Source organism: Anastrepha obliqua, chromosome 1 (genome assembly GCF_027943255.1).
Source record: "Anastrepha obliqua isolate idAnaObli1 chromosome 1, idAnaObli1_1.0, whole genome shotgun sequence".
NCBI lineage: Eukaryota > Metazoa > Arthropoda > Insecta > Diptera > Tephritidae > Anastrepha > Anastrepha obliqua.
In genome coordinates, this window is record NC_072892.1 from 156,963,252 (window position 1) to 157,035,340 (window position 72,089).

At 35.1% G+C, this 72,089-nt stretch overlaps 1 protein-coding gene across 1 annotated transcript; it reads right to left on the minus strand.

Moving 5' to 3' along the window:
* Positions 1-8,588: 8,588 nt before the first annotated feature.
* Positions 8,589-52,647, minus strand: LOC129238028 (5-hydroxytryptamine receptor 1). Its single transcript, XM_054873065.1, has 2 exons — positions 52,472-52,647; positions 8,589-10,687 (listed from the first exon to the last, which is right to left on the minus strand). Exons 1-2 carry the CDS (start codon positions 52,645-52,647, stop codon positions 8,770-8,772), a joined length of 2,094 nt encoding a protein of 697 aa, XP_054729040.1. The 3' UTR covers positions 8,589-8,769.
* Positions 52,648-72,089: the final 19,442 nt, after the last annotated feature.

Here is a 72,089-nt window from a genome sequence, read left to right on the forward strand (position 1 = left end):
TTTTTCAATTTTTGCGCTAAACAAATTTTATTTACTAAAATATTTACAAAGCATTTTTTTCGAAATTTTTCTTCATTGAAGCAAACAAATTATTTGGCTAAAATTTGTTTTCAATTTTTTCGCTTAACAAATTTTATTCACTAAACTGTTTACTGAACAAATTTTTTTCACTAGAATTTTGTTCGACAAAAAGATTTCTCTAAACAAAAAGAAATGAAAAATTTAACTAAACAAATTTTTGTCACTAACATCTTTTAAACAAAATTTGTTTGCTTAATTTAAAAATTTAAAGGTAAACATATTTTATTCATCAACACTTTTTTAAATAAAACAGCTTTTTCAAAAAAAAATTCTTCAATTGATTTTAAAAATTTTAGCTAAATTAAATTTTTTCACGAACATTTTTTTAAATAAAAAAGTTTTTTTAACAAAATTTGCTTAATTAATTTAAACATTTAAGTTAAGCAAATTTGTTCACATAAATGTTTAATAAGCAAAATTTTTTCACAAAAATTTTTTTTCGAAAACAAAAAATGTTCGCTTAAAAAAGATTAAAAGTTTTGCAAAACAAATTTTTCACCAACAGTTTTTGAAATACAACAGTTTTTTTTCAACGAAATTTGTTTCATTAATTTTAAAAATTTTAGCTAAACAAATTTTTTCTAACCAACTTTTTTTTTATAAAATATTTTGTGTTAACTAAATTTGTTTAATTTATTTTAGCAATTTTAGGCAAACAAATTTTTTTTGTAAAAAATTTTTTTATCTCAATTTTTTTTAAAGAAAAATTTTTTTTGTTAATTTGTTTAATTAATTTTAAAAATTTTGGCTAACGAAGTTTTCTTCACTTTTTAAATAAAATTATTTGTTTTAAAAAAATTTGTTTAATTAATTTAAAATTTTTTCACCAATATTAAAAAAAAAAAGTATTACAAAGTTTTTCTAATTAATTTTTGAAATGGATTTTTTCATTTATTTTTACTTTCATTAATATTTTGGTATATTTTTCTTTGGTTCGAATGTTCTTTATTTGACTTAATTTGCTGGCTTTGCTTTATCCAAATTTATACTTAAATTTTAGTTATAAATATAAAATACAAACAATCTTTGCATGCAACGTATAATTAACAAAAAAAAAATTTGTATATGTATATAATATGTTCATAATGTTTTTAAACTTAACTAAGGAAATAAGGAAGACGTATGCTTAATTTTAACTTGTTTTCTTTGCATACAGTTTGCTTGAAAAGTAAACATCTCAAACTAACCCAAGCAGATTGAAAGTAAAAACAAGTATTCTTATCATCCGAAAAGAGAACGATACATACACACACATCGAAAATTTATATTAAATATTTTTTTCAACGGCAGTTGTTTCTAATAATAATGAAAGCTATACCAAATTTATATGTGAAAACTAATTTGCTGATGACAACCAAATGTTAGCAAGAAAAACTAATTGTCGATTTTTTTGGTTCTTAAAAATGTGTTTAATATTTTATACATTCTTCTCATTTGTTTACAACAGTTTCAGCAATTTTGTTACTATTCTATAATTTAAATTATTTTATAGTAGCTTTTATGTGTTTGTATGGGTAGTATATACAGTCAGGAGGTGAAAAAATGTCGATAGATTGCAGGTGAAAGTGAAGGCTTTTCTTTATCTTACCAATGAGAAGCTCTACAAGTGCTTACGATTCTCTACAAAAAATGCTTATTTATCATCAACTTTTTGCTTTAGCCAATATTCTAACAAAGGTTTGCATTATTAGGACTGAAACACATAAAATTCTATGTGAAGAAATATTTGTAGTGACTTGAAAAACATCCCCCAAAAAGATAAAAAAAGCTAAAGCTGTGGAGCCTTGCTGCACTCCTGAAGAAAGAAAGAAAAGATAACTCGACAAAGTAGATTTTGCGGCATGGCATCGTTCGGCGAGTGCTGTAGAACAGATTCAAGGGCACTGAGAGATGCGCAGTTAGAAAAAAGGCCTAGTCCGCCTGCTGCAGTCTTCAGTCACTGCTCCATGCAGTCACAATACTTGTCTTGGCCAATGATCACACCAACTTATAAAGCATAACAATACTAGGAATAAAATACTATACTACAGCTGATATAGTTAAATAGGATGCATTTCCTGTTTACTAAACAATTTTTTTCACAAGCATTTTTTTCGAAAACAATTTTTTTCTTTAAACATACATCAAAAATTTTGCAAAACAAATTTTCTTCACTGAAGTTTTACTAAGTCCTTATTAAGATAGGGAAACAAAATCGAACCTCAAATGGAACATCTTTCTTTCAACTGCTGGTACGCGGCGACCTAAGGTGGTAATTGCAAGATTTCAACTTTGTCCAAAAATAAAATAAAATATATCACAAAATTTCCAGTATTAATGCCATCTAGCGCCACTCATCACCTTAGCATTTATAAACAACAGAATTAGCGAATTAGCAGCTGAATTAAAAAAAAATTAAATTTAGCTAAAACTTACGATAGGTGGCGCCGTCAGATAATTTTTGCTTCTTATGGATTTTCATTGTAAAAATTGCCTTTTTACTGTTTTTAAGATTGAAAAATCAATTCTTTTATGGCTATTGTCAGTGCAAAACTTCTGCTAGAATTATGGTATATTATTTCATTATTTTTATTAGAAAAAATTGCACTATCACTTATGATAAAAAAACATTAAAAGTTCTGTGAGGGAAACTTGCATTTTTAGAAAATTTTTGTAGTCAAAAAGTAATATTTTTTATTAAAAAATAATTTAGTTCTTATTAAAAACTTTTTTTTTTACATTCAGCTCCACAAAAAAACAAACAATTTTGGTATGAATGTGCACTAAAAGTAAAAAATTCAAAAACAAAGCTTTATAAAAAAGAAATCCAGAAAAATTCTAGACAAAAAAATATAATTTGATAAGTTTTAGTAAATTTTTCCTGCAGAATATTCTTTTTATTTATAGGCACAGTAACAGCGTGAGTGATTTTGGCCGAGTTTAACAAAAGGTGCTAGTAGTTTATTTATACCAAGGTTTCTGCCAACCGATGCTAACTTTCCAATGTGGTGGAGGCCCTTCCTCTTCTCCATTATCAGGTTCTAGTATCGTTTGAATACTTTTAGAGTCAGTGCATTTGTGTCTATTCGTACGTCATCACATAGCTAGCGAAGCCTCTGAGTATTAGTTTGCTAAACCTTAGTCTCAGCTACAGCTCATCGTTCCATCGCCTTCGCTATTCACCGACGCCAAACACGCAAAGATCCACAAATCCTCCGCAGAATATTTCTCTCAAACACTCTAATGGCCGTCGCATCGGATGTTGTCATCCCCCGAGCTTCTGCGCCATACGAGCGTGATGAGAAGCTGCGAAGAAGTAGTTTTGTTCGTCGAGAGAGGACTTTACTACTCAATTTCCTAAATAGGTAGGTGGGTCGAAGTGACAATCCCTCTTTAAACCAACTCATTTAGACCATTACCGATCCACTGTAATACTACAGTAGCAGTTTACCTCTTCGTTTACCTCCAGTTTATATTCTTCGTTAATCTATTTTCTTTTAAGTGAAAACCCATTGATCTGGATTACACTTAAATATATGCATCGGTGTCATTGTAGAACGATAAATTAAAGTAGCTAAACTATGTTTATAGTGGCTTGCCACTCTGTACAGTGACAACCTCTCCTTCTCCTCATTCTTGGAACTTCTGCAATAGTAAAACAGAGCTTCGTCTAATTTTTCAGCTTGTCGACAAAGCAAGCAGTGGCCTGTTGTCAAAGCCACCAACATAGAGACGTTTTTCCTTCACCGATTGTGTAGCGGCTTCAAATTATTCTTGTAGCGCTACGTGTCAGACTATCAACCCATTTCGCGCGCGCTACTTTTACTGTGTAGTGTGTAGGCTGGTAGTGTATACCGACAATATCCATATAAAGAGGCAGACGAGTTTTATAGCCTCTTTCTCAATTGTCTATTTAGTTCAAAGTAGAGAGAGAGAGAGATAGAAATATTGGTTGGTTGTTGGTGAGAGAAATCCCCCGCTGGATTTCCAGGCTAAAAATCACCAGCTTTAAATGCATATAAAAACACAGACTTGTTGGCTAAAAATTCGTTTGGAATTTCGCTACGAGTGGTGCAGACTTTCATTTGCTTCTGGATTTATCAAATACGGAGTTATAAGCCTTCATTGCATATTATTGCGTAATTGAGGTTTAAGTTTAAGTTTCGTAAAAATTAAAGATAAGAAATAATTTTGGGTAATGTGTTAATGTGATTACTAATATTTTTGCTTCATTTTCTTTACATTTTTGATTAGTCGATAAGGTGCTTTGTGCTGTAGATTAACTAATCCCTTGCCTTATGAATTCAGAGACATTTAGGACATTAATTCAGAACTGAAATAAAAATTTTTGGCTGAAATAAAAAAAATTGACAATACTTGAAATTAAAAAGTGTTGTACAATTAGATTATCAAGCTAAGAAACCATTGAACTGCTAAAAATATGTGCAAGTTAAAATTTAATTTTCCCAAAATTAATAGTTATGAAATTAAAATAATAAAATTTACGAAGTATTATTTTGATTTCTGACATAAAAGTAGTTTTAAAAATTAAAAAAATAAAATTAAAAAAATTTTTTTTTTTGGTTCGTAAAAAAATTAAAATTTTCAAAACTCCCTTTTATCCTTTTCTTTCTTTTTCAACTGGTCCGAAACTGCTTACTTTCGGAACAAATTCGACTAGTATTTTTTGTGCCTTTAATGAACTAGTTGGCTAAATGATTCATGCTGCTGCATAGGCTGACAACTGACATTTCGTAGCATATAGCTGGCTTAAAAACAGCAGTTTATAGCATAGAAAAAAAGGTAGAAGACGCACTTCTTCATCTGCGAAGCAAAAGGTTTCACTGCAGATAGGATTTAACTTTTATTTACCTAGGCAGTTAAGCAGCTATAAGAGCGGTAGAATCCAAAACACACTCATCAGAACAGTCATAGGATGTTTTAAGCTTCTAAATGGCGTATCTCAGTACTACAAAGTGCCCCTAATCTGGGTGCCACGCCATAGGAACATAGCAAGATGATTCAAAGTAGACGAACTTGCTAGAACAAATACAACCACTTGTTACCTATGTCTTCTATGTCTATCGCCACTTGTAAATTACCAGTTAGGCAAATCATGAACAAGGTAAAGCAATTTTGCAAAATCTCACTAGATGCAAACTAAGCAAAGAGACATGGCCGAAATGGAACAGCGGTCGCTCCAAAAGCCTGTTAATAGATTTAATAGAAAATTTACAAGAAACATGATCGGTGTATTAAATAATCAGTTTAGTTTAATAGGTAACCATGCTATAAGGAGGACTGCCATACTCCTATTTGTGTAGAAGCTGTTTCAACACGGAAGAAGATTAAAAAGTCAGACAACCTCCTAAGTGAGTTTGAAGGTTTAGGTAGACGGAGGCTTTGTACTCTTGTCACTGCATTTTTAACAGATGTAGGGGATATGGCGCATCTAAAACTCACGAAGCTTTGCTTGTTTATAAAAGATACAGAATGGTTTAAAAAGGAACCCATAGTATAGGGAAAGTTCCCGTGGTATCACAACGTTTAAGTGTGTCATTACGACATCGACACTACCTACTCATCTACCTTTATTTGGTTTTCATTATGAAAAAGTTTTTCGGGACTTCATTTGATATGAAATCTTAACAATCATCATTGAAATATTTTCCAACAAAAAAAAAATAATAAAAAAACACAGATTTTCAAAACCCTACTAAAATTTTGTTTTTTACTTTTTCGAACTGGACCGAAACTGGTGATGCTTGGAACAAATTGGACTAGTGTTTTTTGTGCCTGTAATAAACTAGTTGGCTAAATGGTTCATTCTACTGCATTGGCTGGCAACTGACATTTCGTAGGATATTATCGCCCGTTTAAACACACCAGTTTGTAGCATAGAAAAACAGGTAGAAGACGTACTTCTTCAGCTGCATAGTAAAAGTCAATGACTGCAGGTAGGATTTGACCATAAATACCTTTACTTATGGTAGTTTTCATAATTTAATTTTTTTTGGGATACAATTTGATATAAAATCCGTACAAATTGTCACTTAAATATTTTAACCAAACCTCAAATCGAAGTTACACAAAATGGCAGCTGCCTTCACTAGAATGGCACTTTTTGTCATAAAAAAATCGCAGTGAAAACCTGGTATTAGATGCAGCTGATCTCAGGATCGTTGAAAATTCTTTGCGCATTGAAGAGATGCTGCTAACTTTTACTCAAGCAGTAGAACCAGCTGGCCTCAAGATCGTTGGAAATTTTTTGCGCAATAAAAAAAGCAGATAATTTTTGCTCTGATTTAGTTTTTTTCACCATTTTTAACCGATGTAGCGGACATAGCGCATCTAAGACTAACGAAGCTTTGCTCGTTTATAAAAGCTACCATATGGTTTGAAAAGGAACACCTAGGGTAAGGATAAGCTCCAGTGTTGCCAGTCTATTACAATTGTAATAGATCTATTACATTTGTTCTCAGTTTATTACGCTATTACACTTCATATGAAATCTAATACAATTTCCAATTCTAAGAGGAAACAGGAAAAAAATTGTTCATGTTTTAAATTACAATTTCAGCCAAATTTTGAAAAAAATGTTTTATAAAAGACGTATTGGAAAACCTTCTTTATCCATCGCTGCTTATGTAAATCCCATTGTTAACGAGAGAGGGCGAGCAGCAGCCATAAAAGTAAACATGATGTATACTAAAAGGACATATGTCTGGAGATATTTTTGTTTCATTCGCCCTTTTGACAATAATTTCTCCGCTACTGCACATCGTCAATTTTGAATATGTATAACAACACGATACAACACGTTGCAACTTGCAACGTGCGCTTTGGCCATAAAGGCTTAAAATATTAAACCCGCTAATGTTGGAAGAATATATGTTAATTAGTGATATCCTGTGTTACTGACTGTGTTATGACGTTTATTTGACTCTGCCTTTCTGAATGAGCTTTACTGCTTTGTTAGAAGTTTATTCAGTTCGAGAATTGTCACAGTGATGAGCATGTCAGTGTGATAGTGAGTGTTTTGTTTTCGTTTTAGTCAATTAAATCCTGTTGATACATCAGTATGGAAAGGTGAGTGTTTCTGAACATTTTCTCACGTGAAATAATTGCGGATTATTTTTTCAATGGACCATGAACAAGAATTTAATATAAAAGAATATCTACATGTATGTATAAGAAGGAATCCGTATTTTGTCTTGCAGATTTATTATTAAACGAAAATTAGACTTCTGTTAGGTGTTTGGCCGAGCTCCTTTTCCTATTTGTGGTGTGCGTCTTGATGTTATTCCACAAATGGAGGGACCTACAGTTTCAAGCCGACTCCGAACGGCAGATATTTTTTATGAGGAGCTTTTTCATGGCTGAAATACGGAGGTTTGCCATTGCCCGCCGAGGGGCGACCGTTTTTTTTTTTTTTTTTTTTTTTTTTTGTTTTTTAATTTTGCTTAGACTCCTATTACGGAGTACAGCAATCTATTACTTTTTTGATCATCGCTTTAGTACGCTGCTGCGATTGGTTCTGGCAACACTGATAAGCTCCAGTGGTATCCCAATGGACCTGCGAAAGGTCTAAGTGTGTCGCTATGACAACCACCCAACCTACATTCCTAGTTTTTTTACCATTTTTTTTAAAGAAATGCAAGCACTTTTTAGGAAAAAATGTGGTTGTGTATTAGAGCTCCTTCTTATATTGATAATATATATGTATGTTTATGTGTATGCATGTGTGGGTGATAGTTAGATGAGTTGTACTACATTTTCAAATTTCAGTTTCTTTTCTTGATTGTATTAATATTTTGCTGCTCTTTAACTTCTTGCCACCACTTAACAGCTAATAAAGTTACGTTTGTATGTATGTATGTATGTACAGCAATTACTAGGTATGCACTTATGCTTATGTATGTGTGTACTACGTAGTGTTCTGTTACTTTGTATGCGTTACTTAACGGCTAACATTTACTAAAAATACACACAAATTCTAAGTTGCACCACTTCATGTCACTTTGTACATTTTGTGTATTTGTTGGTTTTTTTTTTTTTTTTAGTTTAACATTGCAAGTATTTTATTGAATTTTTAATTGCTAATTTTACTTTTGTTTCCGTGTATCAGTACGCGTGCCTAATCAATCTTGCATTGTTTGTGTTCATCTCAGTTCAGTTTAGTGCAGCTGCTTAAACAAATTTGTATTGTGTGTATGTAGGTGTGTAGGTATATGTGTGTATGTTTATGGTATATATGTGCATGCATGTATCATTGCATCATTGCATCTAAGTATATATGTATGCACTTGTATTTACATAACTGTATTTTGCAACTAAGTTTAGTAACTTTTCTCACACTGACACACAAACTCTGAGTTTCTGGCCTCTATTTTATACAACTACAGCTGTGTTTAATTTTTACTATATTTTTTTTTTGTTTTGTCTGACTTTATTTCGTAAATGATAAAGTATATGCCTCATTATATATAGTACATTTGAGTTGTCGCATTGAAACGCTTGGAATTGCTTTAAAACGCTTTGAAACACTGAAACTACAATTAGACACATATACACACACACACACACACACACGAAAGAAACAAAAAAGACTTATTGGTTGAACAACCCATCAACATTTAATAACCGCAACGCCCTTGCCTCTCCGCCCCACCCACTCTGCTCTGCTTGGCGTCCTTAAGCTGCCTAATTTCAAAGGAAACTCTCCCGCGCCCCATGCCGCTCATCGCCCAACATCACACGCTGCGATGGCGGTTCGCCATACTGATCCTGATAGTAGTTTTCACGCATCATTGTATTGAGACTGGAGCAGCGGAAATAGAGTATCTCCTGGAATGGTTTGCGGAAGTCGCGATTCAATGTGGCGTATATGATGGGATTGAGCAATGAATTGGCATAGCCCAGCCATAGGAACAGGGAGGAGAGCGAGTGCGGCACATGCACTGTCTCCGATTCGACAAACGGTCGTATCAGCGCGAGTATAAAGAATGGCAGCCAACAAATGGTGAACGCGGACATGATGATGCCCAACGTGGTGGAAGCTTTCTTCTCTTTGGCCAACTGAAAGCGCAGCTTCTTGTGATGCGGTGAACCGAGCAGGCCACTCGAACCGCTTACACCACCACCACTACCGCCCGTATGATGAGTGCTCAGTCCACCGCAAGTCGAATATGTGAGCGACGTATTGCCATAGCTGCTGTGGCGTTGCCCATTGCCGCTACCCACCACAGTTAGATCTGTGTTGCCCGGTGGTGAACCGGTGCCATTGAGCGCATGTTGCAAATGTGTTTGGGCGCGCTTCTCCTCCAGCACTATGCGGCGGGCAGCGCGAAATATTTGATAGTACACGAAGAGCATGACGGAGAGTGGTATATAGAAAGAGCCTAGCGTTGCATAGATTTGATATGCGAAATTCTGACACACAATACAAATGGGCGTGCCATGTTCGTCGAAATGCTCATTGCCCAGTATGAGTAGTGGTGGTAGTGAAATACTCGCCGCCACAAACCACACCAAAGCCACGCAGGCCATCATGCGTCGCGGCGTACGCTTCACGCCATACTCTAGCGGCTTGGTAATGGCCAAATATCTATCCACGGAAATGGCACACAAGTTCAGTATGGAGGCAGTGCAGCAGAGCACATCGAACGAGACCCAAACGTCACAGAGTATACGTCCAAAATTCCACTTGTCCAACACCTCGTACAGCATTGCCATGGGCATGACTAGCAGCGCGACACACAGATCGGAGAGCGCCAGCGAGACGAGCAGGTAATTGCAAGGACGTCGCAATTTGCGCACCATACACACGGCTATGCAGACGAGCACATTGCCAATAACTGTGCCGATGATGATGAGCAATAGAATAATGCTGACAACGATTACATGCCAGGGCGGCAAGGCAATCTCGTCATAGCCTTCTTCGTGCGACCCCTGCTCCGTCGGCGTTGGTGCGAAGCTAATGTCGGTGGGGATTGCGCCCACAATAGGATCCCAAATGCTGCTAGTCGTGATAAGCGCTGCGCTCGCACTGCCCACTCCACCACCCGCTGCCACATAACTCGGACTAATACTGTTGTTGTTGCTCGCGCTGTCGCTAGAAGCGCCGGTGTCATTGCTGAACGCCGTCGCTGTGAGGCCGATAACGCCAGCAGTAGCGTTAGCGGAAGAGATAAACGAGCTAGAGTTGAACTCATCGGTGTTGGTGGCGGCGCTCAACAATGATATATCGGCGTCGACGTTGTAGACGGCGCCAACATGGGTATATGGCGGCGTGTGTGTGGGTTTACTAGTTGGCGGCAACTCGGAGCGCGACTGAGGAGCAACAGCGACGGCGGCCGAGGCCTGTGCTATCCAATTGCTGAGCAAGAGAGCGAGCAGCACAAGGACGGTTGCATGCAGTGTGTGGCGCAGCGCTTGGCGGCTGGGGCGCAAATGTAACAACAGTTTGCAGCTGCTAATGCGGTTGGTGGTGGGCTGGAGATGGCTGAGCGCAAAACGCTCTGGCAGCGTATGTGTAGAGTATTTGCTTTTACTAGTTGTAGTTGCTTCGCAGTAGTGTTGCAGGCGGAGACGGACGCTGGGTTGGTTATATGAAGCCATATAAAATCTAAGTGTGCTTATAAGTGTAATGAAATGAAAAACTAAACAAAGATGAACGGACGTAACTGGTTGCTAAAAATGCTTTAAAATATGTTTCTGCGGTTAATTTATTGTATTGCCGTTTTGATGTAAACTTGACTAGTTAACTGCTCTTTCAGTATTTATGCGATTGGAGGCCAAATGGAGGGCGAAATTCAGACGTTCTTATTATATCATAGGGGCGATTTTCCTCAACCGCCTTTCTTTTGCTGGTGAAGCGTAAGTATTTTGTATGCGAAAGCTCTTGAGCTTTCAACCCCCGTCTTTGAAACGTGCTGACGTCAGCTTTCATATATTTGCGCCTCCAATTCCGCAAATCCATTTATCTATCGCTTACTGCTGGGATTTGCCGAGTTTTGTTTTTGTTTTTTTGTTTGTACCCAAATACTTTGACTTTTACGACTTTTTGTCGAACTGCCGCCACATTCAAACTTATCCCCAGTGATTGCCTGTAATTTTCTCATTTATGTTTTCCATACTTTTGTTCCACTTAATTTACGTTGTATCGTGCGGATTAGTCCCTGCTAATCTTTTTGTCATTAATCATAATTGTAGCATTTACACATCTCACTCAATTAAGGTCGGTTTGGATTTTGCTTGGTGGGGTTTTGGTGAAATTCACCTCTGTTTTCTTTGTGTTTCTGTTGCGCGTTAATATTCTCCTCTTCGTCTTCGCTTACGGTGCTTTTTGTGCTTGTTTAGTGTGTGTACATCTTATTTGTTGCTAGTGGCATTCCATTTATTGCACTTAATCGCTCGCATTTCCACAATGGGATTCGTTGCAATTAATCTTGACGTCGAACAAGTAACCTCGGCGTATCATTGGAGATCTCATTGATGATTTGTTAAATCTTTTTTCCACGCTGTTCAAATTGCTAAATTCCGAAAAGTTATTCTATGGGGATTGTTTGTTGCTGTTGCTGTAGTCATTCGTGAAACCACTTGTTTTTGCTATTAACTACGCCAATTAAAGTAGAGCTTTTGGAACTGAGCATTGATTGTCTGGATACTGAAAAGATAGAACGAAAAGATTCAGTATTAAAGGCGAGCATTTGCAATAGAAAATATGCAATGAAGGGGGCATTTATATGAAATTGTAAAAACTCCACACATTGACAAGTTTTGATAATTTATTCACTTATTTTTTATTATTTTATTATTTTATTTTTTTACATTTTTATACAAATATAATTCATTCGACTGGCACTATGCACTCGTTGATTGGCGCAATCGCAATTAATCATTACCGTCTCATAATTCACTTTTTAATAAAAATTCCATAACTTTTCATCGAAATTCTAAACTTTTTCTTCAAAATTCCAACATTTTTAATCAGAATCTCTACAAAAAATTGCGTATAGAGCTAAATTTTAATGTATTGTAATAAAGTGCAAATTTGAAGTGGTTCAAAATTCTCGATGATTTCTTACAATGCCATCCATCTGCCTAATAACTGAAGTTGCGATCGATTTGAAAAACACCGTAATATACGAAAACTCATACTGGCGCTTCGCTAGAGCAGCATTTTGCATTGATTTTTCACTGGTTCGCTGTGCGTATTTGAACTCCCAAATTAATGGGAATTAGCCTTTGAGACTTTCAGGGATTTCTTAGTAAAAGAAATAAGAAAAAAAAACGAGAAGGGTGGACGAAAAAAAACTGAGAGAAAACAAAAACAAAAAAAAACAAACAAAAGAAAATATTTACAAAAAAAATTTGATATTCAAAAACCAATTAAAGAACAAAATTAATTTTTTAAAAGCTAAAAGTTTCTACCTTGTATTAAATTCTTGAATTTTAAAAATCTAGAAATTGAATTTTTCAAAGCATTTAATTTTCAATAAACTTTTTAATTGTAATAAAATATATTTTTTATGAATAAATAAAATTTTCTAATATATAAGAAAATTTATATAATAAAAATTAAAAAAAATAATTTTTTTATATGAAAACTTAAACAAATTAAAAAACAATTAAAAAAAATATTTTTGTTTATAAAAAATTATTCCAAAAATTATTTCTTTATTTTAATTTAATTTCATTTTTTAATTTTATAATTTTTTTAAACATGATTATTCTAAAAACTAAAAGAAGTTTATAAAATGTTAAAAAGAATGGAACATATTTCTTATACAAATGACAAAAAACAAGTTCCGATAATTTTTAACAAAAAAATTTAATTTTTTAAACTTCTAATTTTAATTACATTTAAATTATGGAACTTAATTAACATTAAACATGTATTTTATTTACAGTTTATAAAAAAAATATAAAAAATAAGTAATTTTTTTTTTATTTTTGCCTAATACTAATTTATATTTACAAAAGACAAAAAGAAACCTCAAAAATTAATATAAATCAAATACAATTTTTTAAAATAAAAAAAATATTACTTAAAGCTTTTAAATTTAATTAAAATTTTAAGAAATTTAATTATTACAAAACAAAGGTATTTATTTATTATTATTTTATTCACTATAACTTTTTTAATTTCAATTACATTTAAATTATCATATAAAATTTAATTATTATTGTAAATATATTTTTTTATATTTTATTAAAAAATAATTTTAATTATTTTTGTCAAATGCTTGCTTATTTTTACAAGTGACAAAAATAAATCCCAAAAATTAAAAACAGAACACACATATAGGGTGGCCCATGTAAAATTTGCTTTTTAAATCGGCTATAAAAAACACTAATCAATATTTTTTCAAACTTCTTTTATTTTGAAGATTGAACATTGTCATATACGAATGAAAAATAATATCGTCCAAATGACTGCCACGACTGGCTTTACAGTAGGCCATTCGATCAACCTAGTTTTTAAGCACATTTTCGATTGTTTGGGCTCCAATTTCATGAACGGCAACTTCGATTTCGTGTTTTAAAGCATCAATCGTCTCTGGATGGTTCGCATAGCATTTGTCCTTAACGGCTCCCCACAAAAAATAGTCCAACGGGCTTAAATCACAGCTCCGAGGCCGCCAATTGATATCGGAATTTCGGCTGATTATTCGGTTTTCAAAAACGGTAGCCAAAAGTTCGAGTGTAACTTTGGCAGTGTGACAAGTTGAACCATCCTGTTGAAACCAAATGTCGTCCATGTCATCCTCTTCAATTTTTGGAAACAACTCGTTGAGCATGTCACGGTAACGCTCGCCATTTACTGTAACCGCGGCTCCTCGCTCATTTTCGAAAAAAAATGGCCCGATGATGCCACCAGACCAAAAACCGCACCAAACAGTGACTTGTTGTGGATGCATTTGCTTCTCTACAGTAAAGTGTGAATTTTCTGAGCCCCAAATCCGACAATTTTGCTTATTGACGTAGCCACCGATGTGAAAATCAGAAAAGAAGAAGAAGACTCACCACTTTGGAAATAGGTTTTCAATATTTCCCATTTCGTTAATGTCAAACCTTTAAGTATGTAAATTATGAATACATTTGACATATCATTTGTGTTACCATTCTCAAAAAGATAGGTGGTTCAAAAAGAAAACGCTATATGCCCCACCCTGTATAATGTTTAAAAATAAAAAAAAATTATTATTTTTAACTTTTAATTTTAAATTAAAGGTTCCAATTTTTAAGAAATTAAATTTTTATAATATTATAAAAATTGTAGTATATTAATGCATTGTACATTTTTTTTATAAATATTAAATTTGTTTGTAAAAAACTTTATTTTTTTTAACATTTTGTTTACTTTTAATTGAAATTTAAATTTTAACTTTTCAAGTCTATTTTATTCCAAAAAATAAAAATAAAATATTTTATGAAACCTTCAGGGGCTACTGAGCATAGCCTTAGTTATTACTGAAAGAAATAAAAAAAACTCAGAAGAGTGGAATCTCTTACAAATGACAAGAAAAAAAGTCGAAAAATTGTTAACAAAAAAAAATTCATTTATTAAGAACAATAAAAAAATCTGATTTTTTTTACTTTTAAATTTAATTACATTCTTTAATTTTACAAAATTAAATTAATTTGATTTTAAAAATGCTTAATATTAATTAAATTTTTAAGTTTTAAGAAATTATTTATTACTAAAAAGAGGATAATAAACTCTAATTTACATTTTTTCAAAAGAGACGGTTTCAATAAATGGCAAAAAAAAATCGAAATGGCAATTAAAAAATTTAATTTTTATAACTCTTAAACCCAATTTCGTTTATTAATTTTAAAATAATTTAGTTATTACTGAAAGAAAACCAACAAAAGTTAGAAGGATGGAGCCTTTTACAAATAACGAGAAAAAAGTCCAAAAATTGTTAACAAAAAATTTTATTTTTTAAAATCAGTAAAAGTTTTTTATTTTTTTTTTAACTTTTAATTTTAGTTTCTTTCTTTAACTTTACAAAAATTAATTAATTTGATTTTTGGAGTTTAATATTAATTCAATCTTTGAATTTTAAGAAATTATTGTATTAATAAAAAGAACTTTATTATAGAATTTAAATTTTATCAAAAGGAAAGGTTTTTATAAATGACAAAAAAATTCAAAAATGTTCCACGAAAAAATTTGATTTTTTAAATCATTTAAGAAAGTTTAATTTTTTTAACTCTTAACTTTAATGGCATTTTTCAATTTAAAAAAATTTTAAGTTTTACTTTTTAATTCAAAATTTAATTTTTTTGAGTTTCTAATTTTAATTAATCGGCAGGCAATGGCAAACCTCCGAGTGTATTTCTGCCATGAAAAAGCTCCTCATAAAAATATCTGCCGTTCGGAGTCGGCTTGAAACTGTAGGTCCCTCCATTTGTGGAACAACATCAAGACGCACACCACAAATAGGAGGAGGAGCTCGGCCAAACACCTCACAGAAGTGTACGCGCCAATTATTTATTTTATTATTAATTTTAATTAATAGTTTTTAATTTATTTTAAGAAAAAATGTTTAACAAAAAAATTGAGTTTTTCAAAATCTTTTGAAATTTTTTGGAGTTTTTAATTTTGATTAAAGTTTTTAAATAAAAATAATCAAGTTTTAAAATTTTAAGAAATTAAGTTATTACTAAAAAACTATGTGTAGATATTTTTTTAATTTTTATCGAAGTACAATTTTTTAAATACATTCTTTTATTTCAGTTTAATTTACTTTTTCTTTAACTTTTTTAATTAAAATATATTTTATTCTAAATCTAGAAATAAAAAAACTTACAAAAGTGTCAAAAAAAAAAAGGAAGATATTGTCTCTCAAAAGACTCTATACCATAATTTTCAACATTGAATAAATATGAAAATTAAAAAAGTTTTTTCAAATTTTTTTCAAGTTACTCCTTTATCATGCCTTGAGGCAACAAAAAAACTAATATTCAGAAAGTGGGAACACCATATCCAAAAGACTTTAAGTACATAACCGCTCACATCTAGGCGGGAGAAGAAGTGATAGAATGGATGTGAATGAACTGCTATTTTAATAGATTGACAAATTACAGATTTATCTATGCTGGTAAGAAGTAAATATTGAAGAATAAATCTTCATTGCGCTCAACAATTCAAAATAGGCTGTGATATTATTTTTCCCTCTTAAAGTCATGAATTTTTTCATTTAAAATGAGTTTTCTGTAAAAACAAATCCCGATGTTATTATTTCTATCAAAATAGCAGTCCACTGACATCCATTCTATCACTTCTTCTCCCGCCATAGCTTTATGACTGGGATAAGCTTTATAGGCCTTTTCTATTCGCCCTTTCTCTGCTCGTGAAAGCAACAAGAAAGTTATCGAGCAAGATTGGCCGCTAGCGAGTACGATTGTACCTCATTAAACTGGAAAATTAACTATCTTACGAACGCATGTGGTTTAAGGCAGTTCCAAGTGCAGTGCCAAGATATGTTAATTCATACACTTCTTAACGCTTGGCAAAAAAAAGAGGCCTTATATCAATGTAAGAAGACGGATCGAGTGGTATGCTCTACAGCTAAGGTTTGTTCGCTTTTCTGAGATTCTTTCAGTTATAACTGCAAAAACCATAGAAAACGAATTTTTGTCCATATCTCAGACATGTAAGCTTGGGAGAATAATTCAAACCTATTTTTGAGTTCGGCGACGCCTAATAATTTTAAGCAACACTTTTTTAATTGAAATTTTTTTTCGTGAAAACTAATGTTACCTTCTACTTATTAGTCCATTTAAAAATTTGTTATTCAACATTTTTTTTCTCTTGTTTCTTAATATTGATTTATATATTTTTATTGTAGACAAGGCACACATATCTTGTGATATGCGAGGTAAAAGTTAAAAATTAAAAAAAAAATTATTAGTTCTAAGGCAAATACAGTACATTGCGCTTATTTACGTCAACACTTCCAAATTTCCTTTTATCATTAAAAAAAAAGAAAAAAAAGTTTCCAAATTTTTATACTATAGTGTACAAATTTAATTTTTTTGCAACAAAAGGCGAGCAATGTTGCCCGTAAAGCTGAAAATAAAGATTCTTATCTCTCAAAACCATTATTTCTTATTTAGCGAAAAAGTTATACAAAAACAAAATTGGATGATTAATTGTGCGCCACCTTGCATATGACATATTTTTAATTTTAAACTTAAGTGCACATTTGGGATAATTACATCATTTCACTTCTTTAAGCAGGGCGCATATGGGATACTTAAGCAACTGCTGCATTGCACCCAGTGTCAACAAAAGAATTATCTTTGTAAAGGGTGAGCCATCGCGCGGCAGCTTTTTCGCGCTCAAAAAGTGGTAGACAAATATTGCATCGAAGTATCCGTTCTCGCACTGGTACTAAGTTGATCACTAACTGTTGAATAAATTTTTAAAATATTAAAAACTTACTGCTACTGGATGCTGCTATATCAAAGAAGTGCTATATTGAAAGGAAGTTTTTTAGTGAGGCGCATTTCTATTTGTGAGAAAGTATAAAAAGGGGAGTCCTTTGCATCTGTGGCACATAAAACCCGCTTATATTCGTAAAGAAACGAATGCCTTCTGAGCTCGTTAATATTTGGTGACGGATTTTGAAGTGGCGGCATTATTCTCTCATTTTTGCATTGCAAGTGAAAATAGCAGCAATTTAAAGTGACCTAAAAGCGGCACAGAGATATGTAAAAGAATTGTTTAGTAGCATATTGAAGAATTTAGTTTGAGAAAAATGGAACTGCGTGCCACGTAAGTCATCCCGGAATCGATATTTTACACACCGTGCTCGATAATCTTAAAATTAGCTCTCTCGATATTAGTTATCCTCTAAGGATTACGAGGATTCAAGGTCATTGCACTTAACCTTTTAAGGTCTCTGCGACACACAAAAATAGACATAAAGTGATAAAACCCGAGTGCATATCTTTCTGTATAGGCTAATATTTTTATATAAGGTTTCAGAAATTATTTTATTTATTTGTTATAATGTTTTGTTAATATGAAAAAATATTTGGTAATATAATTTTTTCATAACTAGAAGTAAACTGAAATTTTCTTTTTTCTTAAATTTTATAATTTTGAGATTCAATGATTCAATGTAGAACATTATGGTGTAGAGTTTTTGAGGGTAAATATCTTCGATTGTTTTCAACACCTTTATAAACTTATTTTAATTTATTATGATAAAGTCTGCTTTTCAGCAAAAGAAAAAAATTCTGGTGTTACATTTTGTGGAAGGTTCTAGAAATTCAGAAAAATTGGACATACCAAAATGGACATTATTTATTTGTTATAATTTTTTGATAATAGTAAGCTGAAAAAAAAATTTAAAAATTGTATGATTGTGAGGTTTATTCAATTTATTCAAATTTGGGAACAGATGTTATTGTGGTAAAATATCATAATAAATTTTTCTTTAATTTTTTAGGACAAAGTGCACTTTTTAGAAACAAGAATTGGGGGAAAAACTTTGTCAGAAAATTAAAAAAGAAAAATTTTTTGGAAAAAGAATCATATTTTATTATTCACAATTTTAGAGAAAATTACAAAAAACAAAAATATTTTTTTTGAAAAAATATTTATTGCGCAAAAATTTTGAGGTAATGAAATAAAAAAAAAGTTTTTATATATTTTATTCCTCAAAACAAACATTTTTCTGGTCGTACATTTTTGTGGACGGTTCTAGAGAGAGATCAGAAAAATTGGACATAAATGGATATTATTAATATACTTTGTTAAAATTTTTTGATGATTGTAAATTGAAAAAAAATTTATAATTTTGAGGTTTATTCAAGATGAAAATTATTGTACAGAGTTTTTTTTGGGTGAAATATCATCAATTTTCTAACATTTTTAATTTAAAATTTTTAGTATAAAGTGTACTCCTAAAATTTTTTTATTTTTTTGGAAAAAAATTTTTTGGGAAAAAATCATATTTTATGGTCAAAATTTTTGCGAAAATTAAAAAAAAATCTTTTTTTATTTTAATGCTCAAAATCAAATTTTCACAATTAAAAACGGAAATTTAGTATTATTCCGAAAAGTTTCTGAGAAAATTAAAAAACAACTTTTCTGGGGAAACAATTATATTGTAAAGGGTTTTCCAATAACAGGAGTTATTTTGAACAGCCCGCAATTTCGGTAGATGTCTCTTTTGAAGCTGTCATTTTTTGATATTTGACAAGTATTAACTACGCCATTAAAAAAAATTGAACAATACACGCTTAAACAACGCATTGAAATGATTAAAATTCAATACAAAAATGGTGAAAATTTGGCTGGGACGGTTCGAAAAACTGGAAATTTTTGGGTCATCGTGAAGCACCTTGTCGGACCGCCATACAGAAATTGGTTAAAAAATTCGAGCTGTTCGGACAAGTTAGTGATGTGAAGAAAAAAATCCGTGCACGCTCAAGAACAGCCGAAAATATTGTTCTTGTAGCCGAAAGTGTTGAAGAAAACCCAGGTTTGTCCATTCGCCGTCGTTCTTTGGAATTAGGCATTCCACAAGCGTCATTACGCCCTATTTTGCATGAAGATTTGGGTCTTAAGGCTTATAAAGGCCAGCTAATACAAGAACTTAAGCCGGGCGATCATCAACAACGTCGAGTCTTTGCTGATTGGGTCGTTGAAATGCATGAAATTGATCTGGAATTCCATCGAAATTTATCTTAAGTGAAAATTGTGGGATCTGGGGCTCAGAAAATCCAAGAGTTATTGTTGAAAAGCTTCTCTATCTTCAATGTGTGACTATTTGGTGTGCGGTTTATGGTCCGGCGGAGTCATTGGACCTTACTTTTTCAAAAATGAATCTGGAGCAACAGTTGCGGTGAATGGGTTGCGCTATCGAGAAATGATTAACGATTTTTTATGGCCGGAATTAAGTGGTATTTATTTGGGCACCGTTTATTTTCAACTAGACGGGGCTACGTGATACATAAGCAACGAAACCATTGATCTTTACGGGAATCACACCTCTAATTGGAAGACCCTTTATTACTCAAAATTGTGGGGAAAATTAGAAACATTTATTTGGTTTTTTTTTAGAAGAAATGTGATTGTATTCTGCAAAATTTTTCAGAAAATTAAAAAAACAAATTTTTAGGAAAGGATTATATTTTATTGCGCGAAATTTTTCAGAAAATGAAAAGAAAAAAAAATTTTTTGGGAATAAAGTTCTGATTTATTGCTCAAAAGTTTTGAGAAAATAACAGCAAAAAAATTTTTTTTTTGTTTAAATTTTGAGAAAAAAAAAATTTTGATCGTTTATCAAGAACACTCCCTCTCAAAAATACGGCACAAAACCAAAATTTGTTCCCTCAAATATTTTTAACAATAAAATATAATTTTTCCCCCATTTCCAAAATACTTTACTCTGAATGTGCGCGGTTGTAAAAACTTCGAACCGGACAAGTCCCAGCGATCCTTTCTTGTTTGAATTTAGTATTTATTACAAAAAATATACACTCCAACACTAACTAATCCTAATAAATATTTCACATTCTTAATATTTGTTAGAGTTTGCGAAACCATTCGAAGATTAAGGCCGGCAATCCAGTTCAGATTCAGGTAAATTAAAAATCATTGAGTATTACTAAAATATGCATCAAAACAGAAGAAATTTTCTGTATTATTGAATAGATTGCATACACTGCTGTAAAATCAGTCGACGTAGCAATTTTATTAAATTAATAATCCACAAGACATATTTCTAAGTGTTACTCCACCTAAGCAAAAATCATGGAAAAATATTAAGTGTCCATTTAAAAAGAAACCAGCCAATGATCCACCCTGTATTGCCGCACAGTGAAAAATTCGCGCACTTTAGTATTTGCTTGCAGCTGACAACCGACACTGTTTGTCATGTCAATATCAATGATGCCTCCCACGGTGTTGGTCTTCACTTTATACTGCAGCGAAAAACAGCAAAACGCTTGCAAAGTGAAAACAGCTCACCCGCAGGCTTGCGCCCCACTCTTAAGAGTCTGGTGTTTGTATGTGTGTGCATAGTTATATGCAAGTCTACGAGTATATAGGAGTAGATATATTTTAAGCAGTGATTCTGGTTATTTTGCCACCAGTATAAACGACTATGCGGCTATGCGGTTAAGCGGTGAAATGTTTTGCATGCAAACTGCAGCATTCTTCACTTACTCTTGTATTTCTTTTTATTTCTTCTTTCGTGCTTAAATTTTCTGATGATGCATACGAAATTTTCCCAAAGTCTTTGCCGAGTGCGGAGGTTCCTATAGTGAAATGCAAAAAATGGTATTTGTTTGTTGTTGTTGTTTTTCTTCAAGCAACTACATCGTTTAAGCTGAATGCTGTGGAAATTTTCGGAATTCAAAAAAAAAAAATAATTGTGGATAACCAAAAATTCAAGAAAAACACTTTTGCTGAACAAATTAACTAAAAATGTTTGATCGGAAAGTGAGTGTTTTAAATTTATAGAGAAAAGCTGCGGGTAAAACGTAGAGTAATGCAATCAGTTAATGGGATGAGACAAAGCGAGCATATTGAAGAGAGAAAAACAAATAATAATTTATTTAATATCTATAGCTCATTAGTCGTTATTGCGTTTCTTTCGCAAATGGAACTTTTATATCTAGATAACAAATTTTTTACTCAAAAGTATGATGAATCCATATTTTGGTGTGTTGTTCAGAACTTCGATATGAGTCTCTGTATACGAGTATATATACGACTATATGTTGGTAAAAGCCGGTAAAGAATCACAATTATCCAGCGATTGAACAACTCAAAACTATCACAGGCTCCTTGACATGATAAAACCATGCCCATAGTACCAATAGGAGGGCGCTACAGTCGAAAAGATTCTGACGGCGTGGAACCGCAAGTGATATACCAAGTTTTTGAAGTGAAACCTTTTAGGCGTTGATGGACGAGCGATAATGGAGAGTAAAATTTGAAGGCCATGCAACGTTTTGGGCATTTTCGTTCCGCGAGAGAGAAAAAAGATATAACGTAGACGAAAATGAGAGAGAGAGAGCTATACCTTATATATATCTTAGATACACTTTAGGCTATTTTTCCTGAGTTTTTCTTGAGGTTGCTAATTTCTAATAAGAAATAACAGTGCCTACTTTTTGGCGCTTGTTTGTTGGTGCAAACTTGTAGGAAATATATTTTTAGTGCCTACTTTTTGGCGTTATATTTCCTTGGTGCCTACTGTTTGGGGCGTTTTTTGGTCCAAATTTTTTTGGCGTTTTTTTGGTGCCTACCTTTTGGCGCTTATTTCCGTTTCCTGGCTAGTGCTTATGCGTACTATAAAGTGCTATCCATTCCGTCATCGGATTTATTGGTATTGCCTTGCGGTAATTTTTGCCGTTGCTGCAGTCCTGGAATCACCTCGTTTGTGCGGGTGATAAACGCTCGGAGCAGTGCGCGTTGTGGCCACGGTTTGTCTCCGGCGCTTACCTACACCGGTCGACCCTCCTCCGTTTTTTGTAAATTTTGTCTATTTGTATTCCCTGCAAATGTTGTGAATTTATTTACATATTGTATATATTCTTTCCTTCTCTCTCTCTCTCTCTCATTCCCTCTCAGGTCTCCCTTCTTTCTTTGTCTGCCTTGAAATTTTCACTTCTGTTATGTGTACTACCCTAAACGCACTTATTTTTCTAATACCGTTCGTCCCTCGGTTAGGTTAGATTGAATTCGTCGCCCAGAAAGAGCCTCTGTGGGAAACAACTGCGTATGGAAACCATCTGGCGTTCGGGGTCATCATAAAGCGCACACAACAAATTGGAGTAAGCGGAGGTGTATGCTGCTCAAGACGCAATGAACTCTGTTGTGGAAAACAGGTAGAGAAGCAGATCTGTATGTGTCTGCAGCGACAGCATAGCTGCATTTATGGCCTTGGAGAGCCCTTCAACCATTTCAGGAGTAGTTGAGTCACGTAAATTCAGGTTAAACTATGTCGGTAGACATAATATCCTGATGCTAACATAGTTTCTGGGACTCGTGGGTATCGTGGATAGCGAGGCCTCTGACTCTTTAGCTAGGATGAGCTCTGAAGCCAACTTCATTGGCCCGGAGCCCTTTTTGCCCCTCCCTTCTGTAACCATCAAAGCCACGGTTAGCAAACGGGTTACTTCAACCCACAAGCAACGGTCACACTCTATGGGAAAAGCACATGGAAAAGGTAGGTATCTCACACAGTACACTCTGTCTAGCATGTGGAGAGGACGATGAGACAGCGAACCACTTTCTGTGCGTCTGCCCGGTCTTCGCGCGAATCAGGCTTGAGGTGTTTGGCGCTGATGTATTAAGAAGCGACCAACTTGGCTCCTTGGCACCATAAAATCTACTCAGATTTCTTTGGAGGTCGGGTAGATTTAAAAAAAAATTAAAAAAGAACCCGAGTTTAGTTCAATGGATTTAATGCTGTCTGGTGATGTACTTGCTAGTTGTCCCGACAAAAAAACAAACAAAAGCATCATCTGGCAGCAGCTAATTGTAAAGCAGCGGCTGTCAATAGTGCACTCGCAAGAATTTACCCTAATATAGGTGGCCCACAAGGAGAAAGGAGATGTCTCATCTGTGACTTCGTGTTATACGCAGCACCGATATGGATTGAGACCAAACATAGCTATATGCTATGGTCCGTACTCATACATTCAGCGAACTTCGTACTGTATGCGCTTATAGAACTGTATCGGTGCTTTATCACCTATATGGAGCGAAAGTTGTTAAACCAATGGCAGCATAAAAAACAACAGAAAGGGCGCGATCGATGGCCGAATGACATAGAAGATGGGTTGAGTGAACCAAAGGTCGGTGGACATACAAACTCATACCAAATCTTGAAGGATGGATGAGTAGGAAGCATGGCGATATCGACTACTACCCAACTCAGATTCTCACCAGACTCGACTGCTTCTGGGAATACCTACACCGTTTTCATTTGGCTGAGATCCCTTTTTGCCCAGTTGCTCGAATAAAGTTCAGAGCGCAGAACACTTTCGCTGCAAACGTTTTAGTGAAGAACGATCAGCTCTGAGGAAGACATTCGAACATCCGTCATCACAAACAAGATTTATTCTGGATATGTCCAGATATGTCTCGTCCATCGCTAAATCAGACACCGTAAAACGTTTGCGGCAACAGTCGTAAAAGCTCAGAAACGAAAAACGACAGTAGCACTTGCAACTTCAGCAGAGGAGATTAACTGTTTCAGACAGACCGACGACAGATACAGTAGTTTCAGTCAATCACAAACTACAGCATCAAATAGAAGTGAAGACCATAGTTTATAAGCATTGGACACATTTCCGATGTTTCATTTCTTCCACAACCGCTTTTGAACGGAGTGGATACCAGGGCGTAAAGTCTCCATACGCCAACTGGGGTGGCACTTGGAAGCAGGAACCTCTAGTGTCTTTTTTGTTTTTTTTTTTCTTTTTTCCTTGTTCACTCCTCTCGGGAGCATAGGGCCTCGACAAGACTCAATATTACGTTGGTTTCATTAATATATTTAGATTTCTGATAGGGTAGGTGATTAGCCTCCCGCTACCAGTCTTAAGTGGTGGAAATGCCCACCTGTTGTTGCTTACGAACAATGCCTTCTTACTGCTTGGAGCGCCATCTGTGTTTCACATTTTTCTGCCAGAAGGATCGCATCAATGGTTGAGGACTTCGCTAAATTTTTGGTGGGTCTGCGCATTTATCGGGGTTACCCGTTTCCTCTTGCTGGCGCCACTGATGCAAGGTATAACTGTGTGTTTTTTCTTTGTTTTTGCTTGGTTTAGCAACCACCATGCAAATAATAAGCTGAATATTGTGCTGGAGTAAGGATGAAAAGGATAAGGTTTTGGGGTTGAGGATTGGGATTTTTTTTTTTTAGAAACAGGAAGAGTAGGTAAATTTGGAAAAGTGCGAGGACCGTGCTTTACGTGGGATTCGAACCCACAACCTCTGGGATGGCTACAGTAAGTGCACTAGACTCTAGACTACCCAGGCCGTGCTCTTGTTTCATTAGAAATAGGCATTTCAGGATAAAAATAAGCCTCCGTTTTTCATATCTCGTCGACCTAATTGTTTAAAGCACTTTAAAGTTTCAAAAGGCTAAACTTTCGAAAAATGGTTTGGGATACTCTCACTCGATGATATTAATACGGATATCAGGCGAAAGAAGATATAACCAGTTATCAAAAAAAAAAATATGTGCTTACTTTTCAACTTCGTCTGGTTGCTTTATAAAAACGCAATAAAAAATAGTTGAATTTTCCTCCTGTGAAATAAAGTATGCGCCATGGGTACCATAAATCTATATTTGTTCTAGAGAAAAGTGAACAAGCATTTTTTAAAGCTTATTTATATCTACTATCGTTTGATATACATTGTATATTAAGCCTTCGTGCATTAACCCACATTTAGCCAGCTTTTATAGTGTAACCTAATCGAGATTCAGCAAGTTTTAGTTGTCTGAAGCTATATCTTTTTCAGTGCAAGCTCCATTTTTGATTCACTCAAAGGAAATAGCTTGCGAGCATGTTGACTAAATGCACAAAATAGCTTTTTCATTTCCTAAAATAGCAAATATATTTCATTTTATTGCTTGCATAGCCTTTTTCCCAAATATTTTTATTGCCTATGGCAATTCCTAGCTAAAGGGTAAAAGCGCTACTTTCGAATAAATGACTAAATAGCAATTTCGCACTGCACATAACTACATGCGCATATTACATACATGCATATATGCATGTGTAGATATTAACATGCATGTATGCATACCACAAATACATTATCAACCCCTGCATACATTCACATAAGTGGGCACCACTGCATTTAATGACTTTCCTAACAAACAAATTGCTTAAAAAAATCGAATAAAACATAACAAATTATATCAAGGAGGAACAATAATAAAATATAATGACCTCGCGTCTCCCTCGAAGGATATATTTGCTCATTTTATATATATGTATGCCTGCATGAGTAGTAGCAAAATCACTTAAATTCGCACACAAATTGCCTCAAATTGATTTAACTGAAAATCCGTTATGTCACAAAAGCAGCGAGCAGCTACCATACAAGAGTAGAGGCAGCCATACACACTGGCATACTCATACGCCATGGCGTCTCCTATGCGCGGCGCTAACAATGTTGTAATGTCATAAACCAAAATAACAAAATCACATACGCACGTAATCGGATACACTAAGACTGCCATGCTGAGCATAATAATACAATTTGAGCCGCATGTGCCTGTGCAAGCGTCGCGTACGAAAGGCCGTTGACAAATGTTTTGTGGCGCACCCATTCGCGGACAAAGTCGTAAAGCTTTACAAACATTTGTGAGGACATAAGTAGTATATGTATATATACAAGCATAACATATACATATGTGCATATGCGCACATAAATTATGCACACATAAACACGTATAATTACACTATAAAATTCCTGATTTCATACCCTTGGGATGTGAATATTTGATTATCAATTTTTAAAAAGTATCATTAAACTGAGGGCACAAAGTCAAGCGGAAAATAAAGGTATATGCAAGAAGATCCCTTTATAGTGTTAATTTGATTATTTTTATCTCTGGAAATATTGGAGATGCATGTAATGCCATTCAAATACTATTGCTTTATAAACCTCGATAACTGCGCGTCGCAGAAATTTGTGTTTTTGAGGTTGGTTTTCTGGAAATATGGTTGATTTAGTAAGGCTTTTATGACCTCTCGATTTGAAATATGTGGCTCAAGAGCAATTTACTTCAGATATTTTGGGTATTTGCTTTTAATAACACAACCCTGCCGAATAGACATCTTTATATGAGGCTGGTTTTCGATGTATTTTTGTACGCTGAACACCCGGAGATAGAATTCATAAAAACATGATTTTGAGTATTTTTACCTGTCGTTTCCTCAAAATACGAATACAAATGCGAATACGAATACGAATACGAATACGAATACGAATACGAATACGAATACGAATACGAATACGAATACGAATACGAATACGAATACGAATACGAATACGAATACGAATACGAATACGAATACGAATACGAATACGAATACGAATACGAATACGAATACGAATACGAATACGAATACGAATACGAATACGAATACGAATACGAATACGAATACGAATGCGAATACGAATATGAATACGAATACGAATACGAATACGAATACGAATACGAATACGAATACGAATACGAATACGAATACGAATACGAATACGAATACGAATACGAATACGAATACGAATACGAATACGAATACGAATACGAATACGAATACGAATACGAATACGAATACGAATACGAATACGAATACGAATACGAATACGAATACGAATACGAATACGAATACGAATACGAATACATAATTGCTGATCCAATTTATGAACTGATTCCAATTATTGGTGAATACGAATACGAATACGAATACGAATACGAATACGAATACGAATACGAATACGAATACGAATACGAATACGAATACGAATACGAATACGAATACGAATACGAATACGAATACGAATACGAATGCGAATACGAATACGAATACGAATACATAATTGCTGATCCAATTTATGAACTGATTCCAATTATTGGTGATTGAGAGATGGAAATCTTTATATTGACCTTTATGCACTCCAATTATAAATCTTCCGATAGAGTGATTAATTTTGCACCACCTTGTATTGCACAGTAGATATAACACAAACATAAAAAATTGAATCCAAATTTATAAGTAACCTTGTGGAAATAATATATAGATCTGGTCGAGCAGTTCACAAAAAATTTTCCTGGTCTCACCCACAAAATAAACTTTAGTTTCTTTAATTTTTGCGAAATTTTAAGTTTTAAAACGTGTTTGAAAAGAAAAATGTTTTTAGGTTTTTTAATCAATAGTGAATTTTGCCATTTGAATATGCGAAAGAAATATGCAATCAGGTTGAATTAAAAAAATTGTTTTTAAATTTTTGAAAAAAACTTTACCAAGCCAAAAAAAATAAAAATATAAAATAATGACTTAAAGGTACATGGTTTCTTGACAAATTGTGGAAAAAAATTTACCAAAGCTCAAAAAAAAACTTATAATAAAAAAATTTAAATTAAAAAAAATAAACTTTCTAAGTGGCGTAGTAAAAATCCTATTTTACCTCTTTGTACAAAATATCATATTTTCGTAACCTTTTATGCATTTACTCACTTACTTTACAGTTTACTTTTTGTAAAATTGTAGAAAAAAATTTACCAAAGCTCAAAAAAAATTATTTAAAATTTTTTTAAATTTAAAATTTTTTAATTTTTTGTACATTTTAAATATTAAAATTTTTTTTTTCAGCTTTGTAATTTTTTTTTTTAATTGTAGAAAAAAAATTACCAAAGATCAAAAAAAATATATTAAAATTTTTTTTAATTTAAAAATCTGCTAAAAAAAAAAATTTTTTAAATTTTCAAATTAAAAAAAAAAATTAAATTTAAAAAAATTTTAAATTTAAAAAAAATTTTTTTTGAGCTTTGGTAAATTTTTTTTTACAGTTTTACAAGATACCATATACATTTAACGTTAACCTATAAACAACGTTAATTATGAGTAAATTCATAAAAGGTTATAAAAATATGATATTTTGTACAAAGAGTTTACCTCTAGGCTTTTTACTAGGCCACTTAGAAAGTTCATTTTCATTGTAGCATCGTCTTGATATCGTACAAAACCACGTCCATATATATTAAGACTAAGTCCAGCCATATTATACATACAATATATATTAAGACTAAGTCCAGCCATCCGATATTAACAGTGATAAATTAACAGCGCGTCCAATTTATATTTTACTAAAATCACATTTTTATATAGTAAAATTTGTGTTTTTTTCTGCCTGAACCGAATCTAGCACTCCCTTACTTGTGTGTCAATGCAATTGAAAATGAGTAATGAATATGATAAGTTGCGCAAACAAGCCATTCAAATAAATCACACTACGACAAAGGACTGCAAACCAAACCACCCAAGCAGCTCAACGAAAGGAAAGCAGAAATCTTTGTTCAGCTGCGGACACCTTTGAATCATCACTTCGGCTGGCATGCGGACGGTGACATTTTTAAAGCTGCCTTTATAATAAAATACCTTAATATATTTAAAGGTTTAATTTGTGCAAGTACAAACATGCATCGATATCCTTACACACACACACACACATTTACATATGTGTACGCACATTTGCTGTTAAGCAGTTTTGTGTGTAAGTAAAGAATAAAAAAGTATATAATAACGCAAACAAGGGCATGCCTCATATAAGTTTACACACACTCACGCCATTCAATACACACCCACATGAGTACAAAAATACACGTACATATCTCCTTAAGGCAGACGATATCATATTTTCTGAAGAGACTTTAATATCGGCAGTTTTTTATTGTTTATAGTGAAGTGCCTCCCAGCTGGCGGGAAAGAGTGCAAAGAGAAGAGTGAGAGAATAATTGAGCACATTTTTTGCAAATAATAATTTGATTTTGCTATAAAGAATATTTTTCAGTTATTGCAGCTTGTTTTCGTCGTGCAGCGTATAAAACAATTTTCGACTAAAACCACTTTCAAAAAATCCAATAAATGAATAAATGCTTTTGTACAGTTGTGTACCTCTTAGGTTTGTGCGATACTTTAGTGTTTTTGTGAAAATACCCATTTTCTGTTTCACGGCAACCATAACATTTTATAATAAATAATAACACAGCCTCGCATCTACACACCAATAAATTTGAATTCCTTTGAAGAATGAGGCAATTTATTTTATTCTTTATGTGACAAAAATAGCTGATAAATAAAATGAAAGCACATAACGATAAAAATACGCACACAAGTGGGAGGGAGGGCGCCCCATCCCCATGGGGCCATAGAAATGTTTTCTTTTGTGAGTCCCACGCCCTTTCTACAGGTGTTTGCTGTTACTTAAATTTATGGATCAAGTCAATACGAGGGCTGCCCTTTACACTTTGCGCCCAGTAATGAAAATACAGCAAAACGAAGATTAGTATGGTAGCTTTATTTGTGTTTCACAATGAGAATATAAAGAGTCAAATCAATATAAAGGGTCGTTCAAAAGTAATGCATATTGAGACTTATTATGAAATTCATCGGCCTCTAAGGATAACAAATCGTAAAATTCGTGACAGTTTTTTACGGAAATAATCAACTGAATAAGTCGACAATTCAAAGGTTGGTGAAGAAATTTCAAGAAACTGGTTCTCTCGAGGATAGAAAAAGGGACTAGCAGACCAAAAACTGGCCGTTCTATTGGAAATATTGCTGCTGTAGCTTAAAGTTTCGCTGGAAAATCTTTAGCATGTCAGGGTAGACATTCTTATTCATGAATTACAAATATCTCGGAATGCATCTTGAAAACCCATATTTTTATTAAACGCAAGTCACTCGGAATCAAACTGCGAAGTCAATTCTCTCAAAAAAATACCCGAAATCGTTCAATAAAACGCAAAATAATTGTTCAATCATCAATATTTATTTTGTCGCCTTCAAAATAGGCTCCATTCGAAGCAAAACACATATGCCAACGATTAGTCCAGTTATCAAAGCACCTCGCGTTTGAAGAGATCTTCTCCAGATCCTTCAGTGAATTCTCCTTAATGGCCTCTATCGGCTCAAAGCGGCGTCCGCGGAGTGGCATTTACGTTTTGGATAAAAGAAAAAGTTACAGAGGGCTAAATCCGGTGAAAAGGGTGTTTGTTCGATGATAATTGTCGAGTTTTTGGTCAAAAAATTGTTCACAATATGCGTCTTGTGAGACGGTACGTTGCCATGATGCAGGATCCATGGGGTTTCTTTTCACAAATTGGGCCGTTTCCTACACACATTCTCTCTCAAACGTCGCCTACCTTCCAAATAATCCGAGTAATACTCTCAATTTAACGTAGAACCATTTGGATGAATTCCGAATGCACAACTCCATGATATTCAAAGAAAACGGGCAGCAAGACTTTCACTTTTGACCGACTTTGACGTGATTTTTTGGGTTTCGGCTCATGTGGATAACGCCATTCAGCCACCTGTTGACTAGTTTGCATGTCTAACTCATATAACCACGCCTTATCACCTGTTATGATGCGCTGGATAAAAATTGGGTCCGCATTCACTTGCTCAATCATGTCTTCAGCCACCTTCTTCCGATGATTATTTTGAAGGACAATCATTTCTCTTGGAACGAGTCGAGCAACCACGCGTCTCATGCCCAATTGATGGTGTAAAATGTTGCGAATTGATTCGTGAAACACGCTAAGGTCATAAGCTACCTCTTTCAAACTGAAATTATGGTTTTTCAGCACCGTTTCCCTGACTTTGTCGTCGTTTTCATCCGTTTAAGATGTTGCTGGGCGACCAGATCGAGGCAAATTGTCCACGACTTCTCGGCCCTCTGCAAAGCCTTATACCACTCGTAGACCCGTGTACCGTGTTTTTGATAAAGCACACTCGTCATAGGCTTTCTGCAACATTTTCAATGATTCGGCATAGGAAAACTCATTCAAAACACAAAAATTTAGACAAATTTTTTGTTCGACATTTTTATCCATAGTGAAAATCGCAGAGCACACCTGCGGTTGACTTATATAATTAAATGCCAAAAACAAGCTAATTGACAGATCTCGCTTAAACTCTGCAACACTATAGAAGACAGTTGCACCAACATTTCAGCAAAAAAATATTTAGACACATTCTTAACGCGCGCTTTTTAAATGAAAAATTCCCGATATTTTTGTTGCAGAATGTATTTTTGGGCTGCTGAAGCGCAATTCCCATGTTTCCCTCGAAAATACAGGGTTTGATTGAAAAGTAATGAGCCTTCCCACGCGGAGCGTGTGCCAAGCGATCAACCGAATCGGCTGGTGGGGGAAAATTATCGTTGAACCTTCCCCTTCCACTAGAAACCGGTCCCAGTTCGCTGGCAACAGCGGTGCAGTCAACATCGCTCCGCGCGTGAAAGCTGTCTTAAAAGTGTGTTAGGATTTTGCAGTGACGTCCAAGGTCAAAACCATGCTGATCATCTTTTTCGACTCTCAAGGCATCGTCCACAAGGAGTTTGTACCTGTACCAGGAAGCACTGTAAACGCGGCATTTTACAAAGAAGTGCTTCATCATCTGAAACACCGCGTCGCCCTTGTTCGGCCCGACCTCGTCAACAATTGGACCCTTCATCACGACAATGCGCCGTCGCACACCGCCTTCCTCTGCACCTCTGCATTGGCCAAGATGGGGGTTCCGGTGCTTCCCCACCCTCCCTACAGCCCAGACCTGTCCCCTTCGGACTTCTTCTTGTTCTCGCACCTGAAAAGAAAGCTGAAGGGGAGGCGTTTCGACTCCATCGAGGCGATCCAAAAAACTGTGACAGTCGAATTGAACACGATTTCGGCGGATGAGTTTAGAAAATTTTTCCTGCAGTAGAAGGACCGCTACCAGCGGTGTATTGACGTTCAAGGGTCCTATTTTGAAGAATATTAGTTTTATAAGCCAAAAGGTTTAATAAAACTGCTTAAAAAAATAAGGCTCATTACTTTTCAATCAAACCCTGTAAGCTCTCACTGTACTCACCTATCCTAAAACCAGCTCAGCTAAACTAAAAACTGGAGCACCGCAACTAACTCCAACATCGAAATACTCCAAAGACTCCAATCGAAAACTCGCAGAATGACCGAAGATGCACACACAAATACCCAAATTCATCACAAATACCCAAATTCACTGCGATCTCAAGGTTCTCACAATAGCTCAAGAAATCAAAAAGCATGCTTAATCACTCAACAAAACACTTCAATCGCACCCAAGCCACTTAATAACAGTCATTAGGACCTATCCCATTTGTTTTACCAGATTGAAGAGGAAACCAATAATATGAGGTCTATGCTAAAAAGAAGTGGTTTCACCACTGGGTGCTTTCCACGTATGCCTCAATGAGTATCTTAGAACAAATATAGTTAAATGTTATAAATAAATGGACAATAAATAGAAAAAAAAAACTCAAAAAAAAAAAGAATCGACTGTTTAAGAGATTTCATCTGTAGGCCTACTCGTGGTGGACATTTCAAGGATGTAATTTTGTATTTACATTAGTAAATAGCCGTACTTTGAATAAAAATATTGAAACCTGAAAGATTCTGGGTTTTTACTTGTTTTCTTTTAAAACAGCGTGCCTTTCGACATACCCTTTACTTTAAGTATGCCATTTTTCAGGGTAAACCAGACGAGGAACTGGCAGACCATAGGTATTTCCATATTTCGTTTGAGAAATGCAGCGATTCGCTTAGCAAATGAGATCATGAACACAAAAGGCAATTTGGCGCATACTCACAGGTGAATAGGCACAGAAAAAATTATGTGTTGAAAATAAACGTTGTCCAGATTAATACCATCCAATTCCAGCCATAAAAAATCTTTAATCATCTCTCGATAGCGCAATCTTTTCACCGTAACTGTTGCTCCAGCTTCATTTTCGAAAAAGGAAGTTCCAATGACTCCGTCGGACCATAAACCGCACCAAACAGTCAGACGTTGAGGATAGAGAGGCTTTACAACAATAACTCTTGGATTTTCTGAGCCCCAGATCCGACAATTTTGCTTTTTGACGAAGCCACCGAGGTGGAAATGGGTCTCATCACTCAAGATAATTTTTCGATGGAGTTCCGGACTACTTTCATGCATTTCAACGACCCAATCACCAAAGTCGCGACGTTGATCATGATCGGCTGGGTTGAGTTCTTGTGTTAACTGGACTTTGTAAGCCTTAAGACCCAAATATTTATGCAAAATACGGTGTAATGACGTTTGTGGAATGCTTAATTCCATAGAACGACGGCGAATGGACAAACCTGGGTTTTCTTCAACACTTTCGGCTACAACAGCAATATTTTCGGCTTTTCTTGAGCGACGTGCACGGGTTTCATTCTTTACATCACTAACTTGTCCCAACAGCTCGAATTTTTTCACCAATTTCTGTATTGTGGTCCGACAAGGTGTTTCACGATGATCCAAAAATGTTCGAGTTTTGCGAACCGTCTCTGCCAAATTTTCACCATTTTTATAGTGAATTTTAGTAATTTTCCATTTTTATTAATGGCGTAGTTTCCACTTGTCAAATATCAAAAAATGACAGCTTGAAAAGAGACATCTACCGAAATAACAGCTGTTATTAGAAAAGCCTTTATTAGTCCAGGTAGTACTAAAGTCCAACAGGTTTTAATAGAATTTCAGTTAAGTAAATATTTAGGAAACTCCCAACCAAAATCAGCTATATGAGAATTCCTAAAATGGCTTGTTCGTTGCCTTGGAAGCTACCTAAATACATTATTAGCCGATTAAGGTTTACGACATACAACAATTCGACACTTACGACACCCTTGTAAATACCCCGAAATCCACATAACTCAATACTTCGAACTCTGTACAAAATTTAAAGAAATTCCATCAAAATATTCCCTTTCGCAATCAATACACTTCTGCATTCGCTTGAACCCATTCAACCCATCAAAGCACTTTTTCCACTCACTCAGCAGTGGATACCTCCAAAACGAGCTGTTTAAAAAGTTCAGCAGCTATTTCAGTCGTTGAAAAATGTTGGCCTCGCATTTTATTTTCGATATTCGGCAACAAAAAAAAATTAGGTGCCAAATTGGCCCTATAAGACTGATGATCTATTAATTCGATCTTTTTAGTGCTCCAGAACTCGCTTGTATGAGCCGATAAGTGAGCGCTCGTAATGACTTTCTGAAGTATGGCTTGTCTTTGGCACTTGGGTTTCCTTAGTTCTCCGCAAGCTTTTGGGAAACAAATGGCTATGTATCGCTAAAAATTTACTGTTTCGCTGGTGTTACAGTTTCAAAATGATCAAATTTTCTGAAAAAAAAACAGACGACCATTGCTTTTAGGTGCTTCTTCAGCGAACAACCTTTGTTGGATTAAGGTCATCTTGGAACGCCTATACTGTCAATTGCTGTATTATTTCCAGCTCATATGCATCGATCTCAGATGCCTCACCTGTCACGCTGTTATAAACTAATTTTAACCACCGCGGCTGAGTTTCTGCAGCATTTCTTTACACCAATAGAAGGGAGTCCTGTTTCGCAAATTATGCAATAGAAGAAGAGGTCGGCTGAGAAAAAGATGAAGAGATGACATAGAAGAAGGCATACGAACTATGGGCATATGTGATGCCAAAAGAAAGGCTGAAAGCCGAGTAACGAGCAGGTGAAGTCTAACAGAGGAATGGGTCACCCCGAACTGTGATGCTATGAAGATGATGATGATGATGTCTAATTATGCCGCATGCAATGCTAACAAATCTCCTTGTCCACCAAATGCTTATCCAGCATTGAATTTTTGCTGGTATGCTGATTCTACTAATGCTCAGGGATACCTCTCGCGATACATATGATGTGACATGCATGATTAACTTGCGTTATCAGTTGTCAATTATCACAGCATCGCTTGATTCTAGCACAACAATCGTTGTGGACGGTCTTCACTAAATTCATCCTCCAAAGATCTACGGACACACTGGAACTCATTGTACCAGTACCAGCATCTTACAGTGCGGCCGCCGTCGCCGAATGGGTTGGTGCGTGACTACCATTCGGAATTCCCAGAGAAGTCGTTGGTTCGAATATCGGTGAAAGCAAAATTAATAAAAATATTTTTCTAACAGCGGTCGCCCCTCGGCAGGCAATGGCAATGGAAAAGCTCCTCATAAAAATATCTACCGTTCGGAGTCGGCTTGAAACTGTAGGTCCCTCCATTTGTGGAACAACATCAAGACGCACACCACGAATAGGAGGAGGAGCTCGGCCAAACACCCAAAAAGGGTGTAAGCGCCAATTATATATATATATATATTATAAATGTGGTGCTTCATGGCCAAAAGTCGAAGTATGTATGGTAATTTCTTCAGTGCATGTCTTGCTCGATCATTTGCATCGAAAATCGTAGTAAATCATTGCACGAAAATTTTCAGGAATTACATAATACCATCTTTTGGGCGAGACACATTTTTCAACTCAATGAAAAGAGGAGCAAATAAAGCTTGTATGTGAAAATGTTATATTTAAGTTTATGCTTAAATGTATCAAAATTTTAGTTGCAAATATCCTATTGCAGCTCATGAGACTTAGTGTTGTGAAGGCGAACCTGTTAAAAGACAACCCGGCGTAAAAGCGCAATTGGATTTTGTAGAGGAAATTGCGTAGTTTCCTATGTAAAAATTATCCACAGGCTAACGACAAGGTGGCTACTTTCTAGGCTTCCTATTTCAGTCCTATGCGAACACTCAAGCATATATGATACATACATACATATGTACATATACACTACGTTAAATAAATATAATATAACAAGAGACCTTTTGACAGTTTATTCGTTTCTCTTTTCATTTTAACAGTTTTTCGTGAAAATAAAGTTCATTCTCTTACAAAAACTATTTAAATCAAAGTTTCGAAATTTGTGCAAATTAAAAAAAAAAATTAGCAAACTTTCACACTTTTCAATCAGAATTTTTAGTAAAATTTTAAGTATGCAAATTTTCACATTTTTCAGAAAAATATGGAGTCAAAATCTCACCTTTCAAGCAGAACTTTTACAAAAATTCCCCAAAAAAAATTCATTTTGTAGCCGGTTGAGTTTTAATATAAATAATAAAGTGCAAGTTTCAAGTAGGCCCAAAATCGCGTTTTTACAATTTTTTATAATATTTTTCCCTCCATATATTATATGAAGCCAGAAAAAATTGTTGAAAATCAACACGAATTTTGAGACACTTCAAACTTGCATTTTATTATATTAGAACTCAACCGGCTACAAAATTGCACACCGGCAATTTTTGTAGAAGTTCTAGTTGAAAGGTGTGAAATTTTGATTACAGTTGAATATATTTTTTAGAATTTGCACAAAGTTTGAAACTTGAATTTACTTGGTTCTTGAAAAAGAATAAACTAGAGTAAAGTGGGATACGGTACACTAGACAGGGCTAGTTTACTGGGACGGCAGCCCTTGGTCGGGAAAAACCTGAATGATTCCGGTAACGTAGAACCGGCTACCATGGGAATGCTAGAGTAAAGTCGAGTACTGCGGGCACCATTTTACCTTGATATTAATTTCTGCCATATAATCGTAATGAAAACCCGATCTTTTTTTCAAGATATTGAACAGATATTGAATTATCTTCACATTTTATTGCCAAATATATCCTAATATAACCGTTTTCGTCTGATAATATAGAAAAACTGAAACCACCTTAAAAGTTGATTAAAAGAAAAATAGTGGGTAATTTGGTCCAGAGTATTCGGGTAAAGTGGGCTACTAGATAATATCACCAAAAACATTATAAGTCAATGAAATTATTCATATATTTTTTTTTATTTAATTAATGACCTACTTGGTTGATTTGAAAAAAAAAAAGATTAAACTTAGGTAAATATAAATCCTCATTCTGTATAGCAGATGGTGGAAATTTGTCTTTCTCATACTCTTGCTCAAGTAAATCGAAAAACATCTTTACATTTTCTTTTGTGAAATCCATTGCTATATTAAAAGTCCATCCCATTGGAGAGCAAAAAAAATAAACTCAGTTTTTGTGCCTGCGCTGGAATCCATGCAGCAAATTCCCTGCAAATTGCTTAAGGACCGAAAATTTGTTTGGCTCTTTATTTCTTTCGGTCATTTGAAACGCCAGGAAACGAATATCGTGTCCTGTGAGGCCGCAAAGTTTTGATTCCATTTCTAATGTACATTTTACAAGCTCTTTTTCTGTGGCTTCATCCAGTATTGGCTAACGTCCAAGTGTGGTTTTTAAAGGCAGCCTACGGGATGCGTTACTCCTTGCCATTCTTTGCAAGGTGAAACGCTGCACATCAGAGGTCTTTGATACAAGAAGTGTGCCCATCTCCTCATTTCTAACAGCCACAATGGGTTTTTTCACCACACCGAGGTGCCATTTCCTTATTTCTCCATTTTTGACTAGTCTAAATATGTATAGTTGGGAAATACAAAACAGGAAAATTAACGAGAATTAGGAAAATACTAAGGGAGTAATGTGGGCTACTAGTTCACAATACCCGACGCTGACTAGCCCACATTAGCCACTGTACCACTTACAAGAAAAAAGTATTACAAACTTTTGTTTAAATAATTTAAAAAGAGTTTCTTACCGCATTAAAAAAATGCTAAAAATTCTATCTGAACTTTGGCGCTATAAAGATAATCATTTGCTAAAAAATACCATTAATACCACTGAAAAACAAATGGACTGCACTTCAGAAAATATTTTGATCAACTGCTCATCAGTAAAGAGTCCAATTCAAAAGGCGAGCAGCGTAAAACATCCGTTATATGAATTTTGAAGTTCATAACCAATCTTTCTAGTGCATGTTCGTTTTTATGAAAAATACAGACGTTGACAAAACTTGAGAAATTTTGATGAAAAATCCTACATTTTTTACAATTTGCAAAAAAGTTTGAAACATAAATTGACTTGGTTTTTAGTTTTGGTTAAAGAAAAATAATGTAATATATATTCTTATGACAAAATTATGAAAATTAAGTATGAAACAAACAAATTGTCCAAACTTGTCAATAAATCACAGTGCTTTAGTGTTAGAACCTGAAAAAGCTGCTCATTAAACATTACTTTAAGGGGTTACATGAGTTTCGTCGGGTAAAAAAAGGCCTATTTTCAATATTTTTTTTTTCTATGTAAAAAATTATTTATTTAATTTAAACCTTTCTCTGTCTTATAGATACATATTTAAAGAATCATTTCTGAAATTTTTAAAAAATTAAAACTCCTCCATTGTGACGACATTTTCGGTGACCCTCGAAAAAAAGGTGCATCCGCGTTGAAAAAACAAAAATAAGTGTTTCAGTTAAGACCATAAACTCGTGCTTGAACGAAGGAAAGAAAAAAAGTACAAATTGGAATTTTCGCAGATTTTTCCAAAAAAATGAGAATTTTGGTGAAATTTGCTTGACATTTTGTTTTTTTTAAATAGTTGTAATTCAAAAAAAAAAAAAACAAAATCCTTCGTTCAAGCACGAGTAAATTGTATTTCGAAAGCCTGTGCAAAATTTCATCAAGATCGGTTGAGTAGTTTTCGAGAATATTTGACAATCGACTTTGAAAACACGGTTCCGAGAAAAACGCGTTTAAAGTTTTGAGTAACAATAAAAGTGGCTTGGAGCGCACACCTTCCAAAGGCTGTATCTCCCTAACTGTTATTCGGATCGACTTGAAAATTTACGATAATATTCTTGTGATGTTTTAGAAATTAATAAGCCTAAAAACAGAAAATAAATTTTTTGTACCCACAAGACCCATGTAGCCTTTTAAATAAAAATTACTCAAAACGTGTATGTGTCAAGATAACAAAGAAATTTCGAAATTAAAAGAAATATGCAAATCGATTAGAAATGTTTTTAGAGAGAAACCACTGACTTAAAACTAGAAATATAAGTGAAAGATTTTAAGCAATAAAATTACCTTTCGAAACTTTAAACAACAAGCAGCGACTGCAACTTTCTCGTTAAGATTATCTGCAAAGAAAGAAAAGTAATTTCAAATTATTACTCGCTCGAAAGTGAACCACAAAATATTGAAATGTTTTCAAGTAATGCCCAATATGCATAAGCCTACAAATGCTATGGTAGGTACATTTTTATGGGAGAGTACATGGGTAGGTATGTATGCACGCACATATATGTGCACAAGTGCAAGCTAAGAGCACTCCAGCGCAATATGCTGAAGAACGGACTCAAGTGCCAGCACAAATGCATATAAGTAGGAAAAAAGGCAAGCCATGCAAAATATTCTCTAGAATCTACAGTCAACGTCAGAAGAAAGTGTACATCAAATATTGATGTGTTTGACTATGCATTATTTTGTTCGTAATTTCAATTATTTTTAATAAAAACAAAATTGACACTACAACAATAAACATATAAAGCAAAGTTTTGAACTTTGTTTAAGTCTTTTAGAAATTAGTGAAATTTTCAAAAAAATACTCTCTCATCAAAATTCAAACTTCTTCTGAGCATTTTTAGAAAAATAGTGGGTATGAAGTTTTATAGCTCATCGAATTTTTGGTATGAAAAAGTGTAAATTTCAAGTATAACAAAAAATCACACTGAATTTAGGTGTGCACTTTGTTTTAACGCTCACAGTATGTGTATACAGGGTGTTTTGTTACTGACTACAAATACTTAAGGGCTACATTTAGTGTATAATTTCATAGCGAAAGAGACTTGAAGAGGGTGACCCAATACAAACGTTCGAAATGCCGTTTTTTCTTTTATTTACATCTGGTGTTCCTACCAAGGTGTGTCTAAAAAGGTGAAATTTTTTGATGTAGAAGTCTTAGCTTACAAAAATAAGTTCACTCCAAATCTATGCAATACAATACAACTACAATTATATAACTATAAATAATGTTGGTTTTTTATCAGAGACTTAAAGTGAAAGAAAAAAAAAGTTTAATAATTAAAGCAAAATTAAAAAAAAATGTTCATTCAAAATTTTTGTTGAAAAGTAAAAAACAGTTGAATAAAAATTTGTATTAAGAACTAAAAAAAATTGTTATTTAAAGTATTACATTGCATTATATATTTTTCTATTAAACATTTTCATTCAAATTTAAAAAAAAATTAATTTGAAAAAACAAAGAAAACAAGTTTATTAAAAATTACATAAAAACAGAATTTTTTTTAATGTTTTTTTTTTACATTACAAAAACAAATGTGTTAAAAATTCGTATTAAATATTTAATATCTGTATTAAAAACTAAAAATAAATTCCAACTAAAAATATTATATTACATTATATATTTTTTTATTAAACATTTTCAATTAAATTAAAACAAAAAAATTTAGTTAAAAAAAACAAAAATTTTGTATTAAAAATATTAAATATAAAAAATTTATTAAAAGTTAAAAAAAAAAAACTTTTATAAAAAATAAAAAAAAATATTAAAAATTACAAAAAAAAATTATTGAAAAAAACTGTTGTACTTAAAAATTTTAGTTAACATTATATACATGTTTTTATTAAACATTTTCGTTAAAGTTAAAAAAAATTAAATAAAAAAAATAACAAAAAAAGTTTATTAAAAATATTAAATAAAAAAAAATATTAAAAATAAAAAAAAACTGTTATTAAAAATAAAACAAGAATTTATTAAAAATTACAAAAAAAAATTGTAATTAAAAATATATACATTATATTATATATTTTTTATTAAACATTTTCATTAAAATTAAAACAAAAAAAATTAGTTAGTCCTTTATCAGCGGGACAATCAAGTTAGCCTTGAAAAAAAATTTCGTATAACCTCAAAAATTTGCCAAAAAATTTTGGTTGCGTTAAGCTTTCAGGAATATTAACTTTATGCTACTTTGGCACTAATTTTGTCTTGCGAAAGATTTGTTGACTGCCAACTCGCTGAATACCAATAATTTATGAATAAATAAGTAAATAGACGGTATTTTTTACACGAAAGTCCTGAACTGAAAAGTACTGCGCCTAACACATAGATGGCACTATTTTTCATCCACCTTCTTTTCAGTTAATACTAACCCTAAAAAGACAGCTGTTAAAATTTCATGATATTCTATTCATTAGTTCGTGAGCCATTGTGCTAAGAGCGACGCTACTTTTGTTATTTTCAAAAGAATGGATCAAGAAGAATTTCGTATTTTAATTTTACACTGCTTCTCATGGAAAAAATTACCGTTCACGTGAAGCAATAGCTTGAAAAGTCTTATGGGGACGTCATTCCATTAGAAACAACAACGATTGTTTGCTGACCTAAAACCTGGTCGTAGAGATACCGATGATGCACCACGCAGAAGACGTCCAAATGAAGCAGTAACACCAGAAATGATCAAAAAAATCCACAAAATCGTTTTGAATGATCAAAGAGTGAGCTTGCGTGAGTTAGCTGACAAAGTCGAGATATCAAAAGAACGTCTTGGCTTTATATTGTATGATCACTTGACTATGAGAAAGCTCTCTTCAAAGTGGGTGACGCCATTGCTCACTGCTGACTAAAAACAAGTCAGTCACAAGTCAATCAAAACAATGGCAAAATTATATGAATTCCACTTCGAAGTGCTCCAACATCCATCAGATTTGTATACGCCAGATTTAGCTCCCAGCAACTACTGGTTATTTGCAGACCGGTAGAAAAATACGCTCCAATGAAGAGGCCCCTCAGGGCTATTTTGAGGTAAAAGCTAAATCATTTCACAAAAGTGGCATTGAAATGTTAGAGCGGCACTGGAATTGTTGAAAAACGTTTTGATATAAGCTTTTATGGTACTAAAACACAGTTTAGAGTATATTTCAACAGCGATCAGAGGTCAACCAAGTTTATTTTAATAAAGGTTTGCATGGTTGGACTGAGGCTTTAATATTACAACAGAGTTTGCATCTTACATAAGTATTATAAAGGGTGGTCAAATTTCAAGCGCCGATGTTGAATGTGAACCACACCTAAACGTCAACGACACCGCTTGACTTCTTTCTTTGGAGTTATTTGAAAGAAAAGGTGTACGTCGATAAGCCAGCAACAATTCAAGAGCTAAAGGAGGAGATAATTCGGCACATTAACGGCATATAACCTCAATTATGCCTCAGCGTCATCGAAAATTTGGACCATCGGATGGAGGTATGCCGCCGAGGCCGCGGCGGCCATTTGGCCGTAATAGAGCTATACCAATATTATCACAATAAAGAGAAATGAAAATAATTTCCTAAAAAAATTGTATTTTATTCAAAATCAACATCAGCCCTTGAAACTTAACCACCCTTTAGATTACATTGTGTTTCCATATTTGTGTATCAGATCTTAGTAAATGTACGATTTATATGTATGAGTACATCCCATGCAACATTAAACTGGTAGCAGCAGTAGGGTTGCAACTCTGAATTTTTTTATTTATTGAGGTTCTAAATTTTTAAATTTTGTTTAAGTTACTCTTAACTGTGAATCTTTACTTATAACTTGTTGTTTTTGCTTTGAAAAAAGTTTTAGTTAACAAAAAAAATTAAAACATATGCAATTGAAACTATTCAATTAAATCACATGAATAACTGATTAAATCCAATAAGATTCGAGTGCCGGTACCATTGCATCGCAACTTTCTGTATTTTCTTAATCAAATGAGTTACATAAACTTCATTCATATGGAGTTTTGTCGATTTTATTGTCTTTCTTAAGTAATCTGGGAGTACAAGCATCGCATTTTCCCGCTTTTTACTAGTATACCGATACGTTTGCTAAAGCCAAAGAAAATATTAAATTTAAGTAGGAAAATATTTTCACCGAATGCTATCAATTTTTTTACCTTGCTCCGCTCTCAGCCACTAAAGTCATATTTTTCTTTTGCTTTGGTTGCTACCCATTCAAAGCGAAGCATCGCAACGCCATAACTGCTATTCCATGCAAATAAATATAAAAATGCACGAACAAATTTTAAGTTCAGCAAGAATTGAATGGGAGAGTTAAGGATTGCATGGCTAAGCAAATTTTTCATACAGCTCAGCGTATTGTATAAAAGCACTTTTATGTGGGAGTGAACGTATTTAAATATACATTCATATATATGTGTGCACTTAGACATACATGAGCATTATACATTCACTACCACATAAGCAGCACATGTGTATGTAAATGTGATTGTGCGCAAACATTTGAACCTGATTATCGAAATTTGAGTAATGCAAAATATTCCCGCCAAATTTATCATATATGTGAATGTGTGGTCGCACACAACAACTTTCGATCAACACATATTGAATAATGCGAAGTCATTGTTGCTTTTGCTTCATTGCACACTTTCGTTGACTTTGTAGCTTCGCTCACTTTATTTGCATACAGATTTGATCACATACGCGCTTGCGTACACACCGATGCACTCGTACACACACCGACATAAAACGCCATCAATCTTTTTATATTGGGAAGCAGTCGCGACATTAGGCAGCGAGTGAAGCGTTGAACAGAAAAGAAATGTTGCCGAAGGCGTAAAGGGACTGAAAGACGATAACCTATTCATGAGCTTACACACATACACTAATACATAGAAGATTGCAAGTGTTTATTCCCGGTAGTAAAAAGATGTTAACTACTAATAAAAGGCATAACTTTTAAAGAATTTGTTATGCCAATCAACTTAGGAATTGCTAATTACAAATTAGTTGAAAAGTGAATTTAAAAAAATCGGCTGTCACACGAGAGAAACGTAAAAAGTAAATTTGAAAGAGAAGACGGTTAGTGGCATCTATTCATGATGGAAAGAATAATGAGATGGCGCCTATCGTGGTCCCGTTACTTTCCCCTCACGAATTTGACAACGAGTTACGTGGTTATAGCTCCAGTATGGCCAGATTACCATTTTCGTAACTTGATTTTGCTTTTTTTTTCGTTATTTAGTCTCGGAGTTTTAGTTCTTTCTTCATGATATTTTTCTAGCCTGTTCTAATTCAAATGTAATGTTTATAATTTTGTAAAATATACATTTTTTTTAATTAGTTCAATAATTCACTCAGTTTTATTTAGCTTTACTTTTTTTAACATCTGGTAGCATTGCCCGCGATTGCAGTTGTTGTTGGTGTTCTTCTGCTTTCGGCAGTCAAATCTCTCTCTCGCTACTGCAATGTTGCCTAGATTTGGATATAAAAACGCACTAAAATGCCCATTTAAAGAAAATAAAACACCAAATTTTTACTTAAAGAACTTTGTATGCGTGACAAATTGTCTTTAGAATGTGCGTTTTTTTTTAAATAAATGTGTTTTGCTTATGTACAATTTAATTTATAAGTTTTTTTTTGTTAAGCGAGACTCTTTTGTTGAGGGAAAGACTTTATTGCTATTGTATATTTGAGGTTATGTTACTAAATAAGGTACTCTTTTTGTAAAAATGTCAGTATGGTTTCTTTAGTATTTCCTGGTATTTTTTTTGCTTATTTTTACTATGAATACACATCTTAATGCCTTATGTCCCACTAAGGATTGATGACCGGAAGAAACGATTACATCTCTATGGTTTTAATTCGCATTCAGTAAATTCAAACGCCTTTTAAAATATATAAAAAGGTTTTGAATCTTAAGAAGGGTTGAGAGAGGGACATTTAATATTCTTGCATAACCTTAAAAGGAGCAAAAAATTAAATTTGCACTTTCAAAATATCAAATTTTATAAGAATCAACTAATTTTCATTAGCACAAAAATCTTCTCAGAGTGGCCTTTTTTAACCTTCTTTTATATAATAATACAGTTTTTTTTAACTTAAAATTTCGTTAGCTTTAAATTCAAAAAAAGAAACAAGCACGAAACTTCAAAATTTTCGCGTTGTGGGTATAAAGAAGCCCTTTGCGAAGAGCAAATGGTTGGCAATACTGCACAACTCGGAAAAACGTGACGTCACGCACTCTCTGATGGGCGCAATCTTCTTTCTAGCATTCTTGTGTTAATGGCATCTATGTTTAGATATAAATAAAATTGGAGAATCTGTCGGAGCTTTTTTAAGCTTTAAGCTCATATAATGACAATTTTTCATTTTTGTCTCTTCGCCTCGGCGTCTAAAATGGCAGAGCTCATTTTGATGACACTTTCAGGGGTTATTGTATAAAAATTAACGCCGAACGGATTTTTGCATTTGTCACTTCTTGTTCTAAAAGCATGAGAGATTGTCTCTACTGCGACTTTAGGAAGGTTTGGAGGTGAAATGGTTGAAGTACCATTCTGGCACTCCCCAAGTACCACTAAAGCGCCATTTTGATACCATTATGACACCTTCAACAGGCAGATTTCTACAGCCAGCCAGAGCTGACGCTGTAATGGAGAAGATTCATGAGATTTAAGTTGGTACACCACCCCAGACAGTCGAAGAAAGGATGACCCAGTGATTTTAATCGTCTGGCTGCCAAACCCGGTCATTTACAGAGAAAATGTTCAACAGCCTCCATCTCTGAAAGGTCCCCACAGCTTCTGCAATGGGGGTTAAATGCCAAACCAAGCTTTTCCGTGTATGTGCCGTTCGGCCAATGACCGGTAAAAACAGCTATGAGTTTCGAAAGTTAACGGCGCGAAGTCCTCTGCCTTCAAAAAATTTAATTTCTGAATTGTTGAAATCTCTGGTCACTCAAAAATTATATGAACAACGATGCCTACACTAGTATTTTTTACCTGCTTTTGCTTTTATTTAATTATTTCAGTCTACAGAGAGATTTCTTACAGTCTAATCAATTTTATTAAATTTTGCAAAAAGATTAAGTTTAAATTTCTTAATTCCTTAGAAGTCTATAATATTGTTGTATTTATTACATAATCGGGCACATCGCATAATAGGCTAATTCAGTAAATAATTGGTTTTGTTAGTTGAATGAACAAACAAGCGGTTATTTCTAGGACTATGCGGCGAGCTATGAGCTTGGAACAGATTGGTCAACTTATTGCAGTTAGTCCTGCTATTGATAACATTACAAAAACATTACAAACGAAAATTAATGCGAAGTAGATTCTTTTTTCAGACAATAACTGTAATGAGGACGACCGTTTGGCCAGTAAATCCAAGGCGATTTTGGTAAAAATTGTTTGTGCTTCTTCTATTTTTTTAGAATGGATTTCATAGTATAAATTCCATATAAACGAGCAACGTTCTAGGCGACTTCTCAGTAAGGCATTCTTATTGCTATTAAGTGTCACTTAAACGCATTTTTGTGCCCCCTCATGAACGGTGACTCTCTGTTGGATCAAATCTGCGTCTGCATAAGTTGTCCCAATTCACAAGGCTCTTTATATCTACTTGTCTCGTATTTGCCGCCTGAAAGTTCATACGAGCTGCATAAGGCGCATGTGGACAACATTGTATATCTAGTCTTAAATAATCTAAATGACAATCATTTATGTGTATTCGGTGATTTCAACTTAAATAAGATAAATTGGTGTACTAGAGTCTCTACCTCTATTCTCACACCAAATAATGTTACTGCAAATCATGAATTATATAGGGTGGGTCATGTAAAATTTGTTTTTTGAATCGGCTATAAAAAAAAAACTAATCTATATTTTTTCAAACTTTTTTTTTATTATGAAGATTTAAAATTGTCGTTTATGAATACAAAATAATATCGTTCAAATGACTGCCACGACTGGCTTTACAGTAGGCCATTCGATCAACCCAATTTTTAAGCACATTTTCGACTGTTTGGGCTCCAATTTCATGAATGGCAACTTCGATTTCGTGTTTTAAAGCATCACTCGTCTCTGGATGGTTCGCCTAGCATTTGTCCTTAACGGCTCCCCACAAAAAATAGCCCAACGGGCTTAAATCACAGCTCCGAGGCGGCCAATTGATATCGGAATTCAAAAACGGTATCCAAAAGTTCGAGTGTAACTTTGGCAGTGTGACAAGCTGCACCGTCCTGTTGAAACCAAATGTCGTCCATGTCATCCTCTTCAATTTTTGGAAACAACTCGTTGAGCATGTCACGGTAACGCTCGCCATTTACTGTAACCGCGGCTCCTCGCTCATTTTCGAAAAAAAATGGCCCGATGATGCCGCCAGACCAAAAACTGCACCAAACAGTGACTCGTTGTGGATGCATTTGCTTCTCTACAGTAACGTGTGGATTTTCTGAACCCCAAATCCGATAATTTTGCTTATTGATGTGAAAATCAGAAAAGAAGAAGAAGACTCACCATTTTGGAAATAGGTTTTCAATATTTCCCAATTTTGTTCAAGCGTCCCATTACGTAAATGTCAAACCTTTAAGTAAATTATGAACACATTTGACATGTCATTTGTGTTACCATTCTCAAAAACATAGGTGGTTCAAAAAGCAAACGCTATATATATAAACGCCTACCCTGTATTCTGCAAGGATTTACGGATGCATTGTTTCTAAATGAAAAGAATTTTTATTTGAAATTAAAAATAAAATTTTGTTTCTTAATTTCTTTTTTTTAACGCATACTTTTTGCAAAAAGCGATATATCAAAAGAATCCTTCTTAATTCTTTCCCATGTTTCGTTGTTACAATTTGTTTTTTTATTTTTCTGATCCCCAAATAATTAAAATTAGTTCTGCTTCGCGAGCTCCAAGGCAAAATAGATGTTTAGTCGAAATCTTCGTTGATATTACTTTGAAAAAAGCATGGTTCAATCAGTTATGACATGTACATAAAATAAACGCAGTTTTTCAGAATTTTTATTTATTCCACTGTTACTTTAGGAAAATTTAAGAAAAATGCAAAAAAGTGTTTTTTTGTCCGCCGCTTTGGTTGGTTGATTAAAGTGGCGATTTATCTAGAGCCCAACTAGCGCTTCCACACTATTTTGTTGCCGCATCCTCGCCACAAATTTCTTTCATGGTTATTTACTACATTACTATATACAGTTTGTTCGCTTTAAGAACCTCTCCTGCTTTAGAGTTTTGCTCTTTAAATGAGGTGGCCCATGTCAAATGTGAGCCTAGACGATAGTGGCAAAGCTGATTAATTGGTAAAGAAAAATACGTCCAGCTTTAAAACAAAAAATGTAAGTTAGCTGATGAACGCTAGTACAAACCAGTATTCTTATGAAATCGCTAGACTCACTAGGACTTATTGACGAGATAACACATGGGCCGAAAAGTCCCGGCTCTAACATATAGATGGCACTAATTTTATTGCAATCCTCTCCTTTCAGTTAGCACTAAACTTAAAAAGACAGCTGTTAAAATTTCATGATATTCCATTCATTAGATCGTGAATCATAGTATTAAAAAATTCACTAAATCATTTTGAAAAGTGAAGTTGCGTAAGTTAGCTGACATCGTAAAGATATCAAATTTGACTATCAGAAAGATCTGTTCAAAGTGAGTGCTGCGTTTACTCACTGTTTCGTCAAAACAACGCACCGTGTCACAGGCTAATCAAAACAATGAAAACGGACGTGAATTGAACTTTGAATTGCTTCCACATCCACCGTAATGACTAGATTTGGCTCCCAACAATTACGGGTTGATCGCAGACGTAAAAAAATGCTCGCCGGTTAGAAATTGCGCTGGAGGTTATCGATGAAACTGAGGCCTATTTTGTGGTAAGAGGTAAATCGTTCCACAAAGTGGTATTGAAATGTTAGAGCGACGCATACTGGGGATTTAGCGGAAGAAAGTCAAATTTGCAACATACCACCTACGCATTGTTTAATGGTATTTCTAAATTCCAGAATAGAACCAACAAAAAAAGAATTACTAAACTCCGACCTACAGTTTTTTTTATAGATATGTCAAAAGTATAATTTTTTTATAGTATTGAACTGACTAAGAAAAAATTTCAAAGCGCAAGGTGGTTTTTTTTTTCTTTTGCTTGAGCAGACTTCCAATTTTTTATTGTTCATTTAGGGTACGATATTTTTATATATTCTAGCCGGAAGAACAAATGCTGTGAAGCATTTGATTATCTATTTATAATTAATTTTACGAAAAAAAAAAAATCATATTCCTTCATATTCTTGGATCTGCAAGTTGAGCTACATTTACCTAGGGTCAGAAACTAGTATCAACGTGTTGCTTAATAGTATCAACGTGTTGCTTCAGTTTTAATCAATTGCAGGTGCCACCAGGTGCCACCAGGCGCCACTGATTATTTTTTGGCAATGATAATAACTAAACGCTTTCTAGTGTGTGCATAACGAAAACGAAACACTTTTAATTTTGTTTTGACATTTTGAGGGTAATTCAGAATTATGAACTTACATGTATCCTGTGCGTAAATATTTGCTGGCTTATATTAATAAAAAAAAAAAAAATTAAAATTTATTAATTAAAAAAAAAATTGTTTTTTTAAATTTTTTTAAAAAATAGTTTTTAAACATGTTCTTTTCATACACAAACATATACAACTTCGTTAGTATATTAGTAAAAATGTAAATATTTTTTGGGATGTATACTTTTTTCCGCATCTCTGTACAAAAATCCCCAGTGTGCGACGCTGGAATAATTGCTTTATTCTTGGTAAAAACGTTGATGAATAAAACTAATTTTGAACAAAAAAAAAGTTTTTTCTTTTTAAAGCCCAAAACTTCTCAACCCATATTTTAAGTGAATATGCGTAAATACACCTCACTACTATTGTAGAATCAAGGAATAAGAAAAAATTTTCCCTATAAAAAGTGCAAGTTTAATGTGGTTAAAAAATCACGTTGATGTTTGGGAATTTTTGTTTTTTGTACTGCCGGTGTTTTCTTTTATATAAAAAATATCAAGTGTTCATTATATGACAATAAAAATTGTTCAAGATAGCCAGTATTTATTGGAATATGAATAAAATTGCATAGTTGAAATTTTAAAAAGTGTGAGAATTTGAAGAAAATTTGTTGAATTTCAGATATTCCAGACATTTCAACTTAACAGATGTCTTAGACGACGCGGTGTTGATTAGTGCGAGTTTCTGCCATAAAACGCAAAACTTTTCCTCATTCGTTTCCCTAACAAAAGTTGAACGATAATCTTGAATGTTTAACTGAAGCATAACAACAATCCAATGGGATTTTAATTGATACTGTATATTGTTGGTAATGGTAACGGTAATGGTAATGGTAATGGTAATGGTAATGGTTATGGTAATGGTAATGGTAATGGTAATGGTAATGGTAATGGTAATGGTAATGGTAATGGTAATGGTAATGGTAATGGTAATGGTAATCTTGATGGTGATGGTGATGGTAATGGTAAAGGTAAAGGTAATGGCAATGGTGATGGTGATGGTGATGGTAATGGTAATGGTAATGGTAATGGTAATGGTAATGGTAATGATAATAGTAATAGTAATGGTAATGGTAATGGTAATGGTAATGGTAATGGTAATGGTAATGGTAATGGTAATGGTAATGGTAATGTTAATGGTAATGGTAATGGTAATGGTAATGGTTGTGGTAATAGTAACGGTAATGGTTGTGGTAATAGTAACGGTAATGGTTGTGGTAATAGTAGCAGTAAGGGTAATGGCTATACGAGTTAGGTAAAGGCCTTTATGCACTGCGACCAGATTGATGTGTTGTGCGCCCTTAAGTGCTTAATTCTCGTCATTTAGTAATGCGAGTAAGCGAACCAGCTCGTTTGGAGAGAGTATTTTTAAGTTTTCATTCAAAGTATATTAGGTACGAGCCCAAGATTCTGTGTCTGCTGTGACCTAATACTTCACACATGGTGATTAAGTGTTTCTTAGACTCCACTTCATCACAGCAAAATCTGCATAAACTAATCCAAAGTGGTCTTTAAGTGCTTCTCAGAGTAAGCTTAGGCCCTTTTTATCTACGGTTAAAGCAGGTTTTGCTCTGTTGGTATTAAACTTATCGCGCCAATCAAGTAGAAGAACTTTTTAGGTTGAACTGATTAAGGTTGTTTGTGTCGTTCCAGTATCCCTGGTTTTTATTTTGATCCATTTTTCGATTTTCCGATTTGGGTTGTTTTTAAAGCTGAAAAATGGGGTTGCTTCAATAAATGGCTCTTCTACCACTTTCTTTGGCATAAAAGTCTGCGGTCTTGTTCCGTTCGTGTCTGTTATTATTGCTCTATTAAAACTCCAAATTCTATACGAAATAATTTATCTAACTGCAACTTTAAAAAGTTCATACTACTTGAAATATAAATGCGTAAAATTAATCATCCTATCGAAAAACTTATCATTTTTGCAAATGGCGTCGTACGTTAATCGTATTTGACACTTGTAAATTAGACAGCTGCAATTCGCAAGCAGACAAGCAATGGATAGAAATTTCCATTACTCAAAATAATTTTTTATTGAGTAAAAAATGGGGAGACGGATAGCACTGAGTTCTTTCTCTGTGAGCGTCCTGCCTTTGCTAGAACAGGGCTACGAGTTTTGGGTTCCGATGTCGGGATAATGAGTAATATTCGGTCTCTAAAACTGGAGGATATTTAAAGATTTGTCAAAGAATCGGGAAAGTTCTCACAGGACTAATTTTTTTTCAACTAATAATGTCAGGTTCACCAATTCACCAACTATATTTGTACTTTACATTTATTTTGACCTAAGTACTTAAACTCATCAACCACCACCAAACCATTAATAATTAATTTCCAGGTTAGTTTCATTTCCTGCAGGGACACTTCACATCTTCCACACACATACTCATGCATATGCAACTATATATGTATATGCGCTACCCACAACTATTTAAAAGCAATTGAAAATTTATTGTCTAGAACAACAAAAGGCCACAAGACGGCAGGACGACAAGACGACGCATCAACAGCGCACCGCAGCGACGCCAATGGGTAGGAGCTGCGTAATAAATCCTTGGTAACAAAGTTACACACAATAGCAACCACGGCAGCTTTGCCTTATTTTTACTGCACTTTATAGCATCCACTGATACGGCCACTTGCCACTTGCCACTTGCCACCTCCAGCTGGCTGCTAGTGCTGGCTGCTTCATAGCGCTTGCTATCGTCGTGGCTGCGCCACATTGAGCTATGCATTGTTGGTCCTGCCATTTTTGCTTCATAACCTATGGCATGCGCTTCATCGTTCTTTTATTTTGTGTGAAAAATGCACACTTCCATACATATATGGCTAAAGATTTGGTTACAAGTTACAGACGCGCACATGCAAACAAAGCATCTTAAACTACATTTGCTTAGGCAACTTCTGTGTGGCTGCAACACTGTCTCGCTTTTTATTGTAATAACTTGCTTATTCTACTCGTGGCTGACTTCATATTTTTCATTGATATTCTCTGCGGCCATGTCATTCTTTCGCTTTAATGTTCCTTCCTTTTTCATCCGCTGCGCGCCACCGAATCCCTGGTGTAGTGTTCATTCTTGAGGTACATAAAACTTTCTTTAGTATTTTTCCTACAGCTTATTTATAAATGTTTGCCCTCACATACATGCATATATTTTTACACACACACATAGATGCACATACATGTAAATACATTTTTCAGTAAGAAAATCTCTTTCTTTCATTCTCACTTTCAATTCATTTATTCTGCATATTTCATCTGGTTCAGCAGTAGCTCGCACTTGCCTTGAGAAATGTAATAATTTAGTGCTGTAATAGAGTATGCGAGAGCTGGGTGAATATTGAAATGTAGTCACAAGTGTTTTCTGCGAATTATTATACTGTTCAACTAAAAAAAAAAGAATAATAAAATAACCAGCTTCCGACAATGGATTATGTTAGCAAGGACAACAAAAAAACTTTACTTGTAACGCTGATTTGAAAGTTTACATCGGATTTTTTTTAGAGGGGCTTTCAGCTTCCATTCCTTGTACATTCTTATGGTAAATCGGCATAACAAACTATGTGGCAAAATCGGCAATGGCAAACCTCCGAAAGTTCCTACTAAAAAATTTCTGCCGTTCGCAGTCGGCTTAAAGCTATAGGTCCCTTCATTTGTGGAACAACATCAAGACGCTCATCACAAATAGGAAGAGGAGCTCGCTCAAACAGCCAAAAAGAGTGCAAGCAGCAATTTTAGACTTACGATGTATTCAGCAGTTCTAGGCAGAAAATAACGGTGAGCATTTTTGTGGAGAACTTTAACCCTCTAACTCCGCAATAGATCAGTACTTTCTTCACTTGTGCGGAAAAGTGCCAGGAATACTCACAATGGAGGGTTATAGCGGGTAGAAATGTGCGAAAAAGTATTTGCTGTAAAATTCTGCTTTAAGCCTCTTCATACACGAAAGTTCAAATTTCAACTTAGATGTCACAAAAAAGTCGAAATGGAAAATGATAGGTAGGTAGGTGAAATGGGTTTAGCACTCCTCAAGTAGCACTAAAGCGCCGTTTTGATACCATTTTAAGACCTCCAAGAGTCAGATATCTACAGCCAACCAGAGCTGTTGATGTAACGGAGAAGATTGATGGGATTTAGGAAAAGATCATCCAGTGACCTTAGTCTTCTAGCTGCCAAGCCCGGATATTTACAGACAAAATGCACAACAGTCTTCTTCTCAGAAAGGTCCCCACAGCTTCTGCATTGGTGGATGAAATGGTAACCCTAGCTTTTCCGCGTGTGTGCCGATTGTCCAGTGACCGTTAAACACAGCTACGAGTTTGGAAAATTGAATGGCTTGGAGTCCCCAGGACCGTGTTCTCCGTCTATTGTACTGGAGCCAAAGGGTTTTCGAAATGGCGCATGAAGAAATGGAGCTCCATCTTTTCTGCGCTTTCCTGAGAAATAGGTTGTGCAGTTCCCCTTTAACAACTGCGAAAGGAAAGCCGATGACCGGGTCGGAGATATCTGAGGCCAATTCAGTACCATTCCTGGTAAGTTCATCAGCAATTTCATTTCCCTCTATGTTCTTATATCCTGGAACTCAGCTCAGAGAAATGTTACCTGCGCACCCAATATATTTGATCTCTTCTTTGCAGGAGTTTACTAATTTGGTACTGAACCATGGCGTCGTCAGAGCCTTAACCGCGGCTTGACTATGGCAGAAAATGTTAATATCCCCTCGCTCCCGCGTTCCCTAATCATTTTGCATGCCTGCAAGATCGCAAACACTTCTGCTTGAAAAACTCTAGCAGTTTTTAAAGAAGATAGATAAATTGGCTAATTTAGAGAAAGTCCCCCTGTTTAGACTACCGATTCCTTCTAGGAACCGTCAGTGAAGACATAGGTGCAAGCTTCGGTGCAGATTTTCGATCAAATCCTGCCTATTTGGAAAGACTGCTCTAGCACGACCCTCAAACTTTATAGAGAGATCTGTTCGAAGTACGGAGAAATACGGTGTTAACATCCCGAAAATGCTACCGTGTCCCTTGAGGGATTGTCTCCAGGGCCAATCTCCTTTAACCTGATTACACTTTGAGCTGCGATGGAAATGACGCAAAAGTCGATGGGAAGTAAGGGCAAAAGGACATTCAGGGCAGCACTGGGTCAAGTTTTACATACTCCGGTGATGCCAATGCATGCAGTCCTTTGCACCCTCCTCAGTTTAGTGATATTATAGCCCTTTCGAAGAGCTTCCCACCAAATGGCTTGAGTCCCCATTTTTTTCCGAACATAGATTTGCAGGAGTAGAAGACTCTACTAGCCTTCTTTACCCGATTTTCAATGTGTAGCGGTGAGAGCGGAAAAACGTGGTAGTTTGATTTGAAAAGTCGAAAGGGTGGAGGTTTATATTTTCTGGTTAGTAGCACCAGCTTCGTTTTGGCAGAGTTGGCTCGAAGGCCACAAGGGGTAGCCCAGCGACTGAATTCAGCCAGAGATCTTTCCAAAATCTCAGCCATGAGTGAGGGAAAGGGTCCCGATACCATCAGTACCAAGGCATCGGCGTATGCTACTACCTTTACCCCACCCTTATTTAGCATTATCAGAACTTCGTCAATTGCAACTAGCCAAAGTAGGGGCGAAAGGACACCTCCCTGGGGCGTCCCCCTGTGAACGAATCTAGTGACTTTAGCCCCTCTTGCGACCGTATTAATTTCCCTGCAGCCAAGCAGGGACGAGATCCAGAGACAGATAGGTCTTTCCACCTCTAGTCTATCTAACGCAGTGATAATTGACTCCGCCCTGATGTTATTAAAAGCACTTTCTATATCGATGAAGGCCGTCAAAGTGAATTGTTTGCCTTCTCGAGATTTTTCCACAGTCCCTACGACTTTTAGCATAAATGAGGTAAGACTTATAGGCCTAAAGTCCTTGGTGATTAAGAGCGATACACGCCAAGAGATATCTTGCAAGACAGGAACCACGGAGTTACCTGTTTTCTGAAGCATCACAGGCAATATATCGTCAGAACCAGGAGATGTGAATTGTAGTTGATATACATATAAAGCGCTAAATAACTATATCACAGGGCCTTATTGACAAGTTTTGACAATTCATTTGTGTCTTTATTTATTTTAATATTTTTTTTTATATAATATAAATGCAACTTTCGAATTTAGCAAATTTATGAAAAAAGTTAAATTAAAAATGTCACACTGTTCAATCAGAGTTTCTAGTAACATTTCAGGTATACAGTTTTATAGTCCATTGGAGTTTGGTAAAATAAAGTGCAGCTTTCATATGGGCCAGAAATCGGGTTTTATTTTGACAATTTTCCTTGCTGATGGCACCCTTCTTCTGTATAGAAAAAAAGAAAAAACAAATGAAAATTCATAATATATTATTATTATTATTTTTTACTTTACTTATGAAAATTCATAAATTTTTTTTTATATTTTTTTATTTTATTTATGAAATATCATACATTTTTTTTTATTTTTTTTGTACAATATTTTATTTGTGAAATTTTTTTTTATTTGATTTATGAAAATTCATAAATTTAATTTTTATTTTGTTTTATTTTATTTATCAAAATTCATAAATTTAATTTTTATTTTTTTTTTATTATTTATTAACGAAAATTCATTATTTTTTTATTTTTTTATTTTTTATTTTACTTATGAAAATTCATAAATTTTTTTTGATTGTGCAAAGGTTGAAACTTGATATTATAAGGCTTTTGTATGAGGATGGACTATATTTTCATTACAAAATATTAAATTTAAATAAGAAAAAAAACCTTGTGAAGGCTCCCAGTGCCATAATTTTTACTATAAAGCCATAAAGAATGAAATAAATTTTTTCACACTTCTTCTTCTTGACTGACGCTTACAATTTTACGAATTTGGCCGGGATTAACAAAGCGCGCCCCTCGTTTCTTTCCTATGCTAACCAGCAACTAACCTCAAGGTGTCTTTTCTACCTACAGGTGGTCTTCCTCTTTCTCTGCTACCACTAGCTGATATCGCATCGAATACCCCCAGCATGTCGTACTGCCAACCAACGAAGCTACTGGATCTTAATTTGGTGCACCATGTAACCCTGAGAAAAACACTCAATCACCGGTTTATGGCAAAGTCCATATCTTTAAGGCAACCCTCCATCTAGCTCATTTCTACCACTAAAGAGTTTTTCGTTATTTTAAATTGTATAGGTTTCATGTTGTGATACGCATCACCACAGTCCTTCAGCGCCTTTGCATCCTTAAGTGGGCGCAGAGTCATGAAATACTCATCATTCTTTTTACAGATGTGCAGTGTGGGTGCTGTACCATCTCTTCCTCCGATTCCATCCCATTACCTTTGCCTTGATTGCGATAGGCGTATTGCGAGACACGTATCGTATTGGCTGGAAAGTCTTTTAAAAGGAATCTCATTATCTCTTTGATGGGCTTGCATATGGATCTTGGCTGCCCGACCCCGTCGTTTGCCACTAGTATCCAAATTCCATAACTATTCCATATTATGCGGCACATTCGTTTTACCGATGGAGAATCCATTAGCACATTTCTGGTGACGATCATCTTTGGGAAAGAAACGATCGCCACCATAAGAAAACCTGTAAAAAAAATTATTACCAGCCTGTTTGCATTAGTAATTGGTTAACCTACGCTTTCTTATCTCTTTTCGCAGGTTCTTTGCCAGTCGACCCCGTTTTTGTTTGACCTTTTTTCTTTTGTCCGGGTGTTTCATCGCTTTCCTAGATATCTTGCTTTTGCTTCTCCGCTTTCATATCTCATTGTTCGTGCTTCCTTTCAATTCCCCCTGACCCGCAATTCTTTCCCATATCTTTCATTTTGCTGAAATGGTTTATATTGTCCGTTTTTTGTGTCATACAAATCCCTGAGCTCCGAATGCACGCGAGTTAGATATGGCCGACAATCCTTGGTAACTCGTCTTGCATACGTTGAACATTTCCTCAGGCTCGCTTTTTCCACAAACTTGTCCGAGTTCCTCTGGCGATTTTGGGGACTGGAAGATATCTTCCGCAACTTGTGTATTCGGAACTGCGCGCATATCTTGTAATTCTTGCATGTACACCGACATTCTTTCTAATCCGGGGAAGAAGGCATTTCACCGTTCTCAGCATGGCAGCAGTCACTTAACTTCTGATCGGTGCCACTCGAGTACTTGTCCAAATACTCTTGTAGTACTTTATCAGGGGTTATTTGTTGATTCTATGACTTCTCCTCCACATACGGTACTGGTTTATAACCACATTTTGGCCAGTAGGCAAGTTTGGGTAGCCACGAGTTTGGTACAGCTCACTGTTCCATCAACAGCGATATTCAAAAAATCTTCCGCAGAATCTTTATCTCAAACACTTCAAGCGCCCCATTTGCATTCAAAATTTCATAATTATTTTCAAAACTAATGAAACCATACCTTCTTATGATGCCAAGCTGCTTTTTTCATAACTTCCTCATAGTCCTATTGGGATCTCGGAAGTCAATGCGAATATAGAATTTGATCAATTTCTCGTTTCTAATTATTGAAATGCCTTATCTCTTGTGGTTTTGAAAAATACCAATGCGTCAGAAGTAGGCGAGGTTGCAGTCTCATTTTTTATAAGAGTAGCTTAAGTACCGACTATTCGGTAAGACGTCTGCTTTTTTATGCCTAATTTAAAATATGAAAATGAAAATTTTTACTATTGCTCCAAGAAGTTATCAATTGCAACAACTTCATTATCCTACAAGCACTACTACTACGGTGGCCGCCGTAGCCGAATGGGTTGGTGCCTGACTACCATTCGGAGTTCACAGAGAGTTCGAATCTCGATGAAACACCAAAATTAAGAAAAACATTTTTCTAATAGCGGTCGCCCCTCGGCAGGCTATGGCAAACCTCCGAGTGTATTTCTGCCATGAAAAAGCTCCTCATAAAAATATCTGACGTTCGGAGTCCGCTTGAAAGTGTAGGTCCCTCCATTTGTGGAACAACATCGAGGCGCACACTACAAATAAGAGGACGAGTTCGGCCAAACACCCAAAAAGGTTGTACGCGCCAATTATATATATAGATATATATTAGGCCGGTCGATTTGTGCGGAGGCAAAAAAATCTCCCATTGCTCTGTGAAAATCATATTCTAGGGATCAAAATAAGAAACTTTGCCGAAGGAACCATACCTCTAAAACGAATTCTGATGTCCCCCAATTTGGGTCGAACTTTTTAGTTTATTTTCTCATGTAAAGGCCAAAAATGGGGATATTTTGAAATGATTGTATGGGGAACCCCCCAGGGGATTTCCCGGGGGTGTGCCACTGGCATGGGTGGATCGGTCGTCCAAAGTTAGTGGGGGTCGGTCATACATTTGGACTCGATTGGAGCACTCTAAATGGGTCAAAGTGGGATTTTTCGTTCGACCCAAATTGGGGGACATCAGAATTCGTTTTAGAGGTATGGTTCCTTCGGCAAAGTTTCTTATTTTGATCCCTAGAATATGATTTTCACAGAGCAATGAACGATTTTTAAATCGACCCGCCGAATATATATACTACTTCTATTTTTTGCCAAAAACTATATGAAACCATCCCACTGTGCGGTGTAGTAACTAGGTAAAATATATAAAAAAAAAATGTCTACAAAATTGATACGAGTATGCCCACTCCACTATGCATGCACCAACAATATCTTGAAGGAGTGATATCGCTGTAAGTCGTTATAAGTCCCAGTCTTCCAGAAGCAATGCCCGATTTTTCGCTGAGATGTCACACGAATTACTTCATATAACTAATTACGTTTATTCCAATCAACGTCAAAAAAAGTGAAAAAGCATTAATTCAATCAAAATGTTTATGACGACAGTGAAAATGAAATTCCTGTCAACGCAATGGCACATAACAAAAACCCATAAAAATATTCATGCACTTCCATTTGTAGGTTTGTATGAGCGTGTTTGAGTAAATTACGCATTTTTCATTTCACATGGCACGAATGTAACTTTATTTGCAATGTAATTACACTTTTTAATTTACATTTACAATTCCGATAGTGCGACTGCTGACATTTGCTACCAGCGACCAAACACTCAACAACCAACAACCGACCACAGAGCAAACCAATTGCCACGGCGTATGAGCAATCCACAGCATAGCAGGATACAGCACTCACACACACACCCACACGCACACACACACACAAGCCAAGCATTACACAACTGTTACATAACCAAAGCGGACGTAGCGGTGAGCAATTATAAAACAGCGAAATGCAATTACCCAACAGAGTGGCAACCAGTGCAATTGGCTGCGGTGGGGGTGGCAGTGTAGTGTGGCAGCAAATGTGCAGTAACAGCACGAAAAGGCGCGTAAATGCGCATTCGCACAAGGCCAAGTTTGGTGTTTACAAATGAAAATAAGCTGCGTACACTCAAAGCTTTCTTAGTGGAAGCGCTTGCGGCTTCTTTAAGTCACCTTCGTTGCATGCTGATGCTGTGAATGAGCGACGGTAGGAATTGCAGTCAGTCTTCTCATCACATCCTTCAGCAACGCCAATTCGCAGCACAATTTCAAATTTTCGCATTCTTGCAGTAGTGCATGAGTCAGCTCATATGTATGCATATGTATAGGTATATGTATGTGTGTTTGTATTTTCCTGTTGGCTTAATCCTATCACTTTGGCAAAAGTACTTTTGTGTGTAACTTTGTGGGTTGCGACTTCCATTTTCGACATTTGCAGCTGCTTCTGTTTTAAAAGTTAATCATCTGGTGGTTCTTGCGTGTTTTGCACTTTCTAAGCGATTGAGTTATTTTAATTGCGTTTATTTTACTAAGCAAGGCGAGAGCGTTTTATATAGTACTGCTGCTGCTTCTTCTTATGTGGCTCTGTTTGGCGGTTTGATAAAAAATATTGTAGTACGCGCTAACCTTTGCAGTGCATACAGCTACTTTTGAACTTGGGCCCGTGATCTCGAATGATAAAAAGTTGTGAGGCTTTACTAGAAAGTTGTGATTCTATACTTGAAGGAATGATTTGGTATTTGTTTGGGTTAAAAGCCATGACTTGACTATTTGACTATCTTCGTATTAGTGTTTCTCTCCCGGGATTTCCCGTTCCCGATATCCCGGGTAATCCGCAAAAATATCTATTCCCGATTTCCCGAAAAAAAACGTAAATTCCCGGGATTATTTAACATTTATTATCATTTAAAATGAAAAATTCAAATTACTTTTTTTATTTAAAAATATTCAAAAACAAAGTAAGCTAAGCAAGCATTGACTTTCTTGTTTTCGTGATTATACAGCTGTGCAACACAAATATTTGAAAAGTCATAGTCATAAGTTATATATTAAAAGTGGTTAAAAGATTTCTTTGTGAATTAAAGTAAGTTTAATTGAATTTTAATAACAATTAGTTATTATTCCACTGATATTTTAAATATTAAAATTAAAGGGTTATTAAAAAATACGAATGTCGTCAGAAAGAAATTGGAGATTTTATTTTACCATTGATTCTACTAATAAGGACAAAGCAAAATGCAATAAATGTAATCAAGTGATTATGAGAAAGGGAGGTTCCACAAGTGGAATAAATCGTCATATGCAAATCCAACATGGAATAGATTTGGTTACCAAGAACAATAAATTCGACGCTCCAAGTACTTCATCGCCGGACAAATCTGATAAATCAATTTCAGGAAATCAAAATTCCATTTTAAAATATGTAAAGAAACAATCATTGGAAGAAATTCTTGCAAAACTAGCAGCTGTAGATGGAATTTCCATCAACGTTATTTCGAAAAGTACGTTCATTCGTGAATCTATTTGTGCGAAAGGATATTTTCTTCCTAAAAATCCTTCACACATAATGAATCTTATATTCAACTATTATGCCGAAGTTAAATCAAAACTTAAATATAGATTTTCAACTATTCTAAATGCAAATCAAAAATTTTGCTTAACTGTAGATGAGTGGACAAGCAGCCGTAATCGTAGATACATGAATATCAATGTTATGTCCAATGGTGGGATATTTGAAAATTTGGGATTAATAAGAATTGAAGGAAGTTGTGGAGCTGAAAAAACATTAGATTTAGTTAATGAGTGGTTAAAGGAATTTAACTTGAATTTATCTACAGATATTATTGCAATCATAACTGATGGAGCAGCCGTTATGGTGAAATTTGGAAAGTTAGCTCCTGCCTTCCATTTACAATGCTACACACATGGGATTCATTTGGCTGTTCTGGATACCCTTTTTGGTTCTACTAAGACAGAATTATTATTGCAAAAAAATCAGCAGCACCAAGTAGACCAATTATTAGATTCAGATGATGATAGCGACATTGATAATTATGATTGTCTTGACAAAGACGAAAATACAACATTTGAAGGGATGTCATATGAACATGATACAAATATAAGTGACCTTAAATTCAAAGATCTAAAACCTCATATCCAGGATGCAATAAAACAAATCCGCAAGATAGCATCATTTTTCAGAAAACCGCCAGTACGTAACACAATTCTTCAGCAAAATGTCAAATTAGAATATGGTAAGAATTAAACCTATCATTAGACTGTACGACAAGGTGGAATAGCTTATTAGATATGTTGAAAAGATTTGAGCAAATAAGAATTCCGATTAAAAAAGTCTATGCGAAGTTAATGCTACACATCTACTTGAAAAGGAAGATCAGCTGTTCCAAATTGTAAGCACATTAATTACTTGTTTACGTCCAGTAAAATTAGCGTCCGATGCATTATGTCGACGTGATATGGATTTAATAAAGAGTGAGGGAATACTATCGTTCCTAATATGTAGAAACGTTAAATGCGTTAGATAATTCAATATCTCGAGAATACAATAACTCGAGAATACAAAATTTTAAATTCCGTATGACAACTCGAAGATCCAAAATTTTAATTTCATTGGTAAAGTACCTAAATAATTCAAGTTTATTGTACTCCAATCAAGATGATATATTTTTTGAAATGTGGTCGAAGTCTGAAATGGTTAAATTATCTAAAGAATTGTTACACCGCCTATTTCCAGTTAATATCCTTGAAGACACCACTGTACTTGAAAATGAAGAAAGCGTATTGATTTCCGAAACGGAAAACAATATAGAAGCAGAAATGCCCGCGAATGTTTTGAAACGAAAGCTTGAAAGTGCTATAAATAGTATGAGCGCCAAAAAACAAAGTACTGGAGATACAGAATATAAGACTATATTAAAAGAATTTAATTTATTTGAAGCTAGTGGAAAGTTAACCAAAAATTTGAAAATACTCTTAGATGCTCTTCTTTGCATTAAATCAACTTCAGTGGAAAGTGAAAGAGTATTTTCGACTGCTGGCCTTTTTGTCACCAAAATTAGGACAAGACTCAACGACAATTCAGTTAATGCGCTAGTTTGTCTCAGAACTCATTTTAAAAACTCTTCTAATAAATAACTTTTTTTTTTTGTTTTATGAATTTGAATAAATATGAATTTTTTTGTTTTGTGAATATGAATAAAATATGTGAAAATGAATTTTTTAATTGTTTTTAAATTAATAAATTTATTTTAATTAGTAAATATAAAAACTCGATTTTCCCGGGAATCCCGGGAATATTTTCGAAATATTCTCGTTTCCCGGGAATCATTATGTGACGGGAAATGAGAAACCCTACTTCGTATGGAGTTTCGTTTCGTCTCTCAATGAGAATAAAGTAATCTGTTTAAGAAAATCTTATATTAATATTTAAGAATCCCGTGGAAAAAGCAGTTTCTTCAATTTTTTGAATCAAATAACAACTCATTGCTTTATTGTTACCCTCAACATTCACAAAAAGAAGCGCGAAGTACTGACCTCGAACGGGAAGCTTACATTCTACATAGGTAGTGATCGCTGGTAGCAGTTCAATTTATGAGTCACACTTCGCGTGCAGTTTTCTCTATTCACGTCTTTCAAAGTTTCACACAGCTCATCATACCATCTTTTTTTGTATCCGTCGTAGACGCCTTTACACTCACCGATCTTCACTAGAATTATTATTTCGATGATAGACTTGTTGAATTTGATTCGCATGTAACGTCGTGCGCGAGCTCCTTTCTTCAACACCTCATCTAAAGGCTGATAATTTTAGCTATGTATGTTGGCATCGTAGGGTTAAATTATTTGCCTAATTGGCGAATTTGTTCCGAGCGAGGTGAAATCTGCATCAGGATGAGTAACTTCCCATGCGCGGTGCCCACTTGGACAAATAAACAAAATTCGGCCCTTGTGCTACCAAATAGAGGGGAAACAGCAGGAAATGAACCAAACTGGTGGAAAAAAGGAAGAAGGGCTTTGTATTGGCGGCTGCCGACTAACAGTGGCTAATTACATTTGAATTAACTGCTTCAGGCTGTTGATGAAATCTGTATAAAATTAACAAAATTTATATTCGCTTAAAGGGTCCCGGTGGTCTAGAGCTCGAAAATGTAAGGCATTTTCAGGAATTTTTTTACAATAAAAAAAATGAAAAATCATATTGAAATTTTTTAGGTATTTTATTTAACTTCTTTTACATACAAAATTTTAATAACTTAAAAAATGGCGTTGAAGTTGATCCTGCTGATTTTTTGTTTTTTTTTTTTTTTTTTTGACAACACCAGGCGAAAAAAGACGTTTCGAGATAAATAAGTTTAAAGTTTAAGGTACAGGAGCGCGCGGGCCGCTCTCTACCTCGTTAGAGGGCTGTAGAAGCTATAATATTGGGAATTTCCGCATGAAAATTTCACAGTATATTCTTAAGATACTATACTTTTGAAATATCGCAAAATCAAAAAATAAATTTTTTGAAATTCTAGACCACCGGGTCCCCCAAGCTGTGAAGGAGAAAGTGGCATGCGTTCGAAAGATATTGACAAAAGCAGACTGTTTTGGGCAGAGGCGAATCCATCTTGACTATTGTAAGGGTAGAAAAGGGTTGCAACCCAAATGAAATATATTACAACGAGAGTATAAGTTTTTCATAGCCACACTTCATATATCACAGAGAGACGAAATGAATCTCCTTATGGCCCTCCCAATGTCGTACCTACTTCCTCTGCGTACGCAGAACAAGGTTGCTGATTTCCCAACGGATTTCTAAAATCTGTTAGATATGAAGACTTATGCCAAAGTATTTTGAAAGAATATGAAGATTTACGTGAACTGAACTAATTTTAAAATATTTTCAAAAGCTTAATTTTTTTAAGAAACTAATGCATTTTTTAAGAATAAATTTAGTTTTTATAGTATAATAGATTTTCCAAGAAGTAGCCTCCGACATTAAAGAAGACTGAACATAAAAAGTGTGCGTAAGAATTTTAAAAAGTTGTATCCGCGCATCCCAACTAGTTCGACTTTTGGAATACGAGCTTAAGAAAGCCTTGCGCAACTCAACCAAACATTGGCCGATTTAGATTTCGAAGGCATAATTACTTACTGAAACGTATTTTTCGCACTTTCTATTCTAATTTTGCTGGTGTATATGAAAAAGATATAACTGGATAAGGAAGTAAAGCGAATGGGTTAAAGGAATTTCTTGTTCTCTCACTTTTTGAGAAATTCGGTAATATGAACTTTTACACGTTCACAGAAGGACTCAAGACCAATTTGAGCCGTGTTTGCCTTTTCTTGGCTATTTCATTTAATTCATATCCCTCGGCTCCAGGAACCCAGCTAATAATTCTGTGCTGTTGTTTCCTAAAGTGTGAAGAAGGCTCAGTTAGTCATATACCATTTTTGAGGTGATTCTAGTTTGTAGAAGGTCTTTCGAAGCCGCATGGCTATGTAAATATAGGTTCGCCTTTTTTTTCTACGTAGACATTGCCTCAAACATGTCTCAATGGCATACAAAGCTGCCTGGAAGATTGTTCGGTAAATACCTATTGGAATGAATGTTTCGAATTTAGGCTCATTCATTCCCGCCCCTGTTCTGCTTTAGGCTCATGGATTCCCGCCCCTGTTCTGATATCTTCTAATTTAAATCCATCGGTAAACCATATCAGAGGAAGAGGAAGGGAAGATTAGATGAAGAAGGACTTGGCTTCACTTTGTTAAATTTGGCGAAGATCGCGTAAGCGGTTATTGCGCCAATTAAGAAGAGGGAGAGAAGTAAACCACTTCTGGGAGCCAAGTTTGAAGTTGATAGAATAATTTTGCCAGGCCGTACGTTCATTAATAAGAACTTGGAAGTTCCTGAAGAGAATGGGTTTGAAATTGAAATTTGAAAAGGTCGAGCCAAGGAGAGCCACGAGATTTGGTGGCTCCTAAAACACTCAGGCTAAAAAGTCCATTGTATTTAAAGCTCTGGAAATAGATCTACCCTAGAAGGGACAAAGAAAAGTATCGGAGAAAGAAATTGGAATGAATAGAGACACAGAGAGAGAGGAAAGTAGTTAGTTCTGTGAGAATTTTCCAAATTCTTTGGTGCATCTGAAAATATGCTCCAGTTTTAGAGAACGAAAATGACTCACTCTCATGACGTCGGAACCCAAAACTCGTAGACGTGCTCTAGCAAAGGCAGGACTGGGGTTTAGGAAATAACTTATTAACCCTATAAACTACATTTGTGTTTATTTTTTTTTGTCTTTTTATAAAATTATAGTTCATACTACAGTAAAAACCATAAAACTTAAAGTTTCAAACTTAAGCAAAATTAAAAAAAAAAAAAATAACAAAATTCAAAACTTCAAACTTTTTATTGAAAAAAGTTATAAAAATATCAGATGTCCAGTTTTGTAGCCCATTAAGTTTCGTTCCAACAAAATAGAAGTTTGCAGTGCCTTCAAACTCGCGTTGATTTTTGATATTGTAATTTTTGTTTTTTTTTTTGTGTGTTTTGAATATTCCTCCGTATAATGAGTTCTGAAGATTTTTTATGTGGAGAAAACAAATAAGACCATAAGACAAAAAAATAATTAAAAATCAAATCAATTTCTGGGCTACTTCGAATCCATACTTTATAATGCAAACTTCAACTTACTTGAAACTTCCCCGAAATTCTGTTTTAAAGGTTGAAAACTTTGATTAAAATTTTCTGAATTTTTCGTAAGTGTGCCCAAAGTTTGAAACATGGATTTATATGCTTATTGCATTAGAATGAAATATATTAAAAAAAAAAAAAAATTTGAAATATTAACTTGACACTAAATAAGTGATTAAAGCTCTGCAATATTATTATGACCACAGCTGTCCATACATTTCCAGTTATTATATCAAAATCCTTTACAATTTATGGCCAATGGACTGAAAGCTGTTTCACTGCACCTTCGTGGCAAATATTTCAAGAATACTCATTTCAAAGGGATAATAAAATATTTGCATTGCATCCTGAACTCATATGCATTCCTATGTTTACATAAGCGCACAGATATATGGCACATACTTGGGCATATAATTTTGTACTTTGCTAAATTACCTTGAATTGATTGCTGTATTAATTTTTTACAGCACGTAAGGGACTTATACAGATGCAGTCAGCATTCCAGCACATTGCATTTGTAAAATATTCTGAAGTCGACACAAGCATATGTTAACATACTTGCACATAAATTCAAACATATACAAGGTGGCGCAAAATGAACCACCTTATTGGAAAATTTATCATTTTGAAGCATGTGAAGGTCAAATAAAGATTTCTAGCACTCAAATTATTTTGTTATTCAGTAAAAAAATAATTCACAAAGAAAATTGGTTGATTTATTTCGAACCTACAAGGTGAAGTCCAAAATAAACAAGAATGAGCTAAAATAGAAACGACAGCATCTTTGTTCTGATAACTTCGAGTTTATTTCTTCAAAACAGTCCCCTCTGGCCTATTGAAACACTGTTTTGCGTGATCTAAAAGCTTTTCGAAAGAGTGTTTCAGTACACTGCCCGGAATCCGGAATGTTCTTCAGTATGTCGGTACAAGCCTTTTGGATGGCCTCTACGTACGTAAAATGTTTTCCTTCCATGGCCAAATGCAATTTTTCGAATAGGTAGAAGTCACAGGGAGCCATATCAGGCGAATACGGTGAGTTATTGCTGGTTAAAATGCGATTTCTAGTCACAAAATCAGTCACAAGAGTAGATCGATGAGGAGGTGCATTTTCATGCAATAAGCGCCAGCTTCCTCCTTCGCGGTATTCAGGGCGAATTAGACGAATGCGATGCCACAAACGCTTCAAAATGCCAAGATAGAAAATTGCATTGACGGTTTGGCCCATTGGCACGAGCTCTTTGTGGACAATTTCCTTTAAAACGTTAAAACAAATGAGCATCGACTTGCTTTTGGACTTCTCCAAATGTGATTTTTTTGGTAGGTGGCTCGTCTGGGGCCTTCCATTCAGCTTTTTGACGCTTAGTTTCAGATTCATGTTGGAAACACCACATTTTATTACCAGTTACAATGTTGTAAAGGAAGTTCTCGTGTTTTCTCGCCTCTTTAATGAGGTCTTTCGAATGTTGAGTTCTGAGCAACTTTTGGTTCTCAGTTTACTTGTGCGGAATAAAACGCGCACAGAGCTTTCGTATGCCCAAATTATCCGTTAAAATGCTAAAAACGATGTTTTGGAGATACTCAACTCCGATTCCATGAGTTTCAATGATGATTTCGGTTCATTTTTGATAAATTTACAAATAATTTCGATGGAGTTTTCGGTGATTACTGATTCTGGGTGGCTCATTACCATTCCTCACAACCATCTCTGAAACGTGTAAACCATTCATGAACTCTGCCAGGAGATAGACAATCGTATTTTTTCATCAATTCAAATGTTTCGGTAAACGATTTACCGATTTTAAAACAAAATTTATTATTAGATCTTTGTTCGAAACTCATTTTTGTACCGATGACTCAAACATACTGACACTTTAAACGCAATAACTTCGCTTCCACTGAACCGAATGTCACCAAGCTTTCACTGTAAGTCAGCTGGGGATGTAGCTTACAACGTACTAACTCATCAAACACATTTTTATGACGCCAGTCTTGTTTATTTTGGACTGCACCTTGTATATATGCATACATATGTATATCCGATAGGATTTTAAATGAATTTAAGTAGTTAACTACTTATTATAGTAATCTTCATTCCATTTTGGAATTTCAAAATATTTCAAATAGCTTTTAAGTGAAACACTGTTTTCGATTTTATATAATATTTTTTTTGGTTGTCGGGAACTGTTTAAAATAAATAATACTATATCTCTACGTAGCGAACTATACTGCAGTAGCAAGCCAATATCATAGTCAATACGAACATGAACAGAAAACGCCTTACTCTTAGCTTCGCCAAAGCAGGACAGCAAAGTAATGCCGATTCTCAAAGCAGGCTTCCTTCGCTGACAATGTCCTGTAAGGGCGACCACAAAATTCGAGAGCTGAGCTGACCTTAGAAAACTTAGAAGCATCCTCGAACACTTCCGGTCTACCCATGACTGGAATGATTTCGCGACCATATAAGTTTTTATACTTTCCTAAGGCTTGCTGAATTGACGAGAAGCACAGCTTTACAGGAGCAGATCACAGGTCCTCCTGTAATCTTCTCATTTCGCAAAGAAACTGTCTAACAAGAACTCTAGCTAGGTCTCCCGCCTTTCTCTCTAGCTAGCTTTTCCGCTTCGCAGTTTCCTGCACTGCCTCTGTGACTACCTACCCAGATGAACATAATATTAAAAAATTCGCATACGAATGAAAGTAAGGTCAAGCACTCCCCGACCCGTTTCGGTAACTTAAACTTGAAACTATTATTAAGCTTGTTACAGGATACTATTCCATCAAGAGTTTTATTGCACTTTGATGCGTGAACAAGCACGCCCGTCCGTGTGTCCGATTCAGCATCCCATTCATTCTTCTATTGATGGAATGTGAGTAGAGAATGTCCCACGTGAACTAAGTGATAGTCTGTATCGATCAGTCGCCAGGAATGCTGGATTCAAAGTATCTGAGGATACTTCATTGTCCGCTAGTGAGTTCAAGTCTGTATCTCAAGACTTTCAGCCCGATTGCGGTAGATTTAAGGACAGTCTTGCCTGCGGTACCATATTTAATATTGCATTAAGCGTTAGTGTAGGAATAGTTCAATGAGTGAGGGCCTTTGAACTCTCTCCAGCTTCTTCAGTAACATCCTCCTCTTCAGGGAATGCTACCAGATACGACATTTGTTCAACAAAGTGGGCTTTAGAATAGTATTATAAAGCTTAAGCAAGAAACCTTTTGGAAAAAGCGCCCTACATACAAGGCGACTGCTGATTTCCTTATTCTGTCTTTAGTTTTGGGCTTCTTCTTTAGCTTCCTACAAACGATTAGACCGAGGTATTTCACTTTGTCAGAAAGCACCAACGGAGTGCCGCCTATTGAGAGGAGTTGTGCTCAGGGAATTTTTTATTTTCTCATCAATAGGATGAGCTTCGTCTTGTGGTTGAGAGTGGTTGCTATTTTGAATAAAATATTTTATTAGGGAATTATAATACGCCATACGGTTCGTTTGTGATGGTAAGTATGCAGTTGAAATTATTGAAGTGCCAGACTTGCGCTCCACGAGTAGCAATAAAGCGCCGTTTTGATACCAATATGAGACTTCCAACGAACAGATATTTACAGCCAACTAGAGCTGTTGATATCGGAGAAGATTGATGGAATTTAGGTTGGTACACTGCACCAGGCTGTCGAAGAAAGGGGCAGCCAGGAACCTTACTCGTCCAGTACCCTTAAATCTAGGCTGAACTATATCGGTAGACATAATGTCCTGTTGCTAACATGGGTCTCGAGACACGTGAGTATCGTGGGCAACGAGACCTTTCGCTCCTTAGCTAGGAAGGGCTCTTAGGCCAACTTCTTTGGCCCGGAGGCCGTTCTGCCACTCCCTTCGGCAGCCATCAAAGCCACGGTTAGCAAATGGGTTACTACAACCCACAAGGGAGCTTGATAAGCTGAGAGAGGCTGCAGATAGGCGAAGCACATGTAAAAGATAAGCATCTCAAACAGTGTGCTCTGTCTAGCTTGTGAAGAGGCTGCCCGTGGCTCCTTGGCCCCACAAGTTCTACTCAGATTTTTTCGGAGCAATGGGGGTTAAATGGTAAACCTCGCTTTTTTGCGTGTGTGCCGATCGTCCAATGACCGGTAAAAACAGCTATGAGTTTCGAAATTTAATGGCGTGGAGTCCCCAGGGCTATCTGCGTCCTGCGTCTATTCTACTAGGTCCATAAGATTTTCGAAATAGCACACGAAGAAACGGAACTTCATCAGATCAGTGCTTTTTTGAGAAATAAGATGTGCAATTCTCCTCGGTCTCGGTAGTCTAGCGCAAGTGCACTAGCCTGCTATCCGAGAGGTTGCAGATTCGAGTGCCACGTAAAGCACGGTCCTGGCACTTTTCCAAATTTACCTACTTTCCCAGTTTCTTAACCCCAAAACCTTATCCTTTTCATCCTTACTCCACCACAATAGTCAGCGTATTATTTGCATGGTGGTTGCTAAAACAACAAAAGCAAAGAAACACACACAGTTACACATGGCATCAGTGGCGCCAGAAAGAGGAAGCGGGAAATCACGGTAATAGCGTGGACACACCAAATTTAGCAAATTTCTCAACCATCGGTGTGATTCGTTAAGGCAGAAAAATATGAAACACAGATGGCGCTCTAAGCACTTAGAAGGTTGTTCCTAGGCAATGGCAGGTGGGCATTCCCACTGTTTAGCACTGGTAGCGGCAGGCTAATCACCTACCCTGCCAGAAAGCAAAATAAATTAATGAAGCCAACGCAAGACTGAGTCTTGTCGAGGTCCTATGCTCCCGAGTGGAGTGAACAAGGAAAAAAAAATTTCCTTAAGGACTCTAAACTTATCGACATATGGGTCCCTCATCTAATTCGATCAACCTTCCATTAGATGGTGTTATCACCGGGCACTGCCTAATGGGAATATATGAGAAACGCATGGGGTTTCCCTCAAGTAACTTCTATCACAGCTGCAGGAACAATGTGGGACTGAAGAATATTAAAGTTTATATTTGTCACTGTCGCGCTCTTTGGAGAACGCTATATCGCTGCCGAAACTCTTACTCTTGTGGATGTCTGGCATACTTGGAGTAGACCAGTCATTCACAGTATTTTATCGTTTATCCGCGAGAAGAAGTCATTTCATCATACTCGGAATTAGAGAGGTATCTTATCAACATTTTCTGAACAAGCGAGGGAATTGATTTAAAC

Bases quoted from the DNA above. Each gene is read 5' to 3' on its own strand.
- LOC129238028 (XM_054873065.1), bottom strand. From the start codon at position 52,647: ATGGCAGGACCAACAATGCATAGCTCAATGTGGCGCAGCCACGACGAT. The intron at 10,688-52,471 runs GTGTGTAACTTT...AAGCACACTTAG, and splicing joins AAGCTGCCGTGGTTGCTATT to ATTTTATATGGCTTCATATA.